We start from the raw sequence: 72,089 nt of genomic DNA on the forward strand, positions 1-72,089 counted from the left end.
CACCCTGTGAGACACCACATTTCCCCCCCTTTTGCACTAACCTATGGGTTGGGGCACCCTGGCTTGACAAACAGTAAGTACGAGACAAACCATCTACCTTTCCCTGGAGGCTGCCTGCTCGGTGCTGTACTGTGAACCTAAAAGGCTGGAGGGACAGAAACCACCTGGTAACCCTACTATTCTTTTCCTTGTTATTCTGCATCCACTTTAGGGGTGCATGGTCTGTGATGAGGGTGAATTCTCTGCCCAGTAGGTAGTATTTGAGAGCGTCCAGGGCCCATTTAATGGCCAAAGCCTCTTTCTCTACAGTGGCATACCTCTTTTCATGGTCATTCAGCTTCCGACTTATGTATAAGACAGGGTGTTCTTCCCCATCAATTATTTGTGATAACACTGCTCCTAACCCAGCCTCCGAAGCATCAGTTTGCAGTGAGAAGGGTTTATGAAAATCCGGACATACCAGTACCGGCTGGGAGCACAGGGCTTGTTTCAAGGATTGGAACGCCCTCTCGGCCTCTGGGGTCCATTTTATCATCACCGAATTTTTTCCTTTTGTAAGATCGGTTAAGGGAACCGCCATAGATGCAAAATTAGGGATAAACCTTCTGTAATACCCTGCAATTCCCAAAAACGACCTCACTTGCTTCTTGTTTAGGGGTCTAGGCCAGTTTTGTATTGAGTCTATTTTGTTTAGCTGGGGTTTGATCAGACCTCGCCCAATGATGTATCCCAAATACTTGGCTTCTTCCAAGCCGATGGCACACTTATTAGGGTTTGCGGTGAGACCCGCCTGTCTTAGTGAATCCACGACCGCCTGCACTTTTTGTAGGTGAGACTCCCAGTCGCTACTGTAAATTATTACATCATCCAGATATGCTGATGTATAACCAATATGTGGCCTTAGGATCCTATCCATCATCCGCTGAAAAGTCGCCGGGGCCCCATGGAGGCCAAATGGCAACCTAGTGTATTGGAAATGACCACTGGGTGCAGAAAAAGCCGTCTTTTCCTTGGCCCTTTCAGTTAGCGGAATTTGCCAGTACCCTTTAGTTAAGTCCAATGTTGTTAAGTACCGAGCACTACCCAGCTTGTCTATTAGTTCGTCTACTCTCGCCATTGGGTAGGCGTCAAACTTTGAGACCAAGTTTAACTGGCGATAGTCATTACAGAACCTTATGGACCCATCAGGTTTGGGAATTAAAACGATGGGACTAGACCACTCACTTACGGACTCTTCTATTACCCCTAGGTCTAACATCTTGTTAATCTCTTGGGTAATGACCTCGCGCCTCGCTTCGGGGACCCGGTAGGGCTTAATCTTCACCTTAACACTGGGTTCTGTGACAATATCGTGTTTTATCACATGAGTGAGGCCTGGGAGTTCTGAGAAGAAATCGTTATTTCTCATAACGAATTCCTGTGATTCCTGTTTCTGATGGGGAAACAGGGACTCAGCAATTCTAACCTCAGGTACGGTGTAACTTCGTGGTACCGAGTTTACCACCAGAACTTCCCTATCTTTCCAGGGTTTTATCAAGTTAATATGATAGTTCTGTTCGGGTTTTCTCTTCCCGGGCTGATGAACTAGATAGTTCACGTCGCTTATCTTTTTAACAATTGTGAAGGGCCCTTATCTTTTTAACAATTGTGAAGGGCCCTTGCCATTTTGCTAATAATTTGCTCTCTACTGTGGGTATTAATACAAGCACCCGGTCCCCTGGACTAAAATGACGCAGTTTCGCACCCCGGTTATATATTCTACTTTGGGCCTGTTGGGCTTGCTGCATATGTTCTCGAACCAAGGGCATGACTGCCTTGATCCGGTCCTGCATCTGTGACACATGCTCAATTATACTGCGGTACGGGGTAGATTCGTGCTCCCACGTCTCTTTAGCTATGTCGAGTAGCCCTCGGGGCTGCCTGCCATACAGAAGTTCAAAGGGTGAAAACCCCGTAGACGATTGCGGTACTTCTCGTATGGCAAACAGTAAATAGGGAAGTAGGCAATCCCAATCCCTACCATCCTTGGCAATCACCTTTCTTAACATGTTTTTCAGGGTTTTATTGAATCTTTCCACCAATCCATCCGTTTGCGGATGGTAGACTGAGGTTCGGATATGCTTCACCCTGAATAGCCGACATAATTCTTTGGTCACCCTGGACATAAATGGGGTGCCCTGATCCGTTAAGATCTCTTTAGGGATCCCAACCCTACTGAATACCAGGACCAACTCCTTGGCTATGGTCTTTGCCATCATATTTCTTAATGGAATAGCTTCTGGATATCTGGTGGCGTAGTCTAGGATCACCAGTATGTACTGATGTCCGCGAGCTGATTTCACTATAGGGCCTACCAGATCCAAAGCTATTTGTTCGAATGGCACTTCCACAATGGGTAAGGGTACCAATGGGCTTCTAAAGTTAGGGGACGGAGATGTATATTGGCACTCGGGACAAGATGCACAGTAATCTCGTACCTCTGCTACTAGCCCTGGCCAAAAGAAACGCATTAAAATTCGTTCTTTTGTCTTTTCAATCCCCAGATGTCCCCCCAACAAATGACCATGTGCTAGATCCAAGACCATCTTCCTAAATGGCTTGGGAACTATCAGTTGTTCTACGATGTCTTCACCTTGCTTGTCTACCTGATACAGTAAGTTATTTTGCATCGCGATATGGGGATAAGCAAGCGTGACATCTGGGTAAACCAGAACACCATTTATTATTTTTACATTTTCCCGGGCCCGAACCAAAGTAGGGTCATTCAGCTGCGCTGTGGCAAAATTGTCGCGTGACACCTTTATATCCGCTAAGACATTTTCAACCCTCTCCTCTGGCTCCCCACTTAAATCAGTGGTTTCGGTGTCCCCTGACATTACATCAAAAGGAAACACGGCCTTATCAGGAGATGACAGAACCTCATGAAGAAGCTCAGGTTCTGTGACTCCTGTTGCCCTTTCTCCAGAGATCGTAACCACTGTTGGCTCTTTAACCCTTTTTTCCCACAATTCCCAGAAAAAAGGAAAATCCCTCCCCAGTATTACGTCATACATGAGAGTGGGTATTATCGCTACCTGACAGGTTACCTGGTTGAGCACAGTTCCTATGGTAACACGTGCCGTATTATACTCGCGAGTTTCCCCATGAATACAGGTGACCCCTACTGACTGGGTCTGTAAGCTATCGGAGTTTATCAAACTGGCTTTGACTAACGTGATCATACTGCCAGTATCCAGGAGAGCCTGCACCTCTCTCCCCTCTACTGAAACAGGACACAGATGTTTATCGACCCTTTCAGGGGTCCCAATAGAACAAACCCCTTGGGCAAACATCGATTTCGTATTTGGCATAGCACTCATATCACACTGCATGGGCTCTGAGTTTAACGGACAGTTAGCAGCAATATGTCCTGGTCCCCTACATTGGAAGCATTTGATAGGTTCTGGTCTCAGAAAGTCAGACTTGGACCTTTCGGAGCGTTCCGGCCAGAGTTCAGCTTTGGCCCTTGTGTTCCTGTTAGGGGCCCCACCCCTCGCAGGAGCACCCCCCTGCCGGGTACTTTCCTGGGTTAGGCGGGGCTTTTGTAACAGGTCCTTTGCCGCAGTATATATTTCTACCAGAGAGACCAACTCATCTGCGCTGTTAGGGTCATCGTGGGTAACCCACTTGCATATTTCAGGTGGAAGGGCTCTAAGATATCTGTCCACTACCACACGCTGGACAACCTCTGGAGCCGATAGAACATCTGGTTGTAACCACTTCTTGGTTAAGTGTACCAGGTCGTACATTTGGGAGCGAGCTGGTTTGTCTGCCTGAAAAACCCAATGGTGCACTCTTTGGGCCCGAACCGACAAAGTAACTCCCAGACGGGCCAAAATCTCCGCTTTCAGCTTACAGTAATCCTGAGCGTCGGCAGGACCCAAATCATAATAAGACTTCTGAGCCTCTCCACTCAGAAAGGGGGCTATCAACCCCGCCCACTGATCTAGTGGCCGTCTTTCACGCTCAGCGGTGCGCTCAAAGGTCATCAAATAAGCCTCCACATCATCCGTGGCAGCCATCTTTTGTAGGTAGTTCCCAGCACATATGTCCTTCTTCCCCATGGGACCAATTTCAGTCGACCAAGGGGTCTGGTCTGCAAAGCGCTGCACCACCTCAGTCAAAGCAACACGATCTTTGTTTTGCATCTCGGTTAGAGTGTTAAGTTGCATTGCCATAGACCGCGCCAGATCCTCTGTCTGCCGATTAGCTTCTTGCTGCACTTTGTTTGCATGTTGCTGGGCTGCGGTGGCTTGCAGCAAAGCCTTTAACATATCCTCCATGTCAGGAGTCTTTCTCTGCAGCAATGTAGCAGGTTTTACCCAGGACATATACCTGTTCCCAAGTCCAGAAACAATTTTCAGAGGCAAGCCCCCTTTAACTCCACACAGTTTTTTTTTTGGTTTTTTTTTAAGTATTCAGCAGCACCTGTTCCCACACAGCACTGCAGCATTCAGCTTTTCTGAGGCGTCGTTGCCCGCATCCGACACCAATTGTGGCAGTCCGTTATTTAGCTCACCTTTCCAGAGGTGAAAAGGTAGGGGGATTAGTCAGATTATTTCGCAGAAGGAGACCTCAGGAGACAGAAGTGCATTTCAACTGGCGTCCTGCCAGCTTTATTTCACAGGTTGCATTAAAACACAAAAACATAAACGGAACACCTAGCCTTGTCCAGGCTCTAACTAAACAATAGGTCCCTCTCTAGGACGTGGATGAGCTATCCTCAGTCCACCCAAAACAAGCACGCTGTCTGAACAGCAACCTGTGATACTTGCAGTTTGCAGGCTCTGGACCTTCAGGGTCCCTCAGTGAGATGTGGCTTCTCTCACTCCCAGGAAGTTCTGAGCAAGTGTGTTGACAGCCCAGTTTTCTAGCAACTCCCCAGGTGCAGCTCATCAGGACCCAGGCTTAGGTTTTTTAACCCTTTCCTAAATAACTTTCTTCAGCATATGCTAAGAACCTGGGAGACACATATATACCCTCAATTACTTCACCCTGTGAGACACCACACTGGCTATATATTTGATACACACTTAGTGCTAGGCAACCAGACTACATAGTTACATAGTTAATACGGTTGAAAAAAGACATACTGTACGTCCATCAAGTTCAACCAAGGGATAGGTGGGGATGTGAATCACAAAAGGAATTGAGAATCAGATTTCTACAAGTTTTCATAAGCATTAATGTTTTTTACTTTTAAGAATTAGTCTAAACCTCTTTTTAAAACTGTCCACTGTTCCTGCTGCAACCACATCCTGAGGAAGTATATTCCACAGCTTCAAAGTTCTTACAATAAAGAAGCTTTGACGCTTTTGGAGACTGAACTTTTTCCTTTCCAATCGAAGGCAGTTCCTCCTTGTCTTTTGAGCGCATTTTACATGGAACAGCTTTTCACCGTATTTTTTGTATGGCCCACTTATATAATTGTGTAGGTTAATCATGTCCCCCCTTAGACGTCTCTTCTCAAGACTAAATAAATTCAATTCTTTTAATCTTTCTTCGTAGCTAAGACCCTCCATGCCCCTTATTAGTTTAGTCGCTCTCCTCTGTACTTTTTCCAGCTGCAGTGCATCCTTTCTATGTACTGGTGCCCACAACTGGACTGCATATTCCAGGTGAGGCCGCAGCAACGCTTTGTAAAGTGGTAGTATTACATCCCTGCCCGCTAGTCCATGCCTCGTTTAATGCATGAAAATATCCTGGTGGCCTTAGAAGCAGCTGTGTGCTTTAATTTAATCTACCATCCACAGGGACACCCAAATCCTTCTCTATAAGTGACTTTTCCAGTACTAAATCACCTAGGACATATGAAGCACAGAGATGCATAACTTTACATTTGTCCACATTGAACCTCATTTGCCAAGTTGATGCCCAATTACTCAGAGTGTTCAAGTCAGCTTGTAGTTTATGGATATCTTCCATAGACTGTACAGTACTACACAGCTTAGTGTCATCTGCAAAAATAGATATTGTGCTATTAATCCCCTCCTCAATATCATTAATAAATAAATAAATTAAATAAAAGGCCCAGCACTGAACATTAGGGTACACCACTTATAACATGGGCCCATTCTGCATAGGAATCATTGACCACAACTCTCTGGACAAGGTCCTTCAGCTAGTTTCCAATCCAATTACAGACTATACTTTTCAAGCCTATAGACCTTACTTTACCTATTAAGCGTCTATGAGGGACAGTATCAAAAGCCTTTGCAAAATTCAGAAACGCTACATCCACAGCCGCCCCTCTGTAGAGATGTCCCAAACTATTCGCCGGCGAACATATGCGATGTTCGGTCCGCCCCCTATACGTCATCATTGAGCAAACTTTGACCCTGTACCTCACAGTCAGCAGACACATTCCAGCCAATCAGCATACCCTCCCTCCCACCTCCTATCAAATAGCAAGGACAGCATCCATTTTAGGGACAGCATCCATCTTAGATTCATTCTGAAGCTGCAGTGTCACAAATTTGACTAAGTTGTAATCGCAATGCGATTAATACGGGTTATATTAATCGCATGGCAAATTCAACTTAGAGCTGGGTTCCTAATGGTTGTTGTATTGCTAGAATATAACGAAGATTGAGAATATAGTGCTATATTCGTTATATTCGTCAATTCTAGCAATACAACCATTAGGAACTCAGATCTAAGTTGTAATCGCAATGCGATTAATACAGGTTATATTAATCACATTGCGAATTCAACTTAGAGCTGGGTTCCTAATGGTTACAGTGGCGTTGCTGTGGCTGGTGTCACCCGGTGCGGTAGAAAATGGTGTAACCCCCGCCCCCCCTCCCCCCCCCCGAAGCCATAATAAGAGGAAAAAAAGAAGTCACTAAGTCAGCTCCAATCAGATATCTGCATAGACCCAGAGTCTTGGTCTATGTGCAGATATCTGATTGGAGCTGACTTCTTATTTTCTCTTTTGGACATAAACATTTAAACTATATTCATTAGTAAAAATGACCAGTCCACACCATGTGGGTCTATATTTATGAGGGCCCCCCTGAGCAAAGATTAGTAAATGTGGCCGGGTGGCCCCAGCCCACAGTTCAACCCGACCCCTTATGTCTCCTGGCCTGGGGCCGTCTCTATAATAATCCACAGTAATTTATGAATGGGGTTAGGTTATTAACTTATTATTATTGGGGTATTATTAAAATAATTTGGTCTATAAAGTCAGAGCCGCTCTACCTAACTCCTCCTCCCGGCACCAGAGACTCCTGCAGGGCAGCTGCCGCGGCGCCCCACCACTCACCAGGCTGCAGTGAGTCACACCCCCGTCCACCTTTACCACGTGACGGTGCGACCAATACAACCATTATGAACTCAGACCTAAGTTGTAATCGCAATGCGATTAATACATGTTATATTAATCGCATTGCGTATTCAACTTAGAGCTGGGTTCCTAATGGTTGTATTGCTAGAATATAACGAAGATTGAGAATATAGTGCTATATTCATTATATTCGTCAATTCTAGCAATAAAACCATTAGGAACTCAGATCTAAGTTGTAATCGCAATGCGATTAATACATGTTATATTAATCGCATTGCGTATTCAACTTAGAGCTGGGTTCCTAATGGTTGTATTGCTAGAATATAACGAAGATTGAGAATATAGTGCTATATTCATTATATTCGTCAATTCTAGCAATACAACCATTAGGATCTCAGATCTAAGTTGTAATCGCAATGCGATTAATGCAGGTTATATTAATCGCATTGCGAATTCAACTTACCACACTCTGCGTCAACTACGTAATTTTCCATGGGAGTTTTGCCATGGATCCCCCTCCGGCATGCCACAGTCCAGGTGTTTGTCCCCTTGAAACAACTTTTCCATCACTATTGTGGCCAGAAAGAGTCCCTGTGGGTTTTAAAATTCGCCTGTCTATTTAAGTCTATGGCGGTTCGCTCATTCGCGAACATTTGCGGAAATTCGTGTTCGCCGTTCGCGAACGGAAAATTTTATGTTCGCAACATATCTACCCCTCTGTCCAGGTTACTACTCACCTCCTCATAAAAACAAATCGGGTTAGTCTGACATCTTCTGTCCTTGGTAAATTCATGTTGGTTATTACTTATAATATTATTTATTGTCACATACTCCTGTATATAGTCCCTTAAGAGTCCTTCAAACATTTTTCCCGCAACAGAAGTTAAACTAACTGGTCTATAATTACCTGTGGAGGACCTTGATCCTTTTTTGAATATGGGCACAAACATTTGGCATTGTACCAGTGCCTAGAGAATCTTTAAAAATTATAAACAGGGGCACAGCAATGACTGAACAGAGCACTTTAAGCACTCTTGGGTGTAATCCATCTGGACCCGGAGCCTTGTTCACACTTACCCTATTTAACTTCTCTTGGACCATATCTACAGTTAGCCAATTGAGTATATCACTGGATATACACAGCCCCGACACCACAGATATCAGCTCCTTTCTCTTCTTTTGTATATACAAAGCTAAAAAAAAACTATTTAGGAACTCTGCCTCCCCCCCCCCCCCCCCCCGCTTACCATTATTTAGGGGACCTACCTGCTCAGACCTAGTTTTTTTATATTTATCATTTATATATATTTAAAAAATACTTTTTGAGATTAGTTTTTTGCTTTCTTTTGCTACCTGCTGTTTGTTTTGTATCTTTGCAAATTTTATCTCCTTTTTGCAGATTTTATTAAGCCCTTTGTAATCTTCAAATGCTACAGCTGACCCCTCAGATATGCCCTCTTTTTGTCTTTTATTGCCCTTCTTACAGTAGCTGTATGCCATGGGGGGTTTAATTTTAGCCTTTTATACTTGTTACCTAAAAGGATACATTTTGTAGTGCAATTACTCAATGTGGATTTAAAGCTCTCCCATTTTTCCTCAGTATTATTTTGCAACAGTAGCTGCTCCCAGTCTATGCCCTGAAATGCTGCCCTCAACCCAGGGAAATTAGCCTTTTTGAAATTCAGTATCTTTGCTCTGCCTGGCAGAGTTTGCTTCTTATAGTGTTGGGGGAATATGATTATATTTTGGTCACTATTACCTAGTGTTTCTAAAAACAGTAACATTACCAACAAGCTCTGCATCATTAGAAATTACCAGATCCAACAGAGCATTGCCTCTAGTGGGAGCTTCTACAAACTGACCCATAAAGTGGTCCTGCAGCAAGTTGAGGAATTTTCTCCCCTTTGCGGTTGAGGCAGAACCATGATCCCAGTCAATGTCTGGGAAGTTAAAATCTCCCATTATGACCACTGTACCAGCCTGTGCCGCCCACTCTATTTGGTTATACAGTTGCGTTTCTATCGCTTCTGTGAGGGGGTCTATAGATTACACCAAGTATTATTTTTTTCAGTGTTTATATCCCTTTGAACTTCCACCCATAAGGTTTCCACATCCTCACCATCCTCACGCACAATTGCCTCTTTCACACTTGTCTTCAGATCACTCCTCACATACAGGCACACACCACCACCTTTTCTATTGACCCTGTCTTTCCTAAATAGTGTAAAACCCTCAATATTTACAGCCCAGTCATGCAAAGAGTCCAACCATGTCTCAGCCACACCAACTACATCTATGTGTTCTTCTAGTACCATAGCCTCCATCTCCCCCATTTTTCTAGCTAAACTTCTGGCATTGTGAAAATACATTTTAAATTACTATTACCTGTAAAGTGAATATCCGGGATTTTTTGGTTACCTTAGTTGATTTTTGTATGTAACAGATTCTTGTTACCAGCAGCTCTATTTTTCATAAATGTATAGTTATGCCCAGTCTTCTCCCTATTTTTCTCGCTAACCCCACCCCACATTGTCCCCTTCTATAACCCACTCTCTATCTACACTATCTACCCCCTTATTAGTATGATCCCCCACACACATCCCAGATCCTAGTTTCAAAAGCTCTTCCAGCCATCTAACCATTTTTTCCCCCAGGGCAGTTGCACCCTCCCCATAAGTGTCCATTCACACGTCCGCAAAATGGGTCTGCATCCATTCCGCAATATTGCGGAACAGGTGCGGACCCATTCATTTTCAATGGGGCCGGAATGTGCTGTCTGCATCCGCAGATCCGAACTTCAGAAAAAATAGAACATGTCCTATTCTTGTCCGCAATTTTGGACAAGAAAAGGCATATTCTATGAGAGTGCCGGCGATGTGCGGTCCGCAAAATGCGGAACGCACATTGCCAGTATCAGTGTTTTTCGGATCCGCAAAACACATACGGACGTGTAAATGGACCCTACTGTAGAGCCTGTAACCGACCGAGAAGTCGGCTCAGTTCTCCATGAGCCCAAACCCTTCCTTCCTGCACCAGCTTCTGAGCCACTTATTTAACTCCCTAAGCTCCTGTTGTCGCTCTGGTGATGCTCGTGGCACTGGTAGTATTTTTGAAAGAGAATGCACTTACTTTACCATAACAGCTCATTTACACGACCATATGGTCGCCTTGCCCATGTTGCAGACTGCAAATAGTGGTCCTCAAAACATGGGCAGCATAAGTGTGAACTTCATATCGGGGTATGGACCCATTTATTTTATTGCTTCCACCATGCACAAAATACCTCAAAAGATAGGACATGTTATAGTGCAGAGATACAGACCCGAAAGCCGACAGAAGTGCTTCTGGGTGTTTCTATGGGCTTGCCAAACAACTGTCCCAAGATGCCAGACAAAAATGGCTAAAACTAATGCAAAAGGATCCATTTTTTACAGGATATTTTTTTTCCTCTTCTGACAGATCAGAAGAACGGAAAAAAACTGTGATGTGAACTCCCCGTTAGGTCTCATACACACACGTTGGCTGTCCATGCCCATATTACAGGCTGCAAATGGTGTGTCCACATATACGGGGATGCTGATTCAGGGCTCATGCACAGTTGTCTGGTGCCCATATTGCGGCCTACAAACAGCGGGACCTCAATATAGAACTTGGTATTATACTTTTTGTGAAGCAAGGTTACAAAAAATTGCTCTTTTACCACAGTTTTTTTTTTTTTTTTTTTAAGCATTCACCTGATGGGGCATATCATGTGATATTTTTATAGAGCAGGTTGTTACAAATGTGGCGATACCCAATATATGTATCATTTTTATTTTTGTTAAGTTTTACACAGTGAAAGGATTTTTGAATAACATAAAATCTTGTTTTTGTGTTGCCATTTTCTGAGAGCCTACGGACCGCAGCATGGAAGGGGTTAAATGGCTGACATCAGTGCCAGCACCGGTATCAGTCATTTCAAGCAGAGTGTTAGCTGTATATTACAGCTGACACTCTGTAACCGCTGCCGCTCTGTCATCCTGAATGGGGGGGGAGGCTGCGCTGGCCATCCTCAATGGGGAGGTGGGGTTTGTGTCCACTGGTAACATTAAGAGTGGAGGGTGGGAGGGAGGGTTGGACCGCTGCGCCTGCGATCCTGAAGGGGGGGTGGTGTTTGTATTCACCAGCAACATTGAGAGGGTGGAGGGCGGGAGGACTGCTGCACCGGTCATTCTGAAGGAGGGGCATCCTGAACGCGATATGGGGGCGGGGTTACATCAGGTGCCACTGGCTTGCAGAGAGCAGGAGGCAGTCCATGAACGTGTGGTTATTGCTTGACTGACAGGTTCATGGTAGGTGGTACTGAAGCGCCAGTATCGTGCACAATGAACGGCATGTGTTCTTGGAGCAAGGATGAAGTGCGGGCAGGGCACCACATGAACAGGTTTCTGAGATCAGCCCCGGTAGTAAATTTTTTATAAATGTTATTTTAAAACTTGCAGGGTGTGCTATTGTTGCAAACATAAGATTAAAAGTTTAATGTCAGATAACCAATTTAAATCTTCTTCTTTCCTAAAAATCATTTTCCTGCTTTTTGGTATATAAACCTATTTTGTTCTTGCTTCCAGTCAAATGCTTTGTCATCTGAAGATTTTGTCACACTGTGCTTTAAATGTTGACATTTCAAAGTATTGATTTGGGATGCTGGATGCTAATTGACATTGGTAGGGATCAATTAGATGTTCTCAAGATGCACTTGTGAGTGTATATACCGTATGTTTCAAAAAACCTCTTCAAGATTTCCATTCCTTTAAGAGTATGTTTCAAAACACATTTTACTTATCATATTGGCTGCTTGCCATTTATAGACTCATGATCACTCAGGCCTCTTTCACACAAGAGTGACAGATTAGGTCCGGATGCGTTCAGTGAAACTCACACCATTTTGCAAGCAAGTTCAGTCAGTTTTGTCTGAGATTGCGTTTAGTTGTTCAGTTTTTTTCCACGCAAGTGCAATGCGTTTTGATGCGTTTTTCACGTGCGTGATAAAAAACGGAAGGTTTACAAACAACATCTCTTAGCAACCATCAGTGAAAAACGCATCACACCCGCACTTGCTTCCGGATGCAATGCATTTTTCACTGAAGCCCCACTCACTTCTATGGGGCCAGGGCTGCATGAAAAACCTCAGAATATAGAACATGCTGCGTTTTTCACATAACGCAGAAGTGATGCCTGAAAAAAAATGCTCATGTACACAGACCCATTGAAATTAATGAGTCAGGATTCAGTACGGGTGCTATGCGTTCATGTCACATATTGCACCCGCTCGGAAAACTCGCTCGTGTGAAAGGGGCCTCAATCTACCATAAGGGCATTTGTGAAGTTAGGAAATATGGTTGGATGGGAAGCTTTCAAATAACTCCAAAGGTGTTCCATTAGGTTTAGAGCTTTATGCAGACCACTCAAACTTCATCTGATTTATAAAATGGGGTCACATCTTGGGGGATTATTTTTTATTTCACTTCAGAGCCTCAGCAGTTGTTGGCCAGTGCTGTATAAATCACTAGTCTAGGTCTCAAATGCACATGGTGCTTTTTCTCTTCTGAACTCTGCCTCCGACTGGAGAAGAAAAAGTTCAGTCTCCAGTAGTGATGAGCGAGCACCAAAGTATTCGGGTGTTCGGCCCGAACACATTGCTATATTTGTGTGCTCGGCCGAACACCCGAGTATAATGGAAGTCATTGGCAACTATGGTAGGCAACTATGAAGACTATGAAACCAATAGAGGGAGCTGTTGAGTTATGAACAGCGCCCTCTATTGGTTTCATAGTCTTCTGACAAGAATATTTGTCTTGTCATAAGACTGTGAAACCAATAGATGGTGCTATTCATAACTCAATTGCACCAGCTATTGGTTTTCATAGTCTTATGAGAGCTGAAAAACAAGGCAGATTATGTTCACTTGCATGTCTTTCCCATAAACCCATGTTTATGCAAATTAGTTTTTAGATGACAAAACTGTATAGAAAAGTTATTGAATATTATGTTAGGAAAACTTTTTGTCACCCTAATGATATTGATATAGGTGTGCAGGTCCACCCAAGCCATCCAACAGATGCAAAAATAACTTAGAGATTTACTGGTTCTCAGTCAGATGAGAGCTGGTTTTGAATATCTCCTAGTGCACAAGGCTGCCATTGTAAGGTATGCTGGCTGTCATCTGTCTCATGGATAGATGGATGGCTTGTACATACCTGGCTTCTGGCATATAGCCTTTGTGTGGTTTTCTATTGTATCTCGTACATAATAGGAGTCTAAGACACATCCACCTATCCTCTTATTGCTGTTGCCAAACCTTTTTGATGGGGTTTCCATCAATTTCTAACCTTTTTTTATTAACCAGACACCCTCTTCTCTTCCGAGCAGGGGGTGCCTGGGGTTCTCCCATTGACTTCCATTGCATTAAATTGTATTCGAGCACCCAAATTATTCTGCCGAGCACTCTGATCTGCCGAGCATAGCGATGCTCGAGCCGAACAGCAGGGCTTGCTCATCACTAGTCTCCAGAAGAGTCAAAGATTCTTTACTGTAAGAACTGTGAATCTGTGAAATAGAGTTCCTCAGGATGTGGTCACAGCAGGAACAGTGGACAGTTTTAAAAAGGGTTTAGATGAATTCTTAAACGTAAACAACATTAATGCTTATGAAAACGTGTAGAAATCTGAGTCTCACTTGTGTTCCCACCTTTCCCTTTGTTAAACTTGATAGACTTATGTCTTTTTCCATTTCATTCACCATGACGGCTCTACTATGAGATTGACCCCTGTAGGGGCAGGAACACAGAGTTTAAAAGGCCACCACCCACTCTCACCCTCAGTGTTTCCTGTCCCTACGGGGGCATCTCACAGAGAGGCCTCCTGATGGAGGTGAAGACTTTTATTATTTTAAAGAAATACTTTGGGATTTGTGTCCCTTTCCTCTGCCCTCCTGCGGTTGAGTCCAAAGCTGGGCAGAGGATACCTATGGAGCTGATCGCGTTCCTGTCTGCAGGAGCCTGTATCTGTCCCCATAGCGTCGGTCCCCTGCATTGAGGAAGCTGACCACGCATCGCTAAGCACAGTGCACGCTGACTCCGGGTTGAAGCTTCAGCGCTGCACTCTGCTTCGGCCGGCAGGAGGCGGAAGGGGCAGAGCTTGGACCGGGGCGCACCTCGATGACATCAGACGCCGCTCTGAGTATTAGAAGCGGCAAGTTTGAATAGGCTGTGGCATACAACCAGATCTCTCTCCTAGAGCAGACAAACCACAGATGTCTGTCCCTGACGCCCCTGCAGTCCAGATGGAATCTGAAGCCCCCTAGGCTACTCCAACTGTGAGTTCCCCTGTGGGGAGAGAGACAAATGATGTATCATATCGACTTGCTTTATTATCATGTCTATTGATACCTGGTTGCTCCTCTCTTATAGGGAGTAAAACAGCCCAGAACCAGAACTAAAGTTCATAGGTGTGAGACTTGTAGCAAGAGACTTCCTGAGAATCATAAAAAGAAACTCTGCCAAGTTTGCATCAATGATCCTGTAAAAGAGGAGCAACCGTCCATACTGATGGAGGTCAAAACCCTAATTCATAACGAAATAAAGTCCTCCCTGGCCTCTCTCAGATCTGTCCCTCCTACACCTCCAGCAAAAAAACTAGGATGTCTGTCCCATCCTCCTCTGATTTAGAGGATATGGACGAGGAGGCCTCCACCTCTAGACAGAACGTTGATATTGACGCTCTATCAGAGGGTGAAATTGTGGAGGATAGTAAAAAATATTTTTTCTCTTCCGAGGACATGGAGGAATTATTGGGCGCTGTCAGAGCAACCATGGGTATTTAGGAGGTGAAAAAAAACACGATCAGTCCTGGATGAGATGTTTGGGGGACTCAGAGCCAAAAAACTAAAAGTATTTCCAATGAATGAAAACATAAAAGATTATGATCCTGGATGATTGGACGGACCCTGAAAGAAGACTGGGGGTATCCAGGGAATTCAGGAATAGGCTATTATTTGATCCAGCTGACGTTAAACTGTTTAATGAAACCCAAAAAATTGACATTCAGGTAGCCACGGTAGTCAAGAAGACCTCCCTCCCATTCAAGGACTCATCACAACTGCAGGACCCAATGGAAAGGAAGGCCGACTCACTTCTAAAAAAAATCCTGGGAGGCATCTATGTTTGATATTAAAACCAACATAGCTGCGACGTTGGTGGCTAGGTCCATGTGTTTCTGGCTCAATGAGTTGGAAGACCATATTAAAAACAAAACCCCAAGAGAGGAAATATTAAATTCTATTCCACTCCTCAGATCAGCCAATGCCTTCTTAGCGGATGCCTCAGTGGAGTCGGTGAGGTTCGCCGCCAAGGATGCTGCTCTCACCAATTCAGCTAGAAGGGCATTGTGGATGAAAGCATGGGGAGGGGATAGAACATCAAAAGAGATTGTTCCTTCCCTTTGCCCCTATAGGGTCTAATCTGGGAATTGAAGTCGGGTAGGTGGAGTTACCAGAGGGGGGGGAAAGGCAGAGGTTTCCTTCTCAACCCCCAGAATAGACAGTCCAATAAACAATGACGCCAGAGTAGGGGGAAGACTGAGGAATTTTCTGTCCTGGTGGGAATCAGTCACCAAAAATCTGTGGGCCTTAGACATCCTACGAAATGGCTACCGGATAGAATTTTCCTCAGCCCCTCCAAAAAAGTTCAAAATAACCTCACACAGCCCAAAAACTCTAGAAAAAAAATATGGCAGGGGGTCCTTCAACTTATAGATTCAGGAGTGGTAGCAGAAGTCCCCAGTATGGAAAGAGGAAGGGGTTACTACTCCAATTTATTTCTGGTTCAGAAAGCAGACGGTACCTTCCGCACTATTATAAATCTAAAGGGATTAAACAAAGCTGTCACATACAGAAAGTTCAGGATGGAATCCATAACATCCATCATTCCTTTGATCAAAGCCGGAGATTTCATGACGTCCATAGACTTAAAGGACACTTACTATCACGTCCCCATAAACAAAACATCTCAGAAATACCTCCGATTCGCCCTAGTCCAGTTCACTGTGTTACCCTTTGGAATCTCCTCTGCCCCAAGGGTATTCACGAAGCTCGTAGTGGAAAGGATATCCCCCTGAGAGCGGAAGGAATAAAAATATTTCCATACTTAAACGATTTCCTAGTTCTAGGATCCTCGGAACTGGAAACAACCAGCCTTACCAATAACCTAATACGCAGGTTCTCAGACCTAGGCTGGATAATAAACCTAAAGAAATCATGCATAATTCTATCTCCCTCAGGAGAAAATAAAATCCTTTATAGACAAAACAAGAAAATTCCAGAGTCAGTCTCAGTGCTCCATACGCAGTGCCATGAGTCTCTTGGGAATGATGACTTCCTGTATAACGGCGGTATCTTGGTCCCAGGCTCATACCAGGATAGTCCAGTCGTGGATCCTGAAGAATTGGAACAAGAGGCAGTGCTCTCTAGAAAAAAGAATCTCCATCCCAAACCATGTAAGATCAGATTTAAACTGGTGGACGGAAAACAGAAACTTGCTAAGAGGTGTACCCTGGATAAAGAATCCAGAGATACAAATTTATACAGATGCAAGCGGCACAGGATGGAGAGCAAAAATAGGCTCGCTAAGCTACCAGGGCACTTGGTCGGACATCATAAGAACAAAGTCATGGAACCACAGAGAACTGAGGGCGATCTGGAAGGTTCTGAAGGCATCACAAGACAAGGTATCCGGAAAACACCTTAAGATCCTTTCAGACAATGTAACAGCAATCGCATATCTGAAGCATCAGGGGGGCACAAGATCCCCAAGCTTAAAGATTCTGGCGGAAAAAATATTCTTCTGGGCAGAAAGAAATGTTCCCTCCATCACAGCTATCCATTTAAAGGGTACAGAAAATATTCAGGCGGATTTCCTCAGCAGGATGACCATAGATCCAGGAGAATGGGCCCTAGACTCAGAGGTATTCCATCAGATAACCAAGAGATGGGCAACCCCCCAGATAGACCTGTTTGTGTCAAGAAAAAACGCAAAAGTCCATCCTTTCTGCTCTCTAAACCCCAGGGCCAACCCTTGGGCAGTGGACGCATTCTCAATCAGGTGGACTTGGGGTCTAGCCTATGCCTTTCCCCCTTGGCCGCTAATACCCAGAGTGCTGCAAAAGATAAGGTCGGACCTAGTAACAGTAATACTGGTTGTTCCATACTGGACAAAAATAAATTGTTTCCCAGTACTAAGGGAACTAGCTCTGGAAGAACCCTGGAGAATTCCACCACAGGAGAACATCATTTCTCAGGGCCCAATCCTTCATCAGAATTCAGGACTGTTCAAATTATCAGCCTGGATCCTGAGTGCGAGGTCCTAAAAGGCAGGCGGCTATCTAAGAAGGTTATAAATACCCTCAAATCCAGCAGGAAAGAAGTCACCTCTGTGATCTATTTTAAAATCTGGAAGAAATACTGTAGCTGGCTAGGCCAGAACCCGCCGGTAGACTCTACCCCAAATATTGAGAAAGTACTGGATTTTCTTCAAAGAGGATTAGATCTGAGCCTGAGACCAAGTACTCTTAAAGTACAGGTCTCGGCCTTGGGGGCTTGCTATGATACTGACCTAGCCAGTCATAGGTCGATAAGGAGGTTTAAGAGCCGCCTCCAGGTTAAGGCCATCCTTAACCCCCAGGACGCCTCAATGGGACTTGAACTTGGTCCTGAGAGGTCTTACAGGGTCACCTTTTTCTCCTATTCAGGATATTTCACTCAAACCCCTGTCATTAAAAACGGCCTTCCTAGTAGCCATAACTTCAGCCAGACGATTGGGCAAAATCCAGGCACTGTCCTGCCGGGAACCATACCTCACTATCTTTCCAGATAAAATAGTTTTACGTCTGGATCCAGGTTTCCTGCCGAAGGTCGTGTCGGACTTTCACAGAGATCAGAAAATTGTCCTTCAATCTTTTCCCAAAAATTGTCCATCACACGATCAGTTCCAGCTCCTGGATGTTCGGGATACTATCATACAGTACCTAGATTCAACAAAGGAATTTAGAAAGGATGATAATCTTCTTGTTCAATACGCAGGTCCAAACAAGGGAAAAAAGGCATCCAAAGCCTCCATTGGACGATGGATTAGATCTACCATTGTCTGTTGCTATCAAAAATCTGGTCTAAACAGCCCCACAAATATAAAAGCCCACTCTAAAAGAGCTATGGCTTCTTCATTGGCAGAAAAAGGGGGTGTCTCCTTATACAAAATTTGTAGAGCGGCCACCTGGTCAAGTAAAAATACTTTTATCAAACATTACCGCATTAATGTTTCGGCTTCTGCTGACTTAACCTTCGGTCAGAAGGTTCTGCAAGCAGTTGCCCACCCTATTTAGTAATCTGGTAGCTCTCATAGTAGAGCCGTCATGGTGGACGAAATGGAAAAACCATAATAAAACTTACCAGTAATACCTGTTTCCTTGAGTCCACCATGACGGCCCAGATATTCCCCCCCTGAAAATTAAGGAGGGATTGAGTATGAATTAATACTCAAAAAAATTTATAAATATTTTTTTAATTTTTTTATATATAATATACAGTACAGACCAAAAGTTTGGACACACCATCTCATTCAAAGAGTTTTCTTTATTTTCATGACTATGAAGGCATCAAAACTATGAATTAACACATGAGGAATTATATACATAACAAACAAGTGTGAAACAACTGAAAATATGTCATATTCTAGGTTCTTCAAAGAAGCTACCTTTTGCTTGGATTACTGCTTTGCACACTCTTGGCATTCTCTTGATTAGCTTCAAGAGGTAGTCCCCTGAAATGGTCTTCCAACAGTCTTGAAGGAGTTCCCAGAGATGCTTAGCACTTGTTGGCCCTTTTGCCTTCACTCTGCGGTCCAGCTCACCCCAAACCATCTCGATTGGGTTCAGGTCCGGTGACTGTGGAGGCCAGGTCATCTGGCGCAGCACCCCATCACTCTCCTTCATGGTCAAATAGCCCTTACTTTCAAAGTTTTCCCAATTTTTCGGCTGACTGACTGACCTTCATTTCTTAAAGTAATGATGGCCACTCGTTTTTCTTTACTTAGAATTTGTATTATGGCAAGAAAAAAGCAGCTAACAGTCTATTCAGTAGGACTATCAGCTGTGTATCCACCTGACTTCTCCTCAACGCAACTGATGGTCCCAACCCCATTTATAAGGCAAGAAATCCCACTTATTAAACCTGACAGGCCACACCTGTGAAGTGAAAACCATTTCAGGGGACTACCTCTTGAAGCTCATCAAGAGAATGCCAAGATTGTGCAAAGCAGTAATCCAAGCAAAAGGTGGCTACTTTGAAGAACCTAGAATATGACATATTTTCAGTACTTTCACACTTGTTTGTTATGTATATAATTCCACAGGTGTTAATTCATAGTTTTGATGCCTTCAGTGTGAATCTACAATTTTCATAGTCATGAAAATAAGGAAAACTCTTTGAATGAGAAGGTGTGTCCAAACTTTTGGTCTGTACTGTATATAATTCCTAAATTAAGGCTGCACCCACTTGGTAATTTGGAAAGTACTGAGGGTGAGAGTGGGTGGTGGCCTTTTAAATTCTCTGTGTTCCTGCCCCTACAGAGGTCAAGGGGTCAATCTCATAGTAGAGCCGTCATGGTGGACTCAAGGAAACAGAATTACCGGTAAGTCTAATTAAGTTTTTTTCAACCGTATCAACTATGTAACCCTGCAGTGTGCCCATACAGTAGTTTACGACCATATATGGGGTGTTGCTCTATTCAAGAAGAAATGGATAACAAATTGTGGGGTCTTTTTTCTACTCTAAATACTTAAAAATTGAAAATCTATAATCAAAAATTGAAATTTTTCTTATAAAAAAAAAATAATAATAAATAACAGGTCATGTTCACAGCTAAGTGTTTTTAAGTTATATAAAATGCATTTTGGGTCATAGTGCTCGCTGCACACCTTGAAAAATTCATTAGTGGGTTTAGTCTCCAAAATGGGATCACTTTTTTGGGGGTTTCTGCTGTAGGTGTACCTCAGGGTCACTTTAACTGGTACATGGTATCCTAAAAGCATTCCAGCAAAATCTGCCCTCCAAAAGCATATGGTCCTGCGATATGCCCGTACTACAGAATCAGGGAAATAAATATTGAGGTTTGCTTTGCGGTTAATCTTTGCTGTCTTATAGGAAAAAATTGATTAAAATTGAAAATTTGTAAAAAAAATAAAGTGAAATTTTGAAATTTCACCTTCATTTTCCTTTAATTCTTGTGAAACATGTAAAGGGTTAATAAACATTTGTAAAATAGTCTTGAATAATTTTAGGGGTGTAGTTTCTAAAATGGGGTCATTTATGTGTGGTTTCTACTACTTAAGAACCACAAAGTGACTTCATATCTGAATTGGTCCTTAAAGTGGGTTTTAAAAATTTTCTTAAAAATGTAAAAAAATTGCTTCTAAAATTTTTAACCTCTCAATGTTCTATAAAAAATAAAAAGACATTTACAAAATTATTCAAACATAAAGTAGACATATGGTGAATGTTAACTATTTTATGAGCTACCACTATGGGGAAGATTTATCAAATGGGTGTAAAGTAGAACTGGCTTAGTTTCCCATAGCAACCAATCATATTCAACTTTTCATTTTGCAAAGGAGCTGTGAAAAACGAAAGGTGGAATCTGATTGGTTGCTATGGGCAACTAAGCCAGTTCTTCCTTTCACCAGTTAGATAAATTCTAATAAATTCAACGTCGAGTCAACCATATTGACTCGAAATTACCCCTTACAACAAGTGTAATGAGAACACATTATCATAATGGCTTGGATAAGTAAAGGCATTTCAAAGTTATTACCACTTTCCAAAATTTGACTGTCAGGAAGGTGAAAAATTACTTGAAGGGTTAAAGGTTTTGAATTACAAAAAAACTATGGGAAGCACCCACTAAATTATTTTCTCAGGTGCTTAATACAGCTTTAACTGGATCCAAATGTATCCCATTGACTTTTATCTAGAGTTGAGCGAACACCTGGATGTTCGGGTTCGAGAAGTTCGGCCGAACTTCCCGGAAATGTTCGGTTTCGGGATCCGAACCCGACCCGAACTTCGTCCCAAACCCGAACCCCATTGAAGTCAATGGGGACCCAAACTTTTCGGCACTAAAAAGGCTGTAAAACAGCCCAGGAAAGAGCTAGAGGGCTGCAAAAGCCAGCAACATGTAGGTAAATCCCCTGCAAACAAATGTGGATAGGGAAATGAATTTAAAAAAAAATAAATAAATAACCAATATCAATTGGACAGAGGTCCCATAGCAGAGAATCGGGCTTCACGTCAGCAGAGAATCAGTCTCTTCATGCCATAGCAGAGAATCTGGCTTCATGTCAGCAGAGAGTCAGTCTTCATGTAATAGCAGAGAATCAGGCTTCACGTCACCCACCACAGGAACAGGCCACTGTCACATATTTAGGCCCCGGCAACCAGACAGAGGAGAGAGGTCCCGTAACAGAGATTCAGGCTTCATGTCAGCACAGAATCAGTCTTCATGTCATAACAGAGAATCAGGCTTCATGTCACCCACCACTGGAACAGGCCACTGTCACACATTTAGGCCCCGGCACCCAGACAAAGGAGAGGTTCATTCAACTTTGGGTTGCCCCGCAATATAATGGTAAAATTAAAATAAAAATAGGATTGAATGAGGAAGTGCCCTGGAGTACAATAATATATTGTTAAGGGGAGGTAATTAATGTGTAATCTGCACAAGGGATGGACAGGTCCTGTGGGATCCATGCCTGGTTCATTTTTATGAACGTCAGCTTCTCCACATTGGCTGTAGACAGGCGGCTGCGTTTGTCTGTAATGACGCCCCCTGCCGTGCTGAATACACGTTCAGACAAAACGCTCCAAGGCATAAAAGGCTAGCTCTGGCCACATGGACAATTTGGAGACCCAGAAGTTGAATGGGGCCGAACCATCAGTCAGTACGTGGAGGGGTGTGCACAGGTACTGTTCCACCATGTTAGTGAAATGTTGCCTCCTGCTAACACGTTCCGTATCAGGTGGTGGTGCAGTTAGCTGTGGCGTGGTGACAAAACTTTTCCACATCTCTGCCATGCTAACCCTGCCCTCAGAGGAGCTGGCCGTGACACAGCTGCGTTGGCGACCTCTTGCTCCTCCTCTGCCTTCGCCTTGGGCTTCCACTGGTTCCCCTGTGACATTTGGGAATGCTCTCAGTAGCGCGTCTACCAACGTGCGCTTGTACTCGCGCATCTTCCTATCACGCTCCAGTGTAGGAAGTAAGGTGGGCACATTGTCTTTGTACCGGGGATCCAGCAGGGTGGCAACCCAGTAGTCCGCACACGTTAAAATGTGGGCAACTCTGCTGTCGTTGTCTGCCCAGAGGTAAGGACAAGCTGTCCTCTGTGGGAGGCGTATCGTCATCATCCTGTGTTTCCCCCCAGCCACGCACCAGTGATGGGCCCGAGCTGCTTTTGGTGCCACCCCGCTGGGAACATGCTTCATCCTCATCCTCCTCCACCTCCTCCTCATCCTCGTCCTCCTCATCCTCCAGTAGTGGGCCCTGTCTGGCCACATTTGTACCTGGCCTCTGGTGTTGCAAAAAACCTCCCTCTGAGTCACTTCGAAGAGACTGGCCTGAAAGTGCTAAAAATGACCCCTCTTCCTCCTCTTCCTCCTGGGCCACCTCCTCTTCCATCATCGCCCTAAGTGTTTTCTCAAGGAGACATAGAAGTGGTATTGTAACGCTGATAACGGCGTCATCGCCACTGGCCATGTTGGTGGAGTACTCGACACAGGTCTCGCATGGAGGCCCAGTCATTGGTGGTGAAGTGGTGCTGTTCCGCAGTGCGACTGACCCGTGCGTGCAGCAGCTGAAACTCCACTATGGCCTGCTGCTGCTCGCACAGTCTGTCCGGCATGTGCAAGGTGGAGTTCCACCTGGTGGGCACATCGCATATGAGGCGGTGAGCGGGAAGGCCGAAGTTACGCTGTAGCGCAGACAGGCGTGCAGCAGCAGGGTGTGAACGCCGGAAGCGCGAACAGACGGCCCGCACTTTATGCAGCAGCTCTGACATGTCGGGGTAGTTGCGAATGAACTTCTGCACCACCAAATTCAGCACATGCGCCAGGCAAGGGATGTGCGTCAAACCGGCTAGTCCCAGAGCTGCAACGAGATTTCGCCCATTATTGCACACCACCAGGCCAGGCTTGAGGCTGACCGGCAGCAACCACTCGTCGGTCTGTTGTTCTATACCCCGCCACAACTCCTGTGCGGTGTGGGGCCTGTCCCCCAAACATATGAGTTTCAGAACGGCCTGCTGACGTTTACCCCGGGCTGTGCTGAAGTTGGTGGTGAAGGTGTGTGGCTGACTGGATGAGCAGGTGGAAGAAGAGGAGGAGGAAGCTGAGTAGGAGGAGGAGGAGACAGGAGGCAAAGAATGTTGCCCTGCGATCCTTGGCGGCGGAAGGACGTGCGCCAAACAGCTCTCCGCCTGGGGCCCAGCCGCCACTACATTTACCCAGTGTGCAGTTAGGGAGATATAGCGTCCCTGGCCGTGCTTACTGGTCCACGTATCTGTGGTTAGGTGGACCTTGCCACAGATGGCGTTGCGCAGTGCACACTTGATTTTATCGGACACTTGGTTGTGCAGGGAAGGCACGGCTCTCTTGGAGAAGTAGTGGCGGCTGGGAACAACATACTGTGGGACAGCAAGCGACATGAGCTGTTTGAAGCTGTGTGTGTCCACCAGCCTAAATGACAGCATTTCATAGGCCAGTAGTTTAGAAATGCTGGCATTCAGGGCCAGGGATCGAGGGTGGCTAGGTGGGAATTTACGCTTTCTCTCAAATGTTTGTGAGATGGAGAGCTGAACGCTGCCGTGTGACATGGTTGAGATGCTTGGTGACGCAGGTGGTGGTGTTGGTGGTACATCCCATGTTTGCTGGGCGGCAGGTGCCAACGTTCCTCCAGAGGCGGAGGAAGAGGCCGAGGCTGCGGCAGCAGCAGAAGAGGCCGAGGCGGCAGCAGCAGAAGAGGTAGCAGGGGGAGCCTGAGTGACTTCTTTGTTTTTAAGGTGTTTACTCCACTGCAGTTCATGCTTTGCATGCAGGTGCCTGGTCATGCAGGTTGTGCTAAGGTTCAGAATGTTAATGCCTCGCTTCAGGCTCTGATGGCACAGTTTGCAAACCACTCGGGTCTTGTCGTCAGCACATTGTTTAAAGAAGTGCCATGCCAGGGAACTCCTTGAAGCTGCCTTTGGGGTGCTCGGTCCCAGATGGCGGCGGTCAGTAGCAGGCGGAGTCTCTTGGCGGCGGGTGTTCTGATTTTTCCCCACTGCTCCCTCTTTTGCTACGCTGTTGGCTCGGTCTCACCACTGCCTCTTCCTCCGAACTCTGAAAGTCAGTGGCACGACCTTCATTCCATGTGGGGTCTAGGACCTCATCGTCCCCTGCATCGTCTTCCACCCAGTCTTGATCCCTGACCTCCTGTTCAGTCTGCACACTGCAGAAAGACGCAGCAGTTGGCACCTGTGTTTCGTCATCATCAGAGACGTGCTGAGGTGGTATTCCCATGTCCTCATCATCAAGAAACATAAGTGGTTGTGCGTTAGTGCATTCTATCTCTTCCACCCCTGGGGAAGGGCTAGGTGGATGCCCTTGGGAAACCCTGGCAGCAGAGTCTTCAAACAGCATAAGAGACTGCTGCATAACTTGAGGCTCAGACAGTTTCCCTGATATGCATGGGGGTGATGTGACAGACTGATGGGCTTGGTTTTCATGCGCCATCTGTGCGCTTTCTGCAGAAGACTGGGTGGGAGATAATGTGAACGTGCTGGATGCACTGTCGGCCACCCAATTGACTAATGCCTGTACCTGCTCAGGCCTTACCATCCTTAGAATGGCATTGGGCCCCACCAATTATCGCTGTGAATTCTGCTGGCTACTGGGACCTGAGGTAGTTGGTTCACTAGGACGTGTGGCTGTGGCAGAACGGCCACGTCCTCTCCCAGCACCAGAGGGTCCACTAACACCACCACGACCATGTCCACGTCCGCGTCCCTTATTAGATGTTTTCCTCATTGTTCCCGTTCACCACAATTTTGAAAATGGCAAATTTGGGAATAGTTTTTCAACCCAGAACAAAAACTGTGCTTTTACGGTCACTACAAATAATTTGACCAGCTAAAACAGTACAGATTTGGTTGAATAGAAATGTGAGGCCTATTTTTTTTTGCGCTGTGTGACAGGTATACGTTTAATCACAGAATTAGACTTGTATCTGCACGGTAGCGTGTGTGTTAAGTTTTTCTGAATGACACTATCAGCACCTTGAATCTAAGATATCCTTTTTGGGATAGATTTCAAGTAGGCCTGATATAGCATAAACTACTTATTTTGAGAATGGCAAATTTGGGAATAGTTTTTCAACCCAGAACAAAAACTGTGCTTTTACGGTCACTACAAATAACTTGACCAGCTAAAACAGTACAGATTTGGTTGAATAGAAATGTCAGGTCTATTTTTTAGGCGCTGGGTGACAGGCTCAACTTGCCCCTGATGTAGTATATGGCCAAAAAATAACCACACTATTGATGGTTAAATGCACTTAGGTGACACAGGCTCAGCCTGCCCCTGATGTAGTATATGGCCAAAAAATAACCACACTATTGATGGTTAAATGCACTTGGGTGACACAGGCTCAGCCTGCACCTGATGTAGTATATGGCCAAAAAATAACCACACTATTGATGGTTAAAAGCACTTGGTGGTAGCTTGTGCTGGCGTACCACAAGCCACAAAATGGCCGCCGATCATCCCAGAAAAAAGTGATATAAAAACGCTCTGGGCAGCCTAAAAAAAGTTAGCAATTCGATATTAGCACTTCAATGATCCACAGCTGGAGATCGATCACAGAATGAAGTCTTTTGGAGGAGTTAATCTGCCTAATCTCGCCCTAACGTCGCAGCAGCAACCTCTCCCTATGCTTGAATCAGCAGAGTGACGTGCAGCGCTACGTGACCCAAGCTTATATAGAGGCTGGGTCACATGCTGCACTGGCCAATCACAGCCATGCCTATAGTAGGCATGGCTGTGATGGCCTCTTGGGGCAAGTAGTATGACGCTTGTTGATTGGCTGCTTTGCAGCCTTTCAAAAAGCACCAAGAAAGCACCGAACCCGAACTTTTACGAAAATGTTCGGGTCCGTGTCACGGACACCCCAAAATTCGGTACGAACCCGAACTATACAGTTCGGGTTCGCTCATCCCTACTTTTTTCCCATTATTTGCATTAATCAGCCTTTTATTAAATAAACTGATTAACTGCATTAACAGTCCCTTAAATTGCCTTAAAAAGTATTTGCAATCTAATCATTGGTTCCTCTTTACATTCAAAATTGTTTAATTAGACCTATTTTAACATCAGACTGGTTTTACAGAATCATTATTTTGTCATTATACATAATTTGCACTATTATGCTGCTTATTTCTTTCTAGCATTGACGGATCAGCGTATGTGAACCCACTGTGCCACTGACTAGCAATACTCTGGAGGGGAGTAACTAAGCAACTACCCAGATTTCACTAGAGCCTCTGATGGTGAGGATATGCTTGACCGTCGGTAGTTGCCAGGGGCTGCTCCAGAGCGTAAACCAGTCAGTGGCAGCCGGTCCAGGCAGACCAGAAGGTACCTGCGAAGGTACAGAAAGTACAGACGTGGTTAGACAGGCAGGGTCGAAACAAGGAGCAACAAGGCAGGAACCGGAGGAAGAGGCAGAGACGTAGTCCGAACATGCAATGGGTCAGGGCACGTGGCACAGGAACAAGGTCAGACAATCCAGATCGGCAACTGGAGAGGCGATGCAAGCAGGCAGGGATCAGATGATAAATAAAGTTCAGGAACGAAGTATTAAGTCAGGAACACGAGTGGTAAGCAAGCTCTTTAGCACAAGAGTAGGACCTTGACTCTGAGGTGTCTGGGTAAAGGGCTGAGCCACTTAAATACCTGCAGGAGAGACAGTGTAGGTTCACGAGATCACATGACATAACTCAGCCCTCCCATGGAGTGATGCGTACTTCCACCTCAGCAGCCAAGTACAAGCAGTGTCCGGGTTAAAGGGAAGTTGTGGAGCGGAATCCAAATAGGCAATACCGATCACAGAGCTGCAACAGAGGCCGGAAGCAGAGATCACAGATGAGCACGGCGCCCGGGACCATGGTGATGAATGGGGGAACAGTGCTGCACAGAGGTCGCTGTTACATTGACATTTTTAGAACAGAACTCCCTTTGTGGTAATATTACAATACTTAACTTTGAATTGTAAGAAGGATGTGTCTGTTGGTGGCTCCTAAAGAAATTTATTATGTTATCACTGACATCATAAACATGTTTCTTGCATAAGAAAATGTTCTCAGCAGCTCACAGCAAGATACTCATTAGGCACTTTTTCTCTTTACTTGTCTTGAATTACCTGTGAGACATGGATCAGACAGACGAGCGCTAAGAGAAGGCTTCCTCTCTTCAAAGGCTTTTTTTTATCATTGATGGGACAATTCTAATAGTAGAGGTTCTCATGTCTTCTTCTTTGACTTTGTCTGCTCTAGTTGACAGCCTGCACATTTTTTAACATAAAAGATTTCAGTCTGTGCAACTTCAGGGTTGAATCCCTATTGGGGATTCAAGAATAATTCCAAAGCACATGCAACACAAGACAATCTCTTATATTATTATGAAAATAGACAAACAGAACCTTCATTTAAGAAATAGGTAGTTTTTATATTATGGATGTAAGCCTTGGTATTCTAAAAATGCCAGTTAATCTTTGAAAATTTCCTTTACTAAATTCAATAGTTGACTAATGAAAAACAGGAGTAATAATAAATGCATGCAAATGATGATGTAATCATGTATTGTTTCTGCATTATATTATAGTGTTTGTCCCATCATGGACATTGGTGGCATAGTGCAAGGATTGATACCAATATCAGTTGAAGTATGTTATAAACTGGTCACCTGGAAAAAGCTGAGCCGAGTTGATAGAAGGTGCTTTACACTACTTTCTGACATTTAGCATTGGTCCACTTAAAAGGATCCATGATTAATTGTCATCAATGTCAGCAATGAGACAACCTATTTAACATCCCTGGTGTTTTTGGAATGTATGCATAAAGCCCTAATATCCTTCAGGTTCATATGCATTATGTTGACTTTTTTTTTTTTTTTTTTCAGGGCTCAAGCAAAAGATCAAGAACTTGATCACATAATAAGATGTGAAGATACTGTAAAATAAAATACAGAACGATTACCTGTTGAAAATACTTCACTATTGGTTGAGGTTTAACAGAATTAGAGAGACTATCTATAATTTTCACAAACTTTTGACAAGGCATAGTGACATGTCAGAATTTTTCTATCAGGAATTTCAGGTGCTGCAGAGATCCCCACCAGTAACTGAAAACAAAGTTGCAGAAGCACTCAGCTAAGCACTATGTCCCCTTTTTGTTTTGGAGAGCTGATTGATTATATGGTGTATGGATACACAAAAATGTCTAACATTTCTAATGAATGTGCACATTGCACAGTTCTATCTCCTTGGAGTACAGTGCTCAGTTGGACAGTGGAAGTCTCAGTGCCCAGTTCCCCATTTATGATGTAGCCAGGTGAAATCTCAGATCTTCCTTAATTGCTGAACCTTTAGAAAATCCCATAATTTAAGAAAAAGTAGATGCATGGGTAGACCTTCCAGCAGCGTACAATAGATTGTAATGTAAAAGGGGCTATCCAGCCTTTTAAAATAGATGGCCTTAGATGGTCTTTAGCTCACAGATGCTGTTTGTATTACACGCATCATACTTTTAGTAGCCGTGGTGAAGGATTTTATTGTGAATGGGTGAAATCTGCTATGTGCTGAATCACAATTACTATAAGTGTGGTGTGTGCAGAATGATGACCTCCTGGAACTGATGCAAGCAATGAAGAGGCAACACCACTAATACATGTATCTTCCTATAACTATCTCAGTTTTAGAGAACATTTATTCTAGTTCTAAATAGCACACACAAATTCTCACTTAATGTATTATTAAAAGCAACATTTTAGCAGTAGTGGGCACCTATTTATGTCAATAGCTACCTACATGAATTGAAGGTATACAACACACCATATGCAGTAAAAGTCAGAACACTCTTTCAATTGCATTTTTTTATAATTTTATTTCAAGGTATTATGTCACCAGGAAATTCAATGTTTAACCAGGCACAGTGGCTTGTAGGGCTACCTCAGCTGAATGCAATGATACTTTTCACTTAACGTTTCATTGCTTCATTCTGGAGAAAAAGTCGTTTTAATCCATATGCAAATGAGCTGTTAAGTGCACCAACAGTGGCCAAAACCTCCTTTGTGCACACTTGGTTCTTCTGTTTCCGCTATTCCTTTTGCTTCCTCTGCATAGTCCTATTGCATCGTCCTGTCAATTGAGAAGTAGAGGGAGGGGTTAGCAATGGAAGCTAGAAAGAGGTGAAAAGGTGTACAGAGTGGATGGGGCCCACCCTTGGTGCTGTTAACGGTTCCTTTGCATATGAGTTAAATGTATTTTTTTGTTAGGAATAAATCTAGTGATCACTAGTGAAAGCCATCGTTACATTCAGCTGAGCTAACACTACAAGATTATTGTTCCTACCTTGTTTCAAAGTAAATTTCCTGGTCACAGATTAAATACACAATATATATATATCAGGCCAAGTTTGTCCATTTTATTTTTATGGACATTTAGACTTAATGAAAGAGGTAGAAAAGAAAAACAAATATGCACAGAATAGTTTATTTGCAAATTTTCAGAAACTTTGACAAGAGATGCTAAGGAACCTGCTGTTTGGTAAAAATGAACATGTTGTTTAGCTAGCAAACCTGCTTATAGAATATATTTTTGGCAAAGAAAACCAAAACAATTTACAGATTTGTTATCGCAAAGATAGAATTCACAAGCTGGCAGATGCGGACAAGAGGGAAGATGCGAATGCACCAACTGCTACAGGTCAAAAGAAACTTAACAGTTACATTTGCAGACTGCTAATTCCCTGTTGAAGTTAAATAATTATCAAATTCTATCACTCTTCTTTATACTTTTCTCCCTCTTTATTGTGTAAGTGCCACTTTTTTTAATTACTAATATATTCCTCTAACTAATTTTACATAACATGAAATCTTATGTAGAGCTTCTTCTGTTCTATGAACATAACCTTTTATTTGAAGCTAAATATACAAAAATGTCTGACATGGATGGACTGCAAAATTCAGTCTTCTCTATGTTCTGAGGCATACAACAAAAGTTGTGAATGGAATCTGTGGGCTGCCCCAAAGGTCAATACAGATATCTATATACTGTATATGTCTTTATACTCTTTACTAGTGTTTAGCGGTTCGCAGTTAATGAAGTGGACTTTGATCTAAATTTCAGGAAAAAGTTGATTCATCATTAAGCTGAATTTTCTCACGCTTCGTGGTAACTAATCAATTTTAACTAAAATGGTGGTAAAAAAAAACAAGTAAATACATAGTCATCTCATCCATTTGCTCTCGGAGAGGCCATCACTGCAATCTTGATTGAAGATAACGCGCCCAGCCAGAGTGATGATGTGGTGACATCATACGTCAGCGCATGAACAATTTGCGCATTTTCTTCAATCAAAATGGCCATAACGGCCTCTCCGCAAGCAAATGGATGAGATGACTATGTATTTTTTTTTTGTCTTTAACCCCCGATTAACCCCTGAAAGGCCTCAATGTGACTGGCAGATACCACGATCAGTGCTGAATGTGGCATCTGAGGGATTCAATGATTCAATGACAGACGTACGGCATGATTGCTGTTCCTTGTCATTGCGCCCGCTACATACAGTGGAATGCGATTCGTGATGAAGTCATTCATAAAAAATCTAATTTCTTTGTGAACTTAGGTGAAGTGCCTGAATTAAATTTTTGATAACTTCACTCATCTCTACTCATTACTATGAATGACAGCAAAATGAAGCATTTGAAGTGGAATTTGGTCTAAAGTCCAGGAATTAGTAACGAATCAAAATATTCTCGCGCTTCGTGGTAACAAATCAGGTTTTCTTAAAATGGAGGCTACACGTGTTGCAAAGTGAAAGTAAGTGTAGAGGAGACAAGCCCCGGACCACAAGATCATCCATAACACTGTGTAGCCAGCTAATCCGCAGATAGTCCTCCATTGTGATGTCACAGACCTATCAAACCCTCATCCTGTCCTTTGAGCTGAGTATAGGAAAAGACGTGGCAAGCAATCATGCACTAGGGACAGTGTTGCTGAAAAAACAGGTGAGTGCAGGGAGCGTGCAGCGAGAGTGTAGGGAGACTTATTATGTGTCACTTTTATATATTTATTCCTACATTTACTTATCCCTACATTATTCATAAAGTAATATATGTAAATAAATACCAATAAGATGGAAGCCTTTATTATTCCACTTACCTCGTGCAACCATTACTATCCAGTCTGCACCCCTTAGAGGTGCCAGATCTTAATGATGACCATCCTCATCTTTGGTTTTACTTCTTCAAAATCATTCTTCAAAATCTCTATGTCCTAGAAAAGTCAGCACTATGCAGAGAGAGGAGGAGCTGGAGGTTCCTGATGACATATTCTATTTGCTGATGTGGAAAAGGAGGAAAAGCAGATGGTAGAAAAAGGGCTTCTACCTGTAGGACAGGAGAGTGCTGGGGTTAGAGAAGTGGGTATGTCAGAGCTGATTAATATTCTGTGTTTACTGTCAAATAACTTGCAGGAGATTGACCAGAACAGTAATAATTTGCATATTGTGTCCCTACCTAACCAGCCAAGCCCCATACCAGCAACAGGTTTAAAGGTGCAGCATGGCCATTAACAATGAAGACCGACTATACAGTGCAGTCTTCATTATTAAATGAAAGGCAGCTATGGGCTAATTGGCCGCACGGTTCTTCACCACAGCATTGCCGCAACTCGTCTGCAGCACGGCTGCTCTGTGTGGCCGTACCCTAAGGCAGATTGGCCTGGGTATACCTGATTTATAGTGAATCGTGATGAATTAATTTAGAAGTAATCAAATTTCTTGGTGAGCTTTGGAAAAGTTGGTGATGACAAGTTAGTCTCCACTACATACTGTAAGAGAAGTAAAACTTTAAAAAACCCTATCCAAGCAAGTAGTGAGTGTTAATTACTTGAAAGATTTGAAAACAGATCTTGATTAGAGTAGAGTAGAGTAAATAGATTCTAAACAAATCAGAATTTCATAAAAATGTGTTCCCCAATCAAATAAGAAGTTTTGACGATTTGTTTTGCTGTGAAAATTAGTAAAGAAACAACAGATGGAGAATCACAAGACCTTGGGAGGGGAGGTATTTCCCTAATTGGGGGCAGTAGTCAGCCAGGTCCGTCTGTTTAGAAGAAAGAAACCCCCTGTGTGCTCCTAGGGATGCAATAGGAAGTGTTGTGGCTCTGTCTGACAAAAAATAAAATAAAATAAAAATTTGCAGAGAGGCAAGCCATTCATTTAGCTACTAGAACACAATAGGGAAAGTATACGGGTAGAATAGAGAGAAATTATTGGGTAGATAGTAGGATTTTATCAGGGAAAGTTTAGATAGCATAGAGTGGGGTAGAACTGGTCATTCTGAGTTATGTGTTGTTTCATAGTTCATACAGCTTACTGGCAACTAATTTCTGCATTACAAACAAGTTTTTTGTATATTGACAGCAAGCCAGTTTTTTTTTGTCAGATTTGCAAGTTTCTCCAGTTAACAGGTTTATTACAAGCACCTGCAAGATAGCATTCAGTTACAGCAAAGTTACTGAGACATTTTACTGCAATAGCACCATTAATTTATTAATTTTAGTGAACTTGTTTTACTTTAAGACACCATGTAGTTACAGCAAACACATTTTAAACACTGCATTTTCAGACCTTCTCCTATCCATAACAGAATGTTTGGTGATCAGAAAACTATTTGCGACCAGCAATTAGCTTGTGCGCAAGCTGAACTATCACCTATTATTCACAGTTTGAACACAATCCTGTTCAGGGGAATCTGTTGTAGAATGAGGAGGTATATATAAACAATTTTCACAAAACTACCACCATTCTAAAATATTACCTTTATTGTTATTATATAAAAGTAGTTACACCCTTTTATAGATACAAAAAATGAATAACAAATGAGAAAAGAATATAGAAGAATACGAATCTAGGTCTGGTAGTGAATACCCACTGAGGTTATATGGTAAGGGTTGGAGTGGGTTAGTAGGGACCTATTGGGATAAATGTCCCTGGTTCTGGCCCTGATGTAAGATTCCCTACCTGGATACGGAATAGCCGCCCTGATAAGGGCGATCCCGTTTCTCGTACCTCCTGGTGGCCCTAAAAGGACCCTGATAGGGGAGGATAAACTACCCTAATTGATGACCTATACTAAAGTACAGAAAAAAATAACAATTAGAACAATATAAGTACCCAACAATAGTGAAGGTGAATATCCAGGTGAATATCAAAAAGAAACCAAAATATAGAGAAATGAAGATGTTCAAAACCGTCCCTACGCGTTTCGCCTGGTTGTTGTCAGGCTCATCAGGGGACAAGATTGATCATGGAAAACCCGACACCCGAGTACCTAATACATTATTATATACACTTTAGTTCATTTATTTTTAATTAATTATTTTTGATATTTAATAAAATCATGATAGAAAACCACTGGCTCAAATGAACATAGATGCACTATCAGCCTAATAGCTGGTTAGTTAGTCCGACAGAAAATCATATCATGCCAGTTATGGATTTGAGAGATAGGGTCAAATGTGTATAATCCGGTCAGGGATGACTCCTATATCTCACAGTCCACGATATGGCTGACTAATGATATACCAATTTATATATACATATGTATATCCCGCATAGAGTATTAAAGTAGGTTAGTAGTCAAAGACCAAAACAATCGTAAGGCCTAAAGAGTGGTATACAAATATGACTATCACCCATGGTATGAAAATCAACAGTGATTGGCCAATTCAAACAATAAGTCTCGATCTATATAAAGGATCAGACATAAACTGTCCACATATAGTGCGACACTGATAACAGTCAGATGATGCTGTCATAATGCGCGGTACTTGCGTTCCCCAGGGAGGATTATTAGGCCGTTGATGATATCCATAGGTTAGGAGGCCAGTATCTGCTGATGCATCCTGATAGCGTTAGGATGTGCTGACGTCCGGTCGATAGGATAGCAATGAGATGCCGGCGTTGTTACCTTTAAATAGTGCTTTCGGATATCTAATAGGATCTAAGGCTCATGTGATATGTATCACGTGTGACGTCTTACGTCAGACGTCCACCACGTATGTTGGTAAAACCAAAAGAATTTTCAAAAAACGTATCCTTGAACATATCGGGGATATCCGCAATAAACGAGATAAACCGATATCAAGACATGTATGGATGAATCATGCAGGGTCTAGTAAAAGCATCCATTTCTTTATGATTGAGGTTTTAAAAATGTCTAAGCGAGGTGGTGATTTAGATAAATTATTAAAACAGAAAGAATCTAGATGGATCTTTAGATTAAATACTGTCACACCAGCAGGACTAATTGAAAATATAGATTATGCGTGCTTTATTTGAGGCCTTTTTATCTTGTAGGATCAACCTATCATTTATATAGTACAACACATGTTGACTGGGTAGTTAACCGCCCCAATCTTGATCCTCATATATATATATATTAGCCGGTCACCCTTTGTTTAATTATCCACTGGTAACCTATCAAATAAGAAGATAACTATCTACTGATATATACATCTGTATCTGACTCATTTTCTATACCCTTTATATTGTCACAGTATATCCCCTTCTCACTATATTATATTCTTCCTGGGAAGATATTTTCTCTCCCCTTGGCAACAACAATTGGCTTTTTACAGCTCCATGTCCTCCGTTCCCCATTTATTTTTCTTGATTCTGATTGATAGTCACGTGACCGGCACCTGTAGTCATGTGAGAGCGGTGGTCACTACACGTCATCTAGTTACCACGCTCCGGACCTGTAGCTCCACCTAGTCATGTGTCCGGCATTGTGACCTCACTAAGTCATGTGACCGGCACCTTAGTCACATGTCTGTGATCTTCTGGCTACCTTATTGCGGTCCCTTAATTCCATTTAGCTCACGCCCCTTGGCATTGTGACCTCATCCGGTCACATGAGCGGCTACTTCTCTGACCCGGTCACGTGGTGGACGTCTGACGTAAGACGTCACACGTGATACATATCACATGAGCCTTAGATCCTATTAGATATCCGGAAGCACTATTTAAAGGTAACAACGCCGGCATCTCATTGCTATCCTATCGACCGGACGTCAGCACATCCTAACGCTATCAGGATGCATCAGCAGATACTGGCCTCCTAACCTATGGATATCATCAACGGCCTACTAATCCTCCCTGGGGAACGCAAGTACCGCGCATTATGACAGCATCATCTGACTGTTATCAGTGTCGCACTATATGTGGACAGTTTATGTCTGATCATTTATATAGATCGAGACTTATTGTTTGAATTGGCCAATCACTGTTGATTTTCATACCATGGGTGATAGTCATATTTGTATACCACTCTTTAGGCCTTACGATTGTTTTGGTCTTTGACTACTAACCTACTTTAATACTCTATGCGGGATATACATATGTATATATAAATTGGTATATCATTAGTCAGCCATATCGTGGACTGTGAGATATAGGAGTCATCCCTGACCGGATTATACACATTTGACCCTATCTCTCAAATCCATAACTGGCATGATATGATTTTCTGTCGGACTAACTAACCAGCTATTAGGCTGATAGTGCATCTATGTTCATTTGAGCCAGTGGTTTTCTATCATGATTTTATTAAATATCAAAAATAATTAATTAAAAATAAATGAACTAAAGTGTATATAATAATGTATTAGGTACTCGGGTGTCGGGTTTTCCATGATCAATCTTGTCCCCTGATGAGCCTGACAACAACCAGGCGAAACGAGTAGGGGCGGTTTTGAACATCTTCATTTCTCTTTATTTTGGTTTCTTTTTGATATTCACCTGGATATTCACCTTCACTATTGTTGGGTACTTATATTGTTCTAATTGTTATTTTTTTCTGTACTTTAGTATAGGTCGTCAATTAGGGTAGTTTATCCTCCCCTATCAGGGTCCTTTTAGGGCCACCAGGAGGTACGAGAAACGGGATCGCCCTTATCAGGGCGGCTATTCCGTATCCAGGTAGGGAATCTTACATCAGGGCCAGAACCAGGGACATTTATCCCAATAGGTCCCTACTAACCCACTCCAACCCTTACCATACAACCTCAGTGGGTATTCACTACCAGACCTAGATTCGTATTCTTCTATATTCTTTTCTCATTTGTTATTCATTTTTTGTATCTATAAAAGGGTGTAACTACTTTTATATAATAACAATAAAGGTTATATTTTAGAATGGTGAATGAACTATCACCTAACCAAGTTGCTGGAGGCGCATACAGTATGCTTCCATGCCACTTATTTGTGGTAAATACAGAGCAGTACCTCGCCTTATTCAAAATTACATTCTCTAAAATGTTATTCCTCTCTATTTCATCAGCCTCAGTTTTTGCCATATCCAATCCTTTGGACTTTTGTCCAGGAGTCTGTAGTAGCCCACTAGTGTTGATCACGAATATTCGAATTTCCAATTTTTATCGCGAATATAGGTACTTTGAAAATTTGCGAATATTTCTAATATAGTGATATATATTTGTAATTTTGAAAATTCAATTTTTTGGGGGGATTTAGAATTTTTTTTTTTTTTTATATTCGATTATTTTATTTTTTATCAGTACACATGATCCCTCCCTGCTTCTAGCTTGTGAGCCAAAATAAGGCTGCAATATACTTGACTTTAGGAATAGTGTTGTTTGCGAATTTTGCTCTATATTCTTTTTTTTTAGAATATTCGCTATATTGCTATATATTCTTGTTTTAGCAATATATCGAATATTCCAAAAAAAAACGAATATAGAGCAATTTTGCTAATATAGTGCTATAATCTTCTTTGTCCAATAGTTGTAATTTTTTTCTCATCTAAAAGTTGAAAAATTTGCAATAAAAATGCGAAAATTCGAATACGGAAATTTGCATATCACACGATCATTACCTTGCCGATTTTTGAGTAAAAAAAAAAATCGTAGAATATAACGAATATTCGAATTTGCGAATATTCAACGAATATTCTACGAAATATTCGCGAAATATCACGAATTCGAATATGACCCCTGCCGCTCATCACTATAGCCCACCTCCATACCTTCTCCAAAATTGAATTCTTCTCTAAACTTTAATCCTTCTCTATCTTATGAGCCACAGTTTTTGCCACATCACATCCATTGGACTTTTAGCCAGGTGTCCATAAGTGGCTCACTTTTGCTCATTCCTAAAATTTTTATCTTCTTTAACTTGCAATTCTTCTCTATGCCATTAGCATCAGTATTTGCCATTTTCACTCCATTGGACTTTTGGCCAGTACATAGTGATGCAGTTCTGTGTCTTCAATAATAAAAAAAAAAAAAAAATTCTTAAAAATTGTATTCTTCTATATATTCTCAGTTGGGGTTTTCTAGGCAGGCAGATTGGAACAGTGGCCAGAACTGGCCCAATTTACTCTCTCTGTTCTCTCTTGCCCATCTTCCAATGACATCTCAGAGAGGGTTTTTAATGTAAAAGATGGCTTCCTCACACCAATTGTACAAAACATTACTTTTCTCAAAATTAATCAGGCAAATATCTTTGAGGATTTTTACAAATCTCTGGCTGAGGCTGATGAACTGATTTCTATTGCTGATGGTGGTTATTTAACATTGGTGCCTCAAACCACTGTGGCTTTTTGCCCGCCTATCATCATTTTCCATACAATATGGCTGCTGTTGTTCTCACTGCCACAGTTGCTATTCCCTGCTGCTAATCCCCCTACTACCACTTCCATTATCCCTTGTGCCACTATCATTACCCCTACACAGCTGCCACTACTACAACTACTACCCCAACACAACCGCACACACATCCACTTCTTCCCTTATCTGTTATGTGCTGTGGTGCTACTGCTGGTGCTACAATTGCTGCCACTGTCACCCCTACACACCTTACCCTTTCCACATCTACACTGTACTGCTGCTGTTGCAAAAAAAAAAAATATATATATTGCAGGCTTGTTCAACTTATGTATATAAATATGAGCAGGCATTCTGCCCTCGCTAATGCATAATTTTTGGATGCCTGGTCCCAACAAGCCACTGTTTTTTTCTGATAAAACTCTTTAGCCTCCTCCCGACATCCTCCATAGTTGTACAGTGGATATAGGATCTTTAAATATGGCGCCCTCTCTGGAGAGGAGTGAGCACCATAGCTACCATGTGCCTGCTGTTTCACACTGCAACCACCTGAGGCTAATGTATTCTGTGAACGCAGTAATACCGTTTGGGTACACAACCTTTCAGAGGCAAAATGGCAAAAAACACAGAAGTGTACGCTTTCCTGTCAGAAATGCATCCCATTGGCTTAAATCGAGGAAGGTGTTCCATTGCAATAATAAGCCAAATCCTGTACTAGGCTTGTAGGCGTATTACTGGTATATCGCAATACAGGCCTGCAAATGGCAGCACTGCATTGGAATTTACCAATCTTTGTATGTTGTAATGGATACAATTCCATTACTTTATTCAAATGGAAGTGGGGGGAGGTGTAAAAAAGTGGGAAAAAAAAGTTTAAAGTTTAAAGATAGAAAAAAATATATATATAGTAATTCAAATCACTCCCTTTCCCCAAAATAAAAACAAACAATAAAAAAAACATCATAGGCATTGTTCTAAATAGAACAGAAAAAAAAACCCTATATGGCCAATTTGCCCTCACACACACTCCATAAATACAACTATGGGGGGTCAGAATAGGGCGACAAACAGAAAAAATGTATTATAATAAGTTTTTTTTCCCACAGTATTAAAGCACAAAAAAAATGCTCAAATGTGGTGTTATTGTAATGGTACTGACCTGCATAGTGAACACCGTATTAACAAAACCCATGAAACTGGAGGAATTACATTTTTTTCCAATTCCACCACATTTGATTTTTTTTTCCTACTATATTATATGGAATATTAAATGGTGTCATAGAAAATGCAACTTGTCCCACAAAAACAAGCCCTTATATGGCTATGTGAACAGGAAAAAAAATAAATATATGAAATCACACTGCATTTTTAAACACATTGTTAACACTGTCAACCATGCGTTTACCCACAGCCATATTTGTCAGTGACCTTATTTGCTATTGTCTTCATTGCTTTACAGAGCTCAAAAACAGGGGTTGGAAGGGTGAATCAGAATGGAGGAGCACAGTAGTTAAGAAGACCTGTCTGAAAAATATGTATATATTGAGGTCAGCAAATGAAGACTAGCAATCCTCATGAGGTAGGATGAGGCTACAAACCATGTACCATCGTCCAAACATTTTGGGTCAAACATGGGAAATATTGTGAGTGGTCATAGGAAGTGTTCCTCTTTATAAGGGTACATTTAACGCACAAAGTTATTACAGCCAGAGAACACTAGTAATATGAGGGCAGCTGATAAAATTTGGTTCCGATTTGTACTGATCATAGATGTGTGTCTGTTTTGTTTTTGGATGGGGTTACTTAAACATTTTGTTGACTAGAAGATACTTGGCGTGGTTTAAACTACAGCTCTAATTCCTTTTAAGATGATTTCCTGACTTGTTCATCCATTTTATAGCCTTCTTTAACAATGCTGCTACATATTTAATTGGTACAGTGTACTGGGGTTATCTACAGTTTCCAGGGATCTTATAGTGCATAGGAGTATGCTTTTGTTTAGCTAAAAAACAAATTGCACTAGAACAATTTAACATCCTCGTGGGAAATATGTGGTGTTCTAAATTCTTTGTTAATTTAAACACTTTTGAAAACTTAGCTTTTTGAATTGAATTCTGTAGTGAATTAGCATCAGTTAATATGTTTTTTTTTTCCTAGTGGTGTATTCAACTAAGCTCCATTTATGTATAAAGGCTACACATCAATTCTGTTATTTGGAATAGAATATGCCTGATTCTGAATATTACATACCCATGAGTCAAGGGAGTTCAGATTTCTTGACAAAAGGCTATGTATTACTTTTTCTTGATGACCTTTAAATTAAGAATTGATTCTTATAAAGAGGACATTTATTTTTGGCATTATTTCTTTTCAGATCTCAGTTATAATGATTAGCTTGTTAGGCTGACATATTATGGTGTGAAGGTTTAGTTTATATCAATGGCTGAGTATGTCTTCAAAGCCTTCAGTAAAACATTGTGTTACTAAGGCATGAGAACTCTTATTCCACAATATTTGTTAATGTTTAGTCTGAAAGATCTGCATAGCGTTATTATATTGCTTCTCCAAACGCTCCTATTAGTAGCAAAGTAGCATTACACAAGATACATGTTGCCTTTTATAGAAAATAGCCCTTAAAGGGAATCTTTTACATTCAGAATACACAATCTGTAGGCAGCATGTTGTAGATCAGGAGGAGATTGATATATAGTTTTATGGGGAATTATTCAGCAAAACTTGCCATTTACTCATTTAAACCACGGGTCTTTCTATGCTTAGGAGTCATGTGGACTGTCCTACTCAGTGATTGACAGCCTTCAATGCTTAGTCATGCACAGTTAGCTGCCAGTCACTGATTAGGATGACGCACAGGACTCCTAACCATAAAAAGAACAGGGATTTAAATGAATTAATTATTGACTCCTTTCCCATAAAACTATATATCTGCAGTTTCATGGTGATAAACTCATTTTAAACTCTGGTATTTTCTATTTTACTTTTGACTGAAACAAATTTTAACCTAACAGACCAAACAATTTGAGGCCTCATTTTTATGAGGATGTGTTGCATATTTTAGATATAATTTACATGCACATACATGATATGTAGAGATGGGACGGGGGATTCGTCGAATCCACGAATCCCTCAAATCTTGCTGGATTCGTGGGATTCGTGGACTCGAATCCAGACGTAATTTGCCTGAAACGAATCCGACGAATCCGGTGGGAGGGACTGGGAGGCGGAGCTGGGGGCCGGTGCGTTCACTGTGCTCCGGCCCCTCCGCTACAGTAGTTATAAAATGTGTAATTGTGATTAATAATCATGCTGCCCCCCCCCCTCTGTCTGTAGTATTACATTCAATAAATCTTACTTACAGCCGGCTACTGCTATCGTAACAGGCCGGCCGGGCAGACGAGCGGCAGCGTCATTGACTGACGTCACCTGCTTGCGCCGCTTCATTCATAAAGCAGGCGGCGCAAGCAGGTGACGTCAGTCAGTGCCGCTGCCGCTCGTCTACCCGGCCGGCCTGTTACGATAGCAGTACTAGCCCTGTAAGTAAGATTTATTGAATCATGTAATACTACAGACAGAGGGGGCAGCATGATTATTAATCACAATTACACATTTTATAACTACTGGAGCGGCAATGGGGGGGTCTGTGGATGACACTGTTAAGGGGTGGGGGGTGGGTCTGTGGATGGCACTGTTATAGGGTGGGGGGGTCTGTGGATGGCACTGTTATAGGATGGGGGGGTCTGTGGATGGCACTGTTATAGGATGGGGGGGTCTGTGGATGGCACTGTTATGGGGTGGGGGGGTCTGTGGATGGCACTGTTATGGGGTGGGGTGGGTCTGTGGATGGCACTGTTATGGGGTGGGGGGGGTCTGTGGATGGCACTGTTATGGGGTGTGGATGGCACTGTTATGGGGTGTGGATGGCACTGTTATAGGATGGGGGGGGTCTGTGGATGGCACTGTTATGGGGTGGGGGGGTCTGTGGATGGCACTGTTATGGGGTGGGGGGGTGTCTGTGGATGGCACTGTTATGGGGGGGGGGTCTGTGGATGGCACTGTTATGGGGTGGGGGGGGTCTGTGGATGGCACTGTTATGGGGTGGGGGGGTCTGTGGATGGCACTGTTATGAGGTGGGGGGTCTGTGGATGGCACTGTTATGGGGTGGGGGGGGGTCTGTGGATGGCACTGTTATGGGGTGTGGGGGGGTCTGTGGATGGCACTGTTATGGAGTGGGGGGGTCTGTGGATGGCACTGTTATGGGGTGGGGGGGGGGTCTGTGGATGGCACTGGTATAGGGTGGGGGGGTCTGTGTATGACACTGTTATGGGGTGGGGGGGTCTGTGGATGGCACTGTTATGGGGTGGGGGGGTCTGTGGATGGCACTGTTATGGGGTGGGGGGGGGTCTGTGAATGCCAGGGGGAGAGGTGAGAGGCACTATGATACTACTGGCACATTGGGGGGAGGCACTATGATACAGGCACATTGGGGGGAGATGGCACTATGATACGGGCACATTATGGGGGGAGATGGCACTATGATACGGGCACATTATGGGGGGAGATGGCACTATGATACGGGCACATTATGGGGGGAGGTGGCACTATGATACGGGCACATTATGGGGGGAGGTGGCACTATGATACGGGCACATTGGGGGGGAGATGGCACTATGATACCGGCACATGGGGGGAGGAGAGAGGCACTCCGCACTTGATGCTGGCACATGATTAGGGGGGCATCTATGGGGACACTTACTGGCACATTATTGGGTGGCACTGTGGGGGCATCTACTGAGGCCACAAAGAAGGGGTATTTTATATGGGGGGCTCTGTGTGGTACTACTATTATCAGGGGGTTTATCTGTTTCTGCAGTATAGTATTGGGGAGCACAGCGGCACAGTAATGGGGGTGTTAGGATGATTTGTCCAGAAGATGGGAGGATGATGGAAAAGTAGTAAACAAAGATTTTTATTTTTTTTGTCAAGCTGCAGAGACGAAAAATGGCTGAAAACTGGTGGTCTGGTCTGAAGGTCTGAAAGGAGAAGATGAGGAAAGAGAACATCTACAAGAGACGTCACTGGATGTAAGAGGTATGTGGCTGTATTAAAAAAAGGGGGTCAGTCAGCACATCCCATAGCACCGCATTATTGCAAATGCTATACCAGCAAGTTAGAGATATTTGGCAAATCATTTTGTACAAAATTATCTGAGCCCGTCTGCCGAACGTCAAGGCAATCTCTAGTTAGACGGGTTCCTAACACTATATACCTGTTATGTGCCATGGCGGCTAACATACAATTCAGAAGGTGTAGGTTCCACTCACATGCTGGGCCCACCTGAATTTCTGTCATTTTCGGTGCCACAGTGGCCTCCATTGAATCCAGGGAAGACATGAACCAGCATGCACGCTGGGCCCACTCCACACCACCCCCGGCACCACATGGTCACCAAGGACTGCAATGAGAGTCCACACACTATCTCTCTCCTGGTGCCATATGGTTTCAGTGAGTGAGGGGGAGTGAGCCAAGCTATATACTAACACTAATTAAAATCAACCTGTGAGACAAACCAGCTGGTCAGGAGTGCAGGACTGGAGAGGCAGCCACGCCTCCAGCAAACTGTGAAGTAAAAAAAGGGGGTCAGTCAGCACATCCCATAGCACCGCATTATTGCAAATGCTATACCAGCAAGTTAGAGATATTTGGCAAATCATTTTGTACAAAATTATCTGAGCCCGTCTGCCGAACGTCAAGGCAATCTCTAGTTAGACGGGTTCCTAACACTATATACCTGTTATGTGCCATGGCGGCTAACATACAATTCAGAAGGTGTAGGTTCCACTCACATGCTGGGCCCACCTGAATTTCTGTCATTTTCGGTGCCACAATGGCCTCCATTGAATCCAGGGAAGACATGAACCAGCATGCACGCTGGGCCCACTCCACACCACCCCCGGCGCCACATGGTCACCAAGGACTGCAATGAGAGTCCACACACTATCTCTCTCCTGGTGCCATATGGTTTCAGTGAGTGAGGGGGAGTGGGCCAAGCTATGTGGCTGTATTACCCTGTATGTTCTGTAGTGATAGGAGCAGGGGTCATCGCGGTCATATAGGGTGTGACCGTGACTGGGAGGTGGAGGTTCAGACAAACTGACGCGGTCTGACTTTGTTTCTTACACCATGCGTTCACACAATTATGTACAGGATTCGTAGGATTCGAGATTCGAAAGATTCGATATATTCGAGAACCTTTTCGGATTCGGATTCGAAAAAATTTGGATTCGTCCTACCTCTAATGATATGCATTAAGATATACAATATTTTTAGAATGAATTAAACACATAGAAAAGCAAGTGCATCATTTATTTACATTTTTTTGGCATTTACTATTAAAATTAATAAATAGCATACACTTTTTTTATATAGGTGAAGACAAGTTTGGAGAATACCTAGTTAGTTTTTGTTCTAGTGTTTTTGTGATTTTTATGGAATGAAACTTTTTAAATGCATTTATTGTATTTTTTAATTGTTAATTTAATTGTTTATATTTTTAGTTCAAAAAGAGAATTTTTATCATTTTTATCATAGTGTACTGTCATACATTTGTATCACAGTACTTTACTATGCATATAAAAGGCAAAATCATGTATTGGGGTATACTGACAGTACACCCTAACAGAGCTAAAGCTACACAATCTTGGAATCCATTATAAGACCCAGGGCTGTCAGGATTTATCAGTCTAACCTGGCAAATGTGTTGCCAGAGACAGCACAAATGGAGTATCAAGAATTAAATGTCCATAATTGGAGATTTCTCCAATCCTAGCCATTAGTTCAAGCATGTGGCTATCAGTCCCATGCACACTCTTCATCTTGATCAGGCAGGGAAAGATATTCTACTGATGCAATCAGTAATGACACATACAGTATTTATGGCATGGTGTAAAAACTAATTTCTCTGTTTTCAGGGGTCAATGTATATGTGAACATTATGGGGGTCAAATATTAAGGGAAGTATGCCATTTTTTGGCATGCTTTTGTCGCAGATTTGGTTGTAAAAAAATTTTGAGGCCAAATCTGCGATTTTTTTTCCCAATCACATTACTTTGCCGAGGTGGTTAGAAATGGGGGGCTTACATGGGCGGAGAAGGGAGTGGGCCGGCTGGCCCATCTTATTCATAATTTTCTACGCCTGTTTTTGGTGAAGAAAATGACTTAAATTTGCACCATTAAGGGAGCTGACATAGATTTAAGCAAGTCGTATGGCCACCAGTAAAGGCCGGAATTTCTACATAACTTAGGTGCATCTAGGTGCTTCGGACATGGACTAAAACCGGCATCTAAATTGCAGGTCTTAGTAAATTTCCCCATGTGCCCTTTTGTAGCCATTTTTTATAGTTTTCCTAAAAGTACTACCACACAGTCAGGTTTCGATATACAGTTTAGGAAGCCCAAACCAGTAGTATCTTATTTTCCTTTATACTTTCTCTCTTTTTATGATCCAATTCTGATTTGGGCTTCCAAACCTGCATACAGGAACCTAACTATGTGGCCATACCCTTTAAAATATCCTAATATTTTATGCCTACAGGTCCTATGTAGTGATGATCTCGATGCTTGGCCGAACACCAGTTCGGCTCGAGCATCTCGATGCTTGGCACATGGCGGTATTCGGCCGAATACCGCATGTGCTCAAACCCAATACTCAAATCTCCACCCCGCACGTTTTTTGGCAGCTATGCAGCCAATAAATGTGCAGTTAAGTACTGTTGGCTGCTGGCATTACAGTAATTGGCTGGCCTGAACGCGTCATCGGGTGCTATATAGCACCCGATGACGCATGTTCGGCTCATTCTTAGTCAGGGAGAGCTGTGCTGAGAAAGAGAGAAACAGTGTAGGGAGTGATTTAAGAATATTTTTACCACCAAAACTTTTCAGAGACGCAAAAGTCCTTTTTAAGGACTATTGTGTGTGGCAGCAGCAATCTGTATATTTTTAGCGCAACCTGCTCTAAATTGCTAAAACAAAACAGACCCAAAATTCCTTCTAAGGATTATTATGTGTGGCAGCAATATTTATTTTTAGCGCATCCTGCGCTAAATAACGTACAATAGTTAGGCCGCTGCAGACAGCGACATTAGCTGCGCCACATCTCCAGTGTAAAGTGTGCACATCCCAAAAAATCTGTGACATCCAGTGTTCTTTTTCCAAAGATGGTGTCCGCTGCAGACAGTGACATTAGCTGCGCCCCATCTTCAGTGTAAAATGTGTGCATTCAAAAAATATCTGTGACATACAGTGTCCTTTTTATTTAGTCTGTGTCCGCTGCGGACAGTGACATTATCTGCTCCACATCTCCAGTGCAAAGTGTGCACATCCAAAAAATATCTATGACATCCTGTGTACCTTTTCTGTAGACATGTCCACTGAGAACAGTGATATTAGCTGCACCACATCTCCAGTGTAAAGTGTGCACATCCCAAAAAATCTGTGACATCCAGTCTTCTTTTTCCATAGACGGTATGCGCTGCGGACAGTGACATTAGCTGCCCCACATATTCAGTGTAAAATGTGCGCATTAAAAAATATCTGTGACATACAGTGTCCTTTTTCTTTAGTCGGTGTCCACTGCGGACAGTGACATTATCTGCTCAACATCTCCAGTGCAAAGTGTGCACATCCAAAAAATATCTGTGACATACAGTGTCCTTTTTGTTTGGTTTGTGCGTATTATTGTCAGTCTGTAAAAGTGGCGTACTACTCGTACAACATCGTTCCCAGCAGCGATCTGGTAGTCCAAGATGCATCCAGACATCCTCCTTATGCTGTTCCTGAGCAATTTTAGTGTTGTTTCCATCAATTTCTGACATTTTCCTATTCACCAGGCACCCTCCCCTCTTCAGAGCAGGGGGTGCCTGGTTTAATGCTCGGGTTTTCCTATTGACTTCCATTATACTCGGGCGCTCAGTAGAGGGCACCCGAGTACTTTGGTGCTCGATCAATACTATTTCTATGCACCTACTGTATTTGTCTCAGTTGTTTTAACTATAATTAGAGTTGAGCGAACACCAGGATGTTCGGGTTTGAGAAGTTCGGCCGAACTTTCCGGAAATGTTCGGGTTCGGGATCCGAACCCGACCCGAACTTCGTCCCAAACCCGAACCCCATTGAAGTCAATGGGGACCCGAACTTTTGAGCACTAAAAAGGCTGTAAAACAGCCCAGGAAAGAGCTAGAGGGCTGCAAAAGGCAGCAACATGTAGGTAAATCCCCTGCAAACAAATGTGGATAGGGAAATGAATTAAAATAAAAAAAAATAACCAATATCAATTGGACAGAGGTCCCATAGCAGAGAATCGGGCTTCACGTCAGCAGAGAATCAGTCTCTTCGTGCCATAGCAGAGAATCTGGCTTCATGTCAGCAGAGAATCAGGCTTCACGTCACCCACCACTGGAACAGGCCACTGTCACACATTTAGGCCCTGGCACCCAGACAAGGAGAGAGGTCCCGTAACAGAGAATCTGGCTTCATGTCAGCACAGAATCAGTCTTCATGTCATAGCAGAGAATCAGGCTTCACGTCACCCACCACTGGAACAGGCCACTGTCACATATTTAGGCCCCGGCACCCAGACAGAGGAGAGAGGTCCCGTAACAGAGAATCAGTCTTCATGTCAGCACAGAATCAGTCTTCATGTCATAGCAGAGAATCAGGCTTCATGTCACCCACCACTGGAACAGGCCACTGTCACACATTTAGGCCATGGCACCCAGACAGAGGAGAGAGGTCCCGTAACAGAGAATCTGGCTTCATGTCAGCACAGAATCAGTCTTCATGTCATAGCAGAGAATCAGGCTTCACGTCACCCACCACTGGAAGAGGCCACTGTCACACATTTAGGCCCTGGCACCCAGACAGAGGAGAGAGGTCCCGTAACAGAGAATCTGGCTTCATGTCAGCACAGAATCAGTCTTCATGTCATAGCAGAGAATCACAGGAAAAATAGTCGGCACTCACTCTGTTTGCACGTTGCACGGGATAGGAATGGAATCCACGTATATTCAAGGAAAATCCCAGCAGTCGTGTCTTCAATCAATAGGATATTTATTTCATCAAATTAGAAATGTCCACAATCCTGGACGCGTTGCGGCTAGCATGCCTTCATCAGCAGATACAGGTATACAAAATGACCTAGTTTATATAAAGGGATATACTCCTCCCCTCATGACAACATCTCCCACTCCCATTACCTACACAGGTGATGGGAGGGGTGTATAATTAGCAAAGAAAAAACGCTCATTAGTAAATCACAAAGAATGGGTCTGTGTCTCAGATTATACTTCACAATCACATGTAAGCAAAAAAATGATACTAAATCATATCCACATTTATATATATATATATATATCTCATACATTGCCAGGTATATAAGGCCCCTCACCGAATATTAGAAGTCTGAAAAATAGAACATAAGCATAGTATTAGCTTATTAAATATGCATATTCTCATAGTCCCTATTAAGGCCTCTGGGATGTAAAGTATCCAACGTGTGGATCCAATACGCCTCTCTGCGCAGTAACAGCTTCTTTAGATCACCTCCTCTCCTAGGTCTTTTAACCTGTTCCAAAACTTGAAATCTCAACTGAGCAATCCCATGTTTGCACTGTTCAAAATGAGATGGAATAGGTAACAATAAATTTTTTGTACGAATGGTCGATTTATGTTTCCCAATGCGATCCCTAATCGTTTGTGTAGTCTCCCCAATATATAATAGGCCACACGGGCACTTTATTAAGTATATCACATTAGTAGATTCACATGTGAAAAAACCTTCAATAGAGAAGGGGCGCCCACTATGGGGATGAAAAAATGTAGAACCTCTGATTATATGGGAACATTGGGAACAGTGCAAACATGGGAACGTGCCCTTGCGTTGCGTCGCTAATACAGATTGTTTCAGGGTCTTCTTAGTACTTCCAATGTCTGAATGTACCAATTTATCCCTATAACTAGAATTTCTCTTATTGCATATCAGAGGTGGATTTTTAAACTCCTCAATAATAGGGTAAGCCTTCTGTAACAGAGGCCAATGTTTCCGGATAATATTATCTAATTTCTGGTTATAGGGATGAAATTTATGTACCAATGCTACCCTAAAAGATGTATCTCTAGATGATTTACCAGATTCCATAAGTGTTGTTTGTGTTTGACTCAGGATGGAACGGGGATAACCCCTTTGTTCAAATCGCTGAGTCATTTCATTCATCCTGACAAGTTGCATGTCAGGGTCAGATACAATGCGCCGCACTCGTTGATACTGAGATTTAGGGATTGCTCTTTTCAATGCTGGTGGATGAGAGCTTGTGAAATGAAGAATGCTGTTCCTATCCGTATCCTTCCTAAATAGATCTGTAGATAACCTGCCATATTGATCCTTTATCACCATGGTATCTAGAAAGCTAACTCTTTCACTATCTTGAACCAATGTAAATTTTAAACCCTCGTATGCATGGTTAAGATGGTCAAGGAAGGTTAAAAGGGTCTCATGTGGCCCCGCCCATATGCAAAAGATGTCATCAATAAATCTTTTCCAAACAAGGACATTATTTGAATACCATACGGTGTTATATACTTTTAATTCCTCGAATTGTGACATATATGCATTTGCATAGGGCGGGGCCACATTCGACCCCATCGCGCTCCCCCGCCTTTGTAGGTAAAAGTCATCTTCAAACATAAAGTAGTTTTAATATAATACTAATTTCAATAGTTCCAACAGAAATTCCTGTTCATCCTGAGTATACTGACTCCTACCTAATAATGATTTGACTGCTTCAACACCATTGACATGGTCTATAGAGGTATAGAGACTTACCACGTCTATAGTTACTAATAGACTGTCAGATGGAACTGTTTCTAAATTGGCTATAGTGTTGAGAAAATGCTGTGTGTCAGACAAAAAAGATTTTGTATCCTTAATTAACCATCTCCGGACCGCTGTACGCACAGACGCGTCCTGGAGGTGGTTGATTCATTCCGAGTGGACGCGCCGGCGCGTCCTCTCGCGATGGCCGAGACTTCCTGTGAACGCGCGCACACAGGCGCGCGCGCTCACAGGAACGGACGGTAAGAGAGTTGATCTCCAGCCTGCCAGCGGCGATCGTTCGCTGGCAGGCTGGAGATGTGTTTTTTTTAACCCCTAACAGGTATATTAGACGCTGTTTTGATAACAGCGTCTAATATACCTGCTACCTGGTCCTCTGGTGGTCCCCTTTGTTTGGATCGACCACCAGAGGACACAGGTAGCTCAGTAAAGTAGCACCAAGCACCACTACACTACACTACACCCCCCCCCGTCACTTATTAACCCCTTATTAGCCCCTGATCACCCCTGATCACCCCATATAGACTCCCTGATCACCCCCCTGTCATTGATTACCCCCCTGTCATTGATCACCCCCCTGTCATTGATCACCCCCCTGTAAAGCTCCATTCAGACGTCCGCATGATTTTTACGGATCCACTGATAGATGGATCGGATCCGCAAAACGCATCCGGACGTCTGAATGAAGCCTTACAGGAGCGTGATCAATGACTGTGGTGATCACCCCATATAGACTCCCTGATCACCCCCCTGTCATTGATTACCCCCCTGTCATTGATTACCCCCCTGTAAAGCTCCATTCAGACGTCCGCATGATTTTTACGGATCCACTGATAGATGGATCGGATCCGCAAAACGCATCCGGACGTCTGAATGAAGCCTTACAGGGGCATGATCAATGACTGTGGTGATCACCCCATATAGACTCCCTGATCACCCCCCTGTAAAGCTCCATTCAGATGTCCGCATGATTTTTACGGATGCACTGATAGATGGATCGGATCCGCAAAACGCATCCGGACGTCTGAATGAAGCCTTACAGGGGCATGATCAATGACTGTGGTGATCACCCCATATAGACTCCCTGATCACCCCCCCTGTCATTGATTACCCCCCTGTCATTGATCACCCCCCTGTCATTGATCACCCCCCTGTAAAGCTCCATTCAGACGTCCGCATGATTTTTACGGATCCACTGATAGATGGATCGGATCCGCAAAACGCATCCGGACGTCTGAATGAAGCCTTACAGGAGCGTGATCAATGACTGTGGTGATCACCCCATATAGACTCCCTGATCACCCCCCTGTCATTGATTACCCCCCTGTCATTGATTACCCCCCTGTAAAGCTCCATTCAGACGTCCGCATGATTTTTACGGATCCACTGATAGATGGATCGGATCCGCAAAACGCATCCGGACGTCTGAATGAAGCCTTACAGGGGCATGATCAATGACTGTGGTGATCACCCCATATAGACTCCCTGATCACCCCCCTGTAAAGCTCCATTCAGATGTCCGCATGATTTTTACGGATGCACTGATAGATGGATCGGATCCGCAAAACGCATCCGGACGTCTGAATGAAGCCTTACAGGGGCATGATCAATGACTGTGGTGATCACCCCATATAGACTCCCTGATCAACCCCCTGTCATTGATTACACCCCTGTCATTGATCACCCCCTGTAAAGCTCCATTCAGATGTCCGCATGATTTTTACGGATGCACTGATAGATGGATCGGATCCGCAAAACGCATCCGGACGTCTGAATGAAGCCTTACAGGGGCGTGATCAATGACTGTGGTGATCACCCCATATAGACTCCCTGATCACCCCCCTGTCATTGATTACCCCCCTGTCATTGATTACCCCCCTGTAAAGCTCCATTCAGACGTCCGCATGATTTTTACGGATCCACTGATAGATGGATCGGATCCGCAAAACGCATCCGGACGTCTGAATGAAGCCTTACAGGGGCGTGATCAATGACTGTGGTTATCACCCCATATAGACTCCCTGATCACCCCCCTGTCATTGATTACCCCCCTGTAAAGCTCCATTCAGATGTCCGCATGATTTTTACGGATGCACTGATAGATGGATCGGATCCGCAAAACGCATCCGGACGTCTGAATGAAGCCTTACAGGGGCGTGATCAATGACTGTGGTTATCACCCCATATAGACTCCCTGATCACCCCCCTGTCATTGATTACCCCCCTGTAAAGCTCCATTCAGATGTCCGCATGATTTTTACGGATGCACTGATAGATGGATCGGATCCGCAAAACGCATCCGGACGTCTGAATGAAGCCTTACAGGGGCATGATCAATGACTGTGGTTATCACCCCATATAGACTCCCTGATCACCCCCCTGTCATTGATCACCCCCCTGTCATTGATCACACCCCTGTCATTGATCACCCCCCTGTCATTGATCACCCCTCTGTAAGGCTCCATTCAGACATTTTTTTGGCCCAAGTTAGCGGAATTATTATTTTTTTTTCTTACAAAGTCTCATATTCCACTAACTTGTGTCTCAAATCTCACATGAACTCACCATACCCCTCACGGAATCCAAATGCGTAAAATTTTTTAGACATTTATATTCCAGACTTCTTCTCACGCTTTAGGGCCCCTAGAATGCCAGGGCAGTATAAATACCCCACATGTGACCCCATTTTGGAAAGAAGACACCCCCAGGTATTCCGTGAGGGGCATATTGAGTCCATGAAAGATTGAAATTTTTGTCCCAAGTTAGCGGAACGGGAGACTTTGTGAGAAAAAAATAAAAAATATCAATTTCCGCTAACTTGTGCCAAAAAAAAAAAATTTCTATGAACTCGCCATGCCCCTCATTGAATACCTTGGGGTGTCTTCTTTCCAAAATGGGGTCACATGTGGGGTATTTATACTGCCCTGGCATTCTAGGGGCCCCAAAGCGTGAGAAGAAGTCTGGTATCCAAATGTCTAAAAATGCCCTCCTAAAAGGAATTTGGGCACCTTTGCGCATCTAGGCTGCAAAAAAGTGTCACACATCTGGTATCGCCGTACTCAGGAGAAGTTGGGGAATGTGTTTTGGGGTGTCATTTTACATATACCCATGCTGGGTGAGAGAAATATCTTGGTCAAATGCCAACTTTGTATAAAAAAAATGGGAAAAGTTGTCTTTTGTCAAGATATTTCTCTCACCCAGCAAGGGTATATGTAAAATGACACCCCAAAACACATTCCCCAACTTCTCCTGAATACGGCGATACCACATGTGTGACACTTTTTTGCAGCCTAGGTGGGCAAAGGGGCCCATATTCCAAAGAGCACCTTTAGGATTTCACAGGTCATTTACCTACTTACCACACATTAGGGCCCCTGGAAAATGCCAGGGCAGTATAACTACCCCACAAGTGACCCCATTTTGGAAAGAAGACACCCCAAGGTATTCCGTGAGGGGCATGGCGAGTTCCTAGAATTTTTTATTTTTTGTCACAAGTTAGTGGAAAATGCTGATTTTTTTTTAAATTTTTTTTTTCATACAAAGTCTTATATTCCACTAACTTGTGACAAAAAATAAAAACTTCCATGAACTCACTATGCCCATCAGCGAATACCTTGGGGTCTCTTCTTTCCAAAATGGGGTCACTTGTGGGGTAGTTATACTGCCCTGGCATTCTAGGGGCCCAAATGTGTGGTAAGGAGTTTGAAATCAAATTCTGTAAAAAATGACCTGTGAAATCCGAAAGGTGCTCTTTGGAATATGGGCCCCTTTGCCCACCTAGGCTGCAAAAAAGTGTCACACATCTGGTATTTCCGTACTCAGGAGAAGTTGGGGAATGTGTTTTGGGGTGTCATTTTACATATACCCATGCTGGGTGAGAGAAATATCTTGGCAAAAGACAACTTTTCCCATTTTTTTATACAAAGTTGGCATTTGACCAAGATATTTATCTCACCCAGCATGGGTATATGTAAAAAGACACCCCAAAACACATTCCTCAACTTTTCCTGAATACAGAGATACCAGATGTGTGACACTTTTTTGCAGCCTAGGTGGGCAAAGGGGCCCATATTCCAAAGAGCACCTTTCGGATTTCACAGGTCATTTTTTACAGAATTTGATTTCAAAATCCTTACCACACATTTGGGCCCCTAGAATGCCAGGGCAGTATAACTACCCCACAAGTGACCCCATTTTGGAAAGAAGAGACCCCAAGGTATTCGCTGATGGGCATAGTGAGTTCATGGAAGTTTTTATTTTTTGTCACAAGTTAGTGGAATATGAGACTTTGTATGAAAAAAAAAAAAAAAATCATCATTTTCCACTAACTTGTGACAAAAAATAAAAAATTCTAGGAACTTGCCATGCCCCTCACGGAATACCTTGGGGTGTCTTCTTTCCAAAATGGGGTCACTTGTGGGGTAGTTATACTGCCCTGGCATTCTAGGGGCCCAAATGTGTGGTAAGGAGTTTGAAATCAAATTCTGTAAAAAATGACCTGTGAAATCCGAAAGGTGCTCTTTGGAATATGGGCCCCTTTGCCCACCTAGGCTGCAAAAAAGTGTCACACATCTAGTATCTCCGTACTCAGGAGAAGTTGGGGAATGTGTTTTGGGGTGTCATTTTACATATACCCATGCTGGGTGAGAGAAATATCTTGGCAAAAGACAACTTTTACCATTTTTTTATACAAAGTTGGCATTTGACCAAGATATTTATCTCACCCAGCATGGGTATATGTAAAAAGACACCCCAAAACACATTCCTCAACTTCTCCTGAATACAGAGATACCAGATGTGTGACACTTTTTTGCAGCCTAGGTGGGCAAAGGGGCCCATATTCCAAAGAGCACCTTTCGGATTTCACAGGTCATTTTTTACAGAATTTGATTTCAAACTCCTTACCACACATTTGGGCCCCTAGAATGCCAGGGCAGTATAACCACCCCACAAGTGACCCCATTTTGGAAAGAAGAGACCCCAAGGTATTTCGTGATGGGCATAGTGAGTTCATAGAAGTTTTTATTTTTTGTCACAAGTTAGTGGAATATGAGACTTTGTAAGAAAAAAAAAAAAAAAAAAATCATCATTTTCCGCTAACTTGTGACAAAAAATAAAAAGTTCTATGAACTCACTATGCCCATCAGCGAATACCTTAGGGTGTGTACTTTCCGAAATGGGGTCATTTGTGGGGTGTTTGTACTGTCTGGGCATTGTAGAACCTCAGGAAACATGACAGGTGCTCAGAAAGTCAGAGCTGCTTCAAAAAGCGGAAATTCACATTTTTGTACCATAGTTTGTAAACGCTATAACTTTTACCCAAACCATTTTTTTTTTTACCCAAACATTTTTTTTTGATCAAAGACATGTAGAACACTAAATTTAGAGCAAAATTTATATATGGATGTCGTTTTTTTTGCAAAATTTTACAACTGAAAGTGAAAAATGTCATTTTTTTGCAAAAAAATCGTTAAATTTTGATTAATAACAAAAAAAGTAAAAATGTCAGCAGCAATGAAATACCACCAAATGAAAGCTCTATTAGTGAGAAGAAAAGGAGGTAAAATTCATTTGGGTGGTAAGTTGCATGACCGAGCAATAAACGGTGAAAGTAGTGTAGGTCAGAAGTGTAAAAAGTGGCCTGGTCATTAAGGGTGTTTAAGCACTGGGGGCTGAGGTGGTTAAAGGAGTCAAAGTTTTTTCCAACACAATAGCCAATGGTGATAATATAGAACCTACAGAAGCCACAATTGGTCGCCCTGGGGGGTCAATTAAGGTCTTGTGTACTTTGGGCAAAACATAGAAAACTGGGGTAATCGGTGTGTGATTGATCAAAAATGTGTGTAATTTACCATCAATAACCCCTAAGGATAAATATTGGTTAACTAATTGCATAATTTTATCTTTGATACGAAACACCTTATCCCCTGATAATTTCAAATATGTCTCTTCATCCGAAAGTTGACGCATTATTTCTGTAACATATTTTGCCCGATCCATTAGTACAATAGCACCGCCTTTATCCGCAGGCTTCAAAATAAGACCTTTATCCTCCATCAATGACCTAATGGCCATATTTTCCTGCAATGTCACATTATGTGAAAAACGCAATTGTCCCCTCTTTATCGAATCCAGCTGGCTCTGAATGTCTCTGTTAACTAAATGAATATAAGTCTCTATAGGATGATACACCTTAGGGGGTATGAAGCGGCTCTTGATCTTGAGACCCAAATCAGCAAGGCGTAGACCTGAATGTCCCTTCTCAACCCCATGCACACTATGCGGTTTTTCTGGAGACTCCAAAAAATGCGCCTTGAGTCTCAGTTTGCGAAAAAATGTATTCAAATCAATGTCAAACTGAAAGGAATCAAATGGAGTGGATGGACTAAACGAAAGTCCTTTCTGCAGCGCAGTCATTTGTTCAGTATTAAGACTTTTAGAGGACAGATTAAATACAAGAGACGGGCTCTTACCTGAGAGCGCGTCTGAACCATCTGGCTCGCTCCCGTCATCTCGCCGGCGTCTCTGGTGCTTCCGGCCTGCGCACCTCGTGTGTCTCCTCCCCCTCCACGCGGACGCCGACCGCCCTTCCGAAAAAAACGGCGAGTCTCCTGTGGTCCCGTGAATTCGTTCGATGAACTGGAGGTATATGATCCTGGTTTTGCAGGTCTTCTGTAGCCCCCTCGCTGGCGGGATGATGTGTCTTGCCATCTGTAAACTTTATTAAGATGGTAATCCTCACTGTCGCATAGAAATTTCGATCGTTTTTGATCCTCAGTCTCCTTTTTCTATATGGCAATCTGTGAATCAATGGATTCTTTAAGTTGTTGAAATTCCTCAGATGTTATCGAATCTTTCAGTTGTTGTTCAGTAGTGGCGATTTGTGTTTGTATCTCAGTAATAGCAATCTGTATACGATTGATTGTCAACAGCATGAGATCATAGGAGCATTTATTTATAATACGTTCAAAATCTTTACAATATTCAAGATCCTCTGGAAAGAAAGTCGGACGCAGATGCACCCTGAGGCCTCTTGGAATTCTTTTTACCTTGTGGTATTCGGCCAATGTAATAGCATGTAACTCATATGATGTGAGCCGTCTGAGTTCACGTTCCCAGTGTCGTTTTTTAAATTCACTAGTTGGTATATTCAAAAAATCTGAAGTCGTTGTCACTTGGGAAAGGATCCTTTCAGCATCAGCATTATCAAAGCTTAAGGTCATCGAGGTCGTCATTTAGGGTGGTGCGCGGCTCAGAGAATAATTCACAGGAAAAATAGTCGGCACTCACTCTGTTTGCACGTTGCACGGGATAGGAATGGAATCCACGTATATTCAAGGAAAATCCCAGCAGTCGTGTCTTCAATCAATAGGATATTTATTTCATCAAATTAGAAATGTCCACAATCCTGGACGCGTTGCGGCTAGCATGCCTTCATCAGCAGATACAGGTATACAAAATGACCTAGTTTATATAAAGGGATATACTCCTCCCCTCATGACAACATCTCCCACTCCCATTACCTACACAGGTGATGGGAGGGGTGTATAATTAGCAAAGAAAAAACGCCCATTAGTAAATCACAAAGAATGGGTCTGTGTCTCAGATTATACTTCACAATCACATGTATGCAAAAAAATGATACTAAATCATATCCACATTTATATATATATATATATCTCATACATTGCCAGGTATATAAGGCCCCTCACCGAATATTAGAAGTCTGAAAAATAGAACATAAGCATAGTATTAGCTTATTAAATATGCATAATCTCATAGTCCCTATTAAGGCCTCTGGGATGTAAAGTATCCAACATGTGGATCCAATACGCCTCTCTGCTAATTATACACCCCTCCCATCACCTGTGTAGGTAATGGGAGTGGGAGATGTTGTCATGAGGGGAGGAGAATATCCCTTTATATAAACTAGGTCATTTTATATACCTGTATCTGCTGATGAAGGCATGCTAGCCGCAACGCGTCCAGGATTGTGGACATTTCTAATTTGATGAAATAAATATCCTATTGATTGAAGACACGACTGCTGGGATTTTCCTTGAGAATAGCAGAGAATCAGGCTTCACGTCACTCACCACTGGAACAGGCCACTGTCACACATTTAGGCCCTGGCACCCAGACAGAGGAGAGAGGTCCCGTAACAGAGAATCTGGCTTCATGTCAGCACAGAATCAGTCTTCATGTCATAGCAGAGAATCAGACTTCACGTCACCCACCACTGGAACAGGCCACTGTCACATATTTAGGCCCAGGCACCCAGGCAGAGGAGAGAGGTCCCGTAACAGAGAATCTGGCTTCATGTCAGCACAGAATCAGTCTTCATGTTATAGCAGAGAATCAGGCTTCACGTCACCCACCACTGGAACAGGCCACTGTCACATATTTAGGCCCCGGCACCCAGACAGAGGAGAGGTTCATTCAACTTTGACAGGTATACGTTTAATCACAGAATTAGACTTGTATCTGCACTGTAGCGTGTGTGTTAATTTTTTTAGAATGACACTATCAGCACCTTGAATCTAATATACCCTTTTTGGGATAGATTTAAAGTAGGCCTGATATAGCAGAAACTACTAATTTTGAGAATGGCAAATTTGGGAATAGTTTTTCAACCCAGAACAAAAACTGTGCTTTTACGGTCACTAAAAATAATTTGACCAGCTAAAACAGTACTGATTTGGAGGAATATAAATGTCAGGCCTATTTTTTATGCGCTGGGTGACAGGCTCAACTTGACCCTGATGTAGGATATGGCCAAAAAATAACCACACTATTGATGGTTAAATGCACTTGGGTGACACAGGCTCAGCCTGCACCTGATGTAGTATATGGCCAAAAAATAACCACACTATTGATGGTTAAATGCACTTGATGAAAGCTTGACCCTGATGTAGGATATAGCAAAAAATAACCACACTATTGATGGTTAAATGCACTTGGGTGACACAGGCTCAGCCTGCACCTGATGTAGGATATAGCAAAAAATAACCACACTATTGATGGTTAAATGCACTTGGTGGTAGCTTGTGCTGGCGCACCACAAGCCACAAAATGGCCGCCGATCACCCCAGAAAAAAGTGATATAAAAACGCTCTGGGCAGCCTATAAAAAGTGAGCAATTCAATATCAGCACTTCAATGATCCACAGCTGGAGATCGATCACTGAATGAAGTCTTTTGGAGGAGTTAATCTGCCTAATCTCGCCCTAACGTCGCAGCAGCAACCTCTCCCTACGCTTGTATCAGCAGAGTCACGTGCAGCGCTACGTCACCCAAGCTTATATAGAGGCTGGGTCACATGCTGCACTGGCCAATCACAGCTATGCCAATAGTAGGCAAGGCTGTGATGGCCTCTTGGGAAAAGTAGTATGACGCTTGTTGATTGGCTGCTTTGCAGCCTTTCAAAAAGCGCCAAGAAAGCGCCGAACACCGAACCCGAACTTTTACGAAAATGTTCGGGTTCGGGTCCGTGTCACGGACACCCCAAAATTCGGTACGAACCCGAACTATACAGTTCGGGTTCGCTCATCCCTAACTATAATTAAAGCCTTTCATCTGCTTACTCTACTACTGTCTGTAGGTTAAGAAAGAGTGTATATAGAAGTTAGCAAATCAGTGCAGATGATATTACACAAAGAGCTTAGATCTGGAGCTACATAGGTCTGCTTAAGATCTGTATACATAAAATGGTAGGACATTTTTCAAGTACAGCTGGTAACTAAAAACATGTTTTTAGAAGAAATTGTGGCAAAAGTACACATAGGAATGTAAAGTTTGTTAAGATGCTTAAGATGCTCATCAATGAAGTGGAGCAGATAGTGGCTACAAAGATCATCCCTCACTCTGGAGGACCAATAAGATCCTTGCATTGCATGTACAGCCATTGTTGAATATGTAATACAATGCATCATTTCCCCTGTGTTGGCACTGCAGGGAAATCGAATACTTGCTGCCACATTCTGCCAATGATAGACTATACTACCAAATAAGACTATTTTTTCTCTCTTAACATTTTCCAATCATGACATTTTCAGGGCTTCACCTTAAAGCATATGCATACCTTTGGTTGAAAATCATATTTTCAATTTTCAAAAGCTAGATCTATATCCAACACGAACTCCCCTAATTGGCTTGAGAACCTATTATCCAATGCCTGCTACCCCCCCAAACTGATCTCCCTTCTCTATAAAAAACTGAACCCCCCCCCCCCTTCCCCACAAAGGTTAAACCTGCCTTTGTTGGCCTATAGGAGAAAGACCTAGTCAGACAATTCTCTGACAAAGAAATTAATACACTTCTCAACATTCCACACAAACTCTCAAGGTGCATCCGGGTGCAGGAGAACGGATATCAAATTTTGTCTAGGTGGTACAGGACTCCTGATAAGATAGCTCTCCTGTACCCCGACGTTCCCGATACGTGTTGGAGATGTGGCTCGGAAAAAGGCACTTTTCTACACATTTGGTGGAATTGCCTATCAATATCTACACGGTGGAAACAAATTTTCGAAGTAAGCAATAACATTTGAAAATCAAATTCTCCCTGCACCCCTGAAATTGCCCTCTTGTCCTTTGGCATAACAAATACTGGCAATCAAAAAACTCTTCTATCCTACATGCTATCAGCAGCCCGCCTCTTGATTCCCACTAAGTGGTGATCTGCTGAAACCCCCTCCATTGAACAATGGAGAAACAGACTAGACCAAATTTACCGTCTTGAGGAGCTCTCTAACTGGGAACTAGGGACTAGAAAGAAATTTCTCTCTACTTTGTCCGCATGGAAAAATTACAGAAATTTCTCTTAGCTAAAAGATCTCCCATGTCTTCCCCCTCATCTTACTTCCTTAACCATAAGAGAACTTGTCCCCCCCTCTTTGTTCTTTGACCTATTTGATATTTGATCTCTGCATAATCAACTGCATAATGTACTCTTTGCATACCCTCTGTATATGCATATTTTGACACCTGTTTGAGATAAACTTTTACCCTGCTGTGTCAGGGGATATTGGATGCTCAATTTAATGTAACCTCATCCTTCAGAAAATGCTTTATTGTTTAAAATCAATAAAATTGTTTATAAAAAATTTTTAAAAAAAAAATATTAAAAGTACCAAAGTTACCAAAAATTGGGAACAATTTGCAATATTTAAAATTTTTTCTGCTTTTAAAACAGATAGTGATACCTCCTAAAATAGTTATTACTTTACATTTCCCATATGTCTACTTCATGTTTGAATCATTTTGTAAATGACATTTTCTTTTTTTGGGACGTTAGAAGGCTTAGAAGTAGGGTTGAGCGAAGCCGAACTGTAAAGTTCGGGTTCGTACCGAACTTTACGGTGTTCGGCACCCGAACATTTCAGTAAAAGTTCAGGTTCGGTGTTCGGGTAATATTAATATACCATCGGATCGGAGTTTTCTCCAATCCGATGGTATATTTTAACTTGAAGCGTCCCCATCACCATGGGAACGCCTCTATGTTAGAATATACCATCGAATTTGATTTAGATTGTGAAAACTCAGATCCGACAGTATATTCTAACACAGAGGCGTTCCCATAGTGATGGGGACGCTTCAAGTTAGAATATACTGAGAACTGTGGACATAACGGCCCCCTGCTGCCTGGCAGCACCTGATCTCTTACAGGGGGCTGTGATCCGCACAATTAACCCCTCAGGTGCTGCACCTGAGGGGTTAATTGTGCGGATCACAGCCCCCTGTAAGAGATCAGGTGCTGCCAGGCAGCAGGGGGCCAGACCCCTCTCCCTCCTCAGTATTAAAATCATTGGTGGCTAGTGCGGCCCCCCACCCCCTATTACAATCATTGGTGGCTAGTGCGGCCCCCCATTAAAATCATTGGTGGTTAGTGCGGCCCCCCCCTATTAAAATCATTGGTTTCCAATGCGGCCTCCCCTCTCCCCCCCACCCCTAATTAAAATCATTGGTGGCTAGTGCGGCCCCCACACCCCCACCCACCCCCTATTAAAATCATTGGTGTCCAGTGCGGCCTCCCCTCTCCCCCCACCCCCTAATTAAAATTATTGGTTAACAACCCCCCCCCCATCATTGTTGGCAGCGGAGCGGCAGTTCCGATCGGAGTCCCAGTTTAATCGCTGGGGCTCCGATCGGTTACCATGGCAGCCAGGATGCTACTGCAGTCCTGTCTGCCATGGTTACTTAGCACTTTTAGCAGCATTATACTTATGTGCGCTGTCTGTGGCCGGCCGGCGCTCCTCCTACTGGTAAGTGACAGGTCTGTGAGGTGCATTGCTTATAGCACAGACCTGTCACTTACCAGTAGGAGGAGCGCCCGGCCACAGACAGTGCACGTAAGTATAATGCTGCTAAAAGTGCTAAGTAACCATGGCAGCCAGGACTGCAGTAGTGTCCTGGCTGCCATGGTAACCGATCGGAGCTCCAGCGATTAAACTGGGACTCCGATCGGAACTGCCGCTCCGCTGCCACCAATGATGGGGGGGAGGGGGGTTGTTAACCTGTGGCCACTGCCACCAATGATTTTAATTAGGGGTGGGGGGGAGGCTGCACTGGACACCAATGATTTTAATAGGGGGGGTGGGGGGGCCGCACTGGCCACCAATGATTTTAATACTGGGGAGGGAGGGGGGTCTGGCCCCTGCTGCCTGGCAGCACCCGATCTCTTACAGGGGGCTGAGATCCGCACAATTAACCCCTTAGGTGGGGCACCTGAGGGGTTAATTGTGCGGATCACAGCCCCCTGTAAGAGATCGGGTGCTGCCAGGCAGCAGGGGGCAGCTATGTCCACAGTTCTCAGTATATTCTAACTTGAAGTGTCCCCATCACCATGGGAACGCCTCTGTGTTAGAATATACTGTCGGATCTGAGTTTTCACGATCGTGAAAACTCAGATCTGAAAAAGCTAATACTATTATTTTCCAAAACCCAATTTTTAAGGATCAGTTCAGGTCTGAAGTCACTTTGTGGGGCTTACATAATAGAAACCAAATATTAATGGCCCCATTTTAGAAACTACACCTTCAAAGTATTCAAAACTGATTTTACAAACTTTGTTAACCATTAAAGTGTTCCACAAGAATTAAAGTAAAATGGAGATGAAATTTCTGAATTTTACTTTTTTGGCAGATTTTCCATTTTAATCCTTTTTTTTTCAGGAACAAAGAAAGGGTTAACAGCCAAACAAAACTTAATATTTATTACCCTGATTCTGTAGTTTATAGAAACACCCCATATGTGGTCATAAACTGCTGTACAGGCACACGGCAGGGTGCAGAAGGAAAGGAATGCCATACGGTTTTTGGATGGCAGATTTCACTGGGATAATTTTAAGTTGCCATGTCCCATTTGAAGATCCCCTGATGCACCCCTAGAGTAGAAACTCCAAAAAAGTGACCCCATTTTGGAAACTACGGGATATAGTGGCCGTTTTGTTGGTACTATTTTAGGGTACATATGATTTTTGGTTGCGCTATATTACACATTTTATGAGGTAAGGTAACAAAAAATAGCTGTTTTGGCACGGTTTTAATTTTTAGTTTTTTACAATGTTCATCTGACAGGTTAGATCATGTTCTATTTTTTTTAGAACAGGTTGTTAAAGACGTGACAATACCAAATATAACTACTTTTTTTGGTTGTTTGTTTCAGTTTTACATAATAAAGCATTTTTGAAAAACAATATTTTTTTGTGTTTTTGTATTCTGAAAGCCATATTTTTTATTTTATTTTGGGCGACTGTCTTATGTAGGAACTCATTTTTTTCGGTATGAGATGACTGTTTTATTGTTACTATTTTAGGGTGCATATGACGTTTTTATCGCTTGGTATTACACTTTTTGTGATATGTTGACAAAAAATAGATTTTTTTACACCGTCTTTTTTTTTATTGCAGTGTTCACCTGAGGGGTTACATCATGTGATATTTTTTTTTCAGCCGGTTGTTACGGATGTGGCAATACCTAATATATCTACCTTTTTATTTAAGTTTTATACAATAAATGCATTTTTGAAACAAAAAAATCATGTTTTAGTGTCTCCATATTCTGAATGCCATAACTTTTTTATTTTTTGGGCGATTGTCTTACGTAGGATCTCATTTTTTGCAGGATGAGATGACGGTTTGATTAGTTCTATTTTGGGGTGCATAAGACTTTTTGGTTGCTTGGTATTACTCTTTTTGTGATGTAAGGTGACTAAAAATGACTTTTGACACCGTTTTTTACGGTGTTCATCTGAGGGGTTAGGTCATGTGATATTTTAATAGACCTGTTTTTTACAGAAACGGCAATAACTAATATATCTACTTTTCACTTTAACACAATAAAAACATTTTTGAAACCAAAAATTATTATTTTTTTTTTTTCGGCGATTGTCTTAGGTAGGGCTCATTTTTTGTGGGATTAGGTGACGGTTTGATTGGTATTTTTTTGTGGGGGGCATACGCCTTTTTAATCGCTTAGCGTTGCACTTTTTGTGATGTGACAAAAAAATGGTTGTCTTAGCGCAGTTTTTTTTTTTTTTCTACGGCGTTCAGGTGAGGGGGTGGATCATGTGATATTTTTATAGAGCCAGTCGTTACTGAAGCAGAAATATCCAATATGTCTGTTTTTCTTTTTTTTCACAATTTTATGTTTTATTTTTGGAAATTTTATTTATTAATTTTTTTACTTGAAACTTTTTTTTTTTATTATGAAAAACACATTTTTTTTCCTTTTTTTTTTCCTACTATGGGACTTTAACTTCTGGGGTCTGATCCCCTCTGCAATGCATTACAATGCAACCTGTATGGTATTGCATTGTCTGTCAGCTTTTATGCTGACAGCCTGTCTGTGAGACCCAGCCAAATGGCTGGATCTAACAGGCTTCCGTAGGAGACAAGCCCCGATGCCTATGGAAGGCATCGAGCTTGCCTTGTCTGCTATAGGGTACTCACCTTTGTAGCACAGGGACCCGGTGGACATGTGGAGGGCACCCGTACTACTCGTAAACCCTCTGCATGCTACGATCAGCTTTGATCGTGGCATACGAGGGGTTAATACGCAGGCATTGGTGTCTTCACCGATGCTGGCATATGCAGCACGGACCCTGCTGTCAGTGACTACCGGGTCCGTGCCGCTGATCGGAGGTCACAATCTGCAACAAAATCATAAAAAAATGCACCTGCCCGAGCATGTACATGTATGTCGCTGGTCCTTAAGTCACTTCCAGCTGTGATGTACATGGACGGCAAGGGTTCTTAAGGGGTTAAGCCACATTCTTATCAGTAAGATAAGAACTGAGCTATACTGAGTGTTTATAATGTCAGAGAGCAGAGATAAGGAGCCTGTCAGCTCCCCAACTGACAGAAAAGAGAGTAAATCCAGAGGCTCCTACTAGAGGATCTCAGCCATGTACAGAAAAAAAGCTTGATATTTTTAATAAAGACCAATTGAAAAAATTATTTTCAGCTCAAAATGAGTACAATGCAATAATAAAAATAAATTGCCCCCAAAGATGTAAATAGACTTTATCTTTGAGATCTTTCCAAAAGTTTTCCAATATCAACTTTCTTTTTTTTTTTATAATGGCCCAATAAACAGTTTGAGCATGATTGATAACTAGAGATGAATAAAGTTTTGAAAAATTAAATTCTGTAACTTTGCCAAATTTTGACAAGAAATTCAATTTGTTACAAATTAATTTGTCACGTATCACTATGTTCAAACCCTATTCAGCTTTTTAATCAATGGGACCATTTTTATCGGCCGGTTAGACAGAAATGCACCCATCAAACAGCCGTTAAAAATCGCAATACGCTAGTGCAATATGGCCTTTTGAGTAAAAAAAATAAAAATCACTCACCTCATCCACTTGCTCACGCAGAGGCAGTCCGCTTCTCTCTTGGTGGAAAAGACCTGCTGAATGACCTGCACTGAGCATGATGATATCACCGTGTGCTCCCAGTGTGATTATGAGGTGATGTCATCACTGATGACGTCACCACGTGATCACGCTGGGAGCATACAATAATGTCATCACGCTCAGTACAGGTCCTTTGGCAGGTATTTTTGCCCCACAGCCGGCGTGTGCTGGAGGACACTAGCAGTGGGGTGATTGTTCAACTGATCTCTCCTGTGTGCTGTGTTCTGACTAAAGGAGTGCCAAGTCATGGACCTATCAGGTTCTGATCCTGGGATTCGGTGCTCTATTTAAATCCCTGCTGCCAATACACCCTTGCCAGTTATAGGTTTTCCTTGCTGTACTCCAGTTGCTATTTTGCGGTTTGTATTGTTACTATTGGATTTGACATCGGCTTTACTTGGACCTCTCTCTATCCTTTGTGATTTGGTACTGAATTGACCTCCCGGCTTTGACCTTTTCCTGCACTACCTTTCTCTGTGTGTATGTCTGTCTGTTTCTGGGTTCCAGTTGTGTGAACAGGTCCCTGCAGTTTTTACCGTGGGTGCTTGATTTGACTCCCTGCACTTGCCAGCATAGGGACGGTCAACAAGTTCTGGACTTGCCACTTAGGGCATGCTCTGCAAGTAGACAAGGACAGCAGGTTGGGTGCAAGTTAGGGCTCACTGTGTAAATGTGTTTTCGCTGCCTACCGTGCTGACATTCCAACTTCAGGCTTGGATTTTCAGATGTCAGATTAATGTAATATAATAGTAATAATTAGGTGTGAGCGAATTGAGCTTTGGATGCAAATTCCGAAGTCTATTTGTTTCAAAACTTCGTAAGTAAGAACTGCAGAACTGCCAACTCTGGTACCCAGCACCTGGGGCCCATATCCAACTGCACTTTCCCTGTCTGAAGCTACTGTATTATAATATGCACTTTGATAATGCTGGTATGGGCAGTGTAGCATGTGGACAATCACATGAAACATACCAAATCTCAGATGGTTCTGATTTCATCTTAACAATACAAGTAAGAACAGTGTAGCTATATTGTAAAAGAAACAGAATGAAGCCATAAAATATAATAGTGAAAGAAAAGTAGAAAGGATCAATGAAAGTATCAGCAATGGCAATGCATCTAAAAATATTACTGTTCATATTATTGCTAAAAATTACCTTTGGGGCCACATCTGTCTTAATATAGAATTTAATGATAGTTGTATTTGCAGTTTTTGGTAGTAAAGGGCTCCAGCGCAAGTATTATTACCTTGATGATAGCGATATTCTAGGATCAGGCCTTTTGGTTGCCATAAATAAAAAAGTTTCAATATAAATTGTCTGCTTTATGTATTCTTGTGGGTTGTATTATGTTACACTGTGTAATGACTTTTAAAGTTCTAGGTAAATGGTTTAAAAAAAATAAAAAATTGTAAAGGATATTTTTAACAAGCTCACCTTGGAAAATAAAAATAAGGCAATAGGAATTAAAGGCTTGAAAGCATTGTTGTGGTTGCTAGATAAATCATCTTACAGTCATAGACAATTGCAACAAAAATAATGAAATACATACAGTAAATTTACTGGGCTGAGCGCTCAGTGTAAACATATTACTAGACTTTCAGAACATTTATATGGGCAGATAAACCCAGCGCAAACATCATTTTATTTTTTACATTAGTCACGACTTCTACAGTGCAGTATACAGTCAATTTGTGCATCTCACCCATTTTTGCACCCCGACCTGATGGACTTCAGCAACTTCTGTGTTTTCTCTGGTGGAAAAAAACAAGAAGTTAGTTCTTCTTCTTCAGAAGATGACCCCACCGAACAGGGGGTGGGTCTCTCGACTGGTGCAGCCACTTCCATAGGAGCCTGGGAGGATCCTGGTAGCCTCTCATTAAGTAGGCGCACTACTCCCTTTATGGAATCGTCCACATAGGTCTTGGTCCACTGGAACATCTCCTGCATCGTGAGTTCCGTGGTTGTTTGTGTGCGACAATTTTCACACCTGGAGTAAGGGCAGTTGTCGTCCAAGGGTGTGTTACAGTCGTAACAGGCCAAGTGCTTTCTCTTGGCCCCGGACTTCCGCTGTTGATCCGAATCCCTAGGGGAAGCCATCACTGTAACAGAAAAAGACAGGTCATAACTCCAACAAAAAACACACAGAGGTGCAAAGAGACCATATGGGACGCCCACCAGCACTTGAAGAAAATAGAGCTGGACAAAATATACAATAGCAATTGAATAATATGCCAAGCGCAGGGGACTCTGGAGCTAGCTTGTCAAAGCAACACAACCAGAGACTGAATGACAGGCTCTGGGAATTTAAGAAGGGGAAGCTCCGCCCCTGGGTGGGACTTTCACTGAGAACTAAGCCCAGAGTTCTAACACTCTAATGGAGCCTTATTATAGGCTCAGACCTTCACACACACATCTCCTTAACAATCCTGACTGTGCAGGATGTCCCTGGAAGAAAAACAGACCGTGCGGTGAGGAGAAAACCACTGCGCCGCCGGAGAAACGAGAAACCGGAAGTGACGTTGCGCACATGCGCGTCACTTCCGGAAGGTGGCGGCGCCCAACGCGCCGATACTAGCGCGGCGAACAGACAGGCGGCACAGCTGCGCCTCCGGAAACCAGCGTCAGAGGAAGAGGGGGGGGGCACCCCCCCCCCCGAGGTACAATCTGTAAAATATAGCGCCACAATAAGCTAGAAAAGAAAAGGCAAAAGAAAAGGCAAAAGGGGCAATCTCTTAGAAACGAGAGAGCTCCCTTCCATGCCCACTTCAGTTCCCCAAAAGGGAAGCCTCACGCCAGTCCACCTGTCCAAAGGACAGAAAAAAACATGGTGGGCTGGGGGGCGATCTCCTCCCTTTCAGGGGGCTGAAGATCGCTTATTGGTTCTTGGGCTCATTAAAAATTCCGCCAGTCCTACCAGTCCACAGGGGGCAGTTAACCCCATCTGTGCTGCTGGTAGGACGTAAGGGAACCTACAGTACCCAATACTGATTTCCGATGTTCTGTTAGGGTCCATTCACGTGTCCGTAAAATGGGCCCAGATCCGTTTCTCAACGTTGCGGAACGAATCCGGACCCATTCATTCTCTATTGGGCCGGAAGAGATGCGGACAGCACACAGCGCGGCCCCGATCTTCCGGTCTGCGGCTCCCGGAAAAAAAAGAACATGTTCTATTCTTGTCCGCAATTGCGGACAGCAATAGGCAGTTCTATGGGGGTGCCGGACGGGTGTATTGCGGATCCGCAATATACTACAGACGTGTGAATGGACCCTTAAAGGGGTTGTGTCACTTCAGCAAGTGGCATTTATCATGTCGAGAAAGTTAATACAAGGCACTCACTAATGTATTATTATTATTATCCATATTGCCTCCTTTGCTAGCTTGATTCATTTTTCCATCACATTATACATTGATTGTTTCCATGGTTACAACCCAATCCAGCAGCAGTGGTGGTGCTTGCACACTATAGAAAAAAGTGCTGGACTATGCGCACTCCTGCCGTCCTAGCTACCAGGTGCTTTTTCCTATATTGTACAAGCACGGCCACTGCTGCTGGATTACAGAGTGATCATAACTAGTGTTGAGCGCAAATATTTGAATAACAAATTTTTATCGCGAATATCGGCACTTTAAGAAATCACATATTTAGAATATAGTGCTATATATTCGAGAAAACTAATATTTGTCTTTGTTTTTTCATCTGAACCCATTACCTGCGTGCTTCTTGGTTGTGGGCCAATGTGAGAAGGCTGCAATATCTTCGTCTGTAGTGATTTTGAATATTCTTCATTATTTAAAGTATTTTACCGTATTTTTCGCCCTATAAGACGCACCGGCCCATAAGACGCACCTAGGTTTTTGAGGAGGAAAATAAGAAAATAAATATTTTTAACCAAAAGGTGTGCTTTTGGTGGGTTTGAACTAATGGCGGTCTGTGCATGACACTACTATGGCGGATCTGTGGGTGATGCACTGTTATGTGGGGGATCTATGGATGGCACTGTTATGGGGGGAGCTGTGGATGGCATTATGATGGTGGGGGGATCTGTGGATGGCATTATGATGGGGGGGATCTGTGGATGGCACTGTTATGAGGTAGTGGATCTGTGAATGACACTGCTATATGTGTCATCCACAGATCTCCCCATAACAGTCCCATCCACAAATCCCCCCATCATAATGCCATCCACAGACCCCCCCCATCATTATCCCATCCATAGATCCCTAAGGAGAGTCTGTAGTAGGCGGGGAGAGCGGCGGGGCCATGCAGGCACTGTACTCTGGCCTGCCGCTCAGTATGTACTGTATACGTAGTGTTAATAATCATATCTAAACTGCGCTCCCCCTGCTCCCCATGTGTACCGTACTTACCGGTACACGTCACGCTCCTGTAGTAAGCACTAGCAGCTAGCAGGCAGGCCGGGCGGGTGGGCGTAACTCACTGAGGTCACGTGCCTGCTCCTCCTACTTCATTCATAAAGTAGGCGGAGCAGGCACGTGACCTCCGTGAGTTACGGCCGCCCGGCCTGCCTGCTAGTGCTTACTACAGGAGCGTGACGTGTACCGGTAAGTACGGTACACATGGGGAGCAGGGGGAGCGCAGTTTAGATATGATTATTAACACTACGTATACAGTACATACTGAGTACAGTGCCTGCACGGCCTCGCCGCTCTCCCCGCTTACTACAGACCCTCCTCACTAATACATCGCAGTCTGCGATGCTGCAGCATCGCAGACTGCGATGTAAATTGCCAGCATTCGCCCCATTAGGGGGGGAAAAGTGCGTCTTATGGGGCGAAAAATACAGTATCTTATGCGAAAAATCAGCAATGTATTATGCGCGTTAATCGAGTAAGTGCGGGTTATAGTCAACTTTCCTATAGGGTTGGCTTACTAGAATTCGCCAATATGTCAAACTCAAATATAGTGTGATATTATTCTTTAAAACGAATATTCGTTTTTTTTTTCATCTACACCCATTACATTTACTAATGGTTTCTGATGGAAAAAAAAAACAAATATTCGTTATTACGAATATAGCGCTATAGTCTACATATTCGGGAATTCTAGCAAGCCAACCCAATAGGAAAGTTGCCTAATGCCCAAAACCTGCACTCGATTAACGCGCATATCACATTGCCGATTTTTCGCATAAGATAAAATACTTTAAATAATGAAGAATGTTCTAATTCACTATAGATTAAGATATTGCAGCCTTCTCCCATGGGCCATCACCTGCCTGCTTCTTGCTTGTGGGCCTATGGGAGAAGGCTGCAATATTTTAATCTATAGTGAATTAGAATATTCTTTATTAATTAAAGTTTTTTATCTTATGCAAAAAAATCGGCAATGTAATATGCGCGTTAATCGAGTAAGTGCAGGCTATAGGCAACCTTTTGTCCGTCTGTGTAAAAAAGTCTCTTAGTCTTAGTGTTGTAGTGTCCGTCCAGTTCGTGTATAGACTGTGATATTTTTTTTTTGTTAGTTAAAAATAAGTCTTTTAGTCTCATTGTTTTAGTATTTAGTTAGTGTCTGCGTCTTTTGTGTAAAAAAAAAAAAAGAAAAAGAAAAAAAGTTTTATAGTCTTACTTTGTCTGCGGTTTGTGTAGTGTTTTCGTCAACTGTTAGTGAAAAAAAAAAACTGTCTTTTAGTCTCTCTATTTTAGTATTTAGTTAGTGTCTGCGTCTTTTGTGTTTAAAAAAAATAATAAAAAATCTTATAGTCTTAGTTTTTCTGTGTTTAGTGTAGTTTTTTTGCAGTTAAATAAAAATAAAAAATTAATTTAATTTTTTTTGTCTTTTAGTTAGTGTCTGTGTCTCTTTAGTGTGTGCATAAAATTTAAATTAAGTTTAACTATGTTTTTTTGTTGTTGTTATATTTCATTTCATCTTTGGCCCATCGTCCCCACCCCAATAAAGTTTGTC

This window comes from Bufo bufo, chromosome 1, assembly GCF_905171765.1.
Source record: "Bufo bufo chromosome 1, aBufBuf1.1, whole genome shotgun sequence".
Classification (NCBI taxonomy): domain Eukaryota; kingdom Metazoa; phylum Chordata; class Amphibia; order Anura; family Bufonidae; genus Bufo; species Bufo bufo.